The following is a 72,089-nucleotide window of genomic DNA, read 5'->3' on the forward strand; positions in this document are numbered from 1 at the left end:
TACCACATCCTATTAACTAGAGTCTGTGGCAGCCCATCGGCTCACGGAGAAGCTCACACCTTGCTCAAGATGCCTCCCCTCAGCACACTGACTGAGGAGTCACCTTCACCCTGGAGGATACCAAGCCCTTAGCTTCAGCCTGGCTTCTGGCTGTTTTTCTCTCTCTTCATTTGCTCTGATCCATGCTGTGCCTTAACCTTGACTCCTCGGTTTATGCCTCCTGGATGTGAATTTCCTTTTATCTATTCAAGTGCCACTTAGGAACTTGTGGCTAATTAATTCTTTCTCAGCTTCGAAAGTAGAACTTTTCTTCACTGAGAAGTAAATGCTGATAATACCCAAACTTTGAAAGGAGGAATCAACGGATTTCTTTAAAGAAAGCAGCCAAGACCCAATAATGAAGCGATTCTTCAAAAATAGTTCTTTATGGTATTTGGTATAACCAAGGTTATGAAAATGGTAGTATTTTTGTCGAGAGAAAATACAAAAGTGGAAGGGATATAATGAATATTCAAGTCTTAAAAAAATCCACATTTACCATGTGGATTTTTTAATAATTGAATAGAGCACCAAAGCAGTTTTTATTATTCAACATATTTGCCTCTGGATTCTCTTTCAGAGATGTAATCATGTGTATCTTGTAGGTATATGAATAACTTCACTGCTAATGGCTTTTGTGTTTTGTATTCAACTGTGTATTTGTTATCTTGAGAACAATAAATATAATTTTATAAAATAAATAAAATTATATAAAGTAGAATTATATAAAGTAGAATGAAATAGAGTAAAATATTAATAGAACATTAGAAAATAAATTGATTTTAAAATTAACATTATAGTACAGAAGGTTTTGAAAAATTTGTATACCCTATAAAGAATTATGATTCATGATATCTTTTGGCTGTTAAACTTACTTAAATTTAATAATTTATCCTGAATAATCTTTGGTATATAATTAAAGAGTTCAATAAAATATAGCATCAAAGCATGCTCATCACAATCTTCAAAGGGTATTTATTAAGCTCCTGACTGCTTCCTTTAAAATTATATCGAGTACATAAATAACAAAATAGGGGTGCATTAAAAATTGATCCTTCTGTTCGTTCTCAACCCTATTCATTTACAGCATTTCCTACTGCCACCACCACATTTACAAAGTAGCCACCTGCCATGGTCAAGAACTCCTCTAATCAGCCCTAGCCAGTGTAGCCAAGTGGTTACAGTGCCGGCCCATGCACCAAAGGGTCATGTGCTTGATTCCCAGTCAAGGGCATGTACCTGGATTGCAGGTTCAATCCTTGGCCCCAGTTGGGGCACATGCAGGAGGCAACCAATCGATGTGTCTCTCACATCGATGTTTCTCTCTCTCCCCCGATCCCCTTCAACTGTCTCTAAAAATTAATGGAAAAGATATCCTCAGAAGAGGATTTGAGGGGGGGAAAGAACTCCACTAATCACTCTAATGTCTCATTTGGAGAACTGAGGCATAAGGAATTTAAATAATCTGTCACACAGGTAGAGGTGGCAGAGTCAGATTCAAATCATCTCTACTTGACTCCAAAGCCTGAGCTTTTGCTTATTGCATTCTGAGAAGAATCGTGAGTGTGAAGTCTCCTTTGAAAGACCTTCCCACTTTTCCAGCCCATAAAATGTCACTCCGTTTTCCAAATCAAAGATTTTAATGGTACCATGTTTTGATTATATACTGCTTTATATTGTTATGTACACATTTAAAGTGTATAAAATTTGTTCTTTTTTACTACACTGTAAACTTCATGAAGGTAGGCTTTCATGTAATATCAAAAGAACATAAGAGATAATTTTTCGTGAGGATGTAGAGAAAAGAGAGGCCTGCACACTGCGGGTGGGAATGTAAATGAATATAGCTATTAAGGAAACAGTATGGTGTTTCCTCAAACAACTAAAAATAGTGCTTCCAGATGATCCAGCAGTCCTTCTTCTGGATATACCTAACGAAAATGAAATCAGTACGGCCCAGAGGTCTCTGCATCTCCCTGTTCATTGCAGCATCATTTCTCATAATCACGATATGGAAACAGCCTAAAAGTCCATCATTGAATGAATAAAGAAATTGTGATAGATATGATAGAATATTATTCAGACTCAAAAAAGGATGAGATCCTGTTATTTGCAATGAATCTTGAAGACATTATCCTAAGTTAAATAAGCCAAGACACAGAAAGAAAAAGACTGCACAACCTCACAAATATGTACAACCTAAAACAGTCACATACATAGAAGCAGAGAGTAGAATGATGGTTATCAGAGACCAGAAGGAGGTCCCTGGGGAGATACTCATCAGAGGGTACAAAGTTATATGTAGGATGAATAAGTCTGGAGAACTAATGTACAGTATGATGATTGCAGTTAATAATACTGTATTAAATAATGGGAATTTGTTAAAAGAGTAGGGTTTAGGTGTTTTTTAGAAAAAAGAAAAAGTAACAATGTGAGGAGATATGTTCATTAGCTTGATTGTAGTAATCATTTCACTATATGTATATATATTACATATATTTCATATATTACTATCAAATCATTATGCTATATATCTTTTTAAAAAATATATTTTATTGATTTTGTACAGAGAGGAAGGGAGAGAGATAGTTAGAAACATCGATGAGAGACAGTCATCCATCAGCTGCCTCTTATACACCCCCTACTGGGGATATGCCCACAAACAAGGTACATACCCTTGGGGAGATAATAGATCAACCGAAGGACTTGTATAAATGCATATAAGTACAACCAATGGACATAAAACTATGGGGAGGGAGGGGATGTGTGGGAGGGAGGGAGGGGGGCAATAAAAAAAAATCAAGAAAATATGTAAAAAATAAATAAATAAATAAATAAATAAATAAATAAATAAAGAAAGAAAGAAAAAGAAAAAAAAAAAAAAAGGTACATATCCTTGACGGGATTCGAACCCAGGAACTTTCAGTCCCCAAGCTGACGCTCTATCCATTGAGCCAAACCGGTTTTGGCCTATATATCTTAAATACATAAATTTTATTAAAAATAAATACATTTTGGTGACCCTTTTCCCCCTCCCTAGATGGAAATCAGTTTTGTGGGACTCTTTTTTTTCTCTCCCATTTGGGAGTTTGTACTTGTTTTTCAATAAATTTCCACCTTTGTTATAAAAAAATAAATAAATACATAAATACATTTTTAAAAAATGTGAGATATACTCTTCCAGTTTTCCAAAGCATGGCTTCATACGTAAGTATTTAATAAATACTATATGAATTTAATTGAGTGTAACTATTAAGATAGATGTTTATTGGTAATAAGGTAGTTAGCCCATTTATCCTAGTAATGTACTAAGTACTTTACATGTATCATCTCATTTAATCCTGGAGGTAACCTGTGAAGTAGGCTTCATCTCATGAACCCATTTTCAAATAAAGAAATGAAATAAATATTAAACAGTTTGACTAAGGTCACACAGATACTAGTGACAGACTGGGATTCAAATCCAAGTTGTCTACAAAACTATGTTCTTATCACCTACTGCACTGTTACAACAAAACTTAGCTAGGGCAAGTGATATTAACAAAATTAGTTTTGCATCTGGGTAAAGGCTGAACAAGAATTGATGAAATAGAAAATATGTCAATGTTATATACTATGTATCTGAGTACAAGGGGCTGAACTTTAGGGATATGACTGATGCATAATTTAATATTTACTATGGAATAGGGGAGAAGTGGGTGGATAGGAGAGTGTCTTCCTAAATATTTCACTCACTATGATGGAAACTAGATAAAAACACACAGTCTAAAGTATTATCTGTAATCCTTCTAGAAATAAAGCCTGACATGTACATAGCCTCTGATTTCATATGAGATTGCCAACCATTTCCATTAGAGAAGTAGTTATTTTTATTTCTACAACTTGACTTTCTGAGAAATAGCTTGACTATAAGAGCTATTCCATAGTCCATTCTTATTGAATGATTAAAAATTACTGTCTCGGCCAAAACCGGTTTGGCTCAGTGGATAGAGTGTCGGTCTGCGGACTGAAAGGTCCCAGGTTCGATTCTGGTCAAGGGCATGTACATTAGTTGGCAGGCACATCCCCAGTAGAGGGTGTGCAGGAGGCAGCTGGACGATGTTTCTCTCTCATCGATGTTTCTAGCTCCCTATCCCTCTTCCTCTCTGTAAAAAATCAATAAAATATATATATTTTTAAAAATTACTCACAGAGGTTCTCTTTAAAAAAAAAAAAAAAAAAAAAAAAAAGCCCACAAATCTTTTGGGAAACATCACCGACTTTTCCTACTTCAAGTTTGTATTCTGTAAATATTTTATTCATTCCTAAGAGTCAACCTGGAGCCATTCCTTCACTTCCTCTTGCTTTGCCCTTTCCTGATAGATTCATCCAAGAAGAGATTCAATCACAACAAGTCACAGGCAGTCGGAGAGATGAAGAGTGCTCAGTGAGAAAGAACTGATCTGCACTGTAATTCCTCACAAGCTGATGACTCCTGCTGCAAACACCGGCTTCCCTGGGTGTGCTCTGCTGTCTCCCTCCTCCTTTGCCAAAGACGGACACCGCGGGCTGGCAATATCTCCATTTGATAGGAAGCAATACGCTTGGTAGTTTATAAGGGGGTTACATCAATAATTAATAGAGTCATCAATATCTAGGAGCAACATTGATTTTGGAGAACACAGAACTAGAAAAAAAAGACAGCAGACTTTTCCTTTGGTCTTTAAAAAACCTGAATTAAATACACATACCCACACACACAGACATATATATATATATCCCTTCATGGTACCATTTCTTAAATGGTTAATATGTTCGGCTGACAAAGCAAAAATATAGATGTAGAAAGGATTACTAACCATGAAGAATTGGAGATACAGCTGGCAAAAGTTGAATGGCTGCAGAATGAGATACAGCTGAGCAAAGCAAAAATAAGAAAAGAGAAAAATGGCCTAACACCAAGATTGCCTCAAATCTAGGATGGGGAAAAGAATTCATTGCCCCCAGGAACTGGCCAGATGCACACCTTTTAAGTTCATTTCAGCATTGCTTTTCATGGTGAAGACTTAGAAATAATACAAATGACCAGCATTATGGTTCACTCACACAAGAGAACACCATGAAGCCATAAAAATGGGTTGTAGAGGAATATTTAATAATATAAAAATATTCATTAAATATTATAAAGAAATAAAAACCAGATTATAAAATGAGAGATAAGGTATGATGGAAACTAGATAAAAACGCACAGGTATTCACATGCACGCACATAATATAAAGATGGGAAAGATGTGCACCAAAATGTTATCAGTATTTAGCTCTAGGTTATGAGTTTATGAATTATTTTAATATACTTTTTTGTACTTTGTATATTTTTCAAGTTTTCTAACATTAAACTGTATCATCCTTACAATTACAAAATGAAAACAATACATTCTATTTTTAAAAAATGAAGGAAGAAAGAGAAGAATTTTTATGTTTGGCAATTAGGCTGACAAGGTACCCTAAACTGCTCCTTTGCTAAAAACAAATTCTGGGTCAAAATAAAATGAAACAAATAAATCAAACCCCTCCTTTTAAAACATATTGCAAGGTGGTAGAGATATAGATAAACCTAAAACAAAGTCGAAGAGGAAATGCAAGGAGATAATTAGTTATCCAACTGCCATTCACTCCAGGGATATGCTAAACCCTAGTGAAATCATCTTCCGTTCTCACAGCCACGTGACATGTGAGCAGGGTGTGATGGAGCTGCCTGCAGCCAGCCCCAGGGCTGGCTGTCCATACCTCTTCCCACCTCATGCTCAGTGGCATCGTGTTGGTAGTTGAAATCAGCCATGTGAGTATTTATAACACAGGGATGGGCAATTCAGAGATTCTTCTTTTCTGGAGGGCCAGTTCTTAAGCCTTTACCAACGTAATTCTAAACACAAAGTTTAGGGTCTCTAGAAGCTAGAGAGTCTAATGGTAGGCACCATGTAAAGCCCAGATGCTGAGTATAAGAGGTAAGTGGAAGTGAGCTTATTCCACAGAAGGAATCATCAAGGCAACAAACTGGATGATAGGATGAAGGGTGAATGGCAAAATATCATCCCTGAAAATTTAACCACAAGGTTACCCTTATGGAAATTTGAGGACCTAAAACTTATACTAGCACTATGGCCCATAAAACTTTCAATCAAAATTGAAAAGTGGTCGCCCTAGCTGGTTTGGCTCAGTGGATAGAACATCAGCCTGCAGACTGAAAGGTCCCAGGTTAGATTCCTATCAAGGGGACATGCCCAGGTTGCGGCCTTGATTCCCAGTAGGGGGCCTGCAGGAGGCAGCTGATCAATGATTCTCTCTCATCATTGATCTTTCTCTCTCTTTCCCTTCTCCCTTCCTCTCTGAAATCAATAAAAATAAAATTTTTAAAAAATTGAAAAGTAGTCCCAGTTGATACTGTCCCCATACTTCTGCCTGAAGTAATATACATCCTTTCTGTGGAAACACACTTAAAACTCAGTCTCAAAAATTAACACAAGTAAAATATATTAGCTCACATTTAAAAAAGAAAACAACACACAGAAAACAAGGCAGTAAGAAATAACAGAGACCAAAATCAGACCTGCCAAAGCCTTATATATTTAAAGTAGGCACAAAAAAGAAAACAAATTAAATCTATTTTCAAAAATAAAAGAGAAAGTTGTAAATATGAGAGCAGAATGAGAATCTATTAAAATAGAAGAAAAAAACAGATTTGAAGAAACAAATGGAACTTCTAGAAAAATGTTGAACAGAATATTAAACACTGAGAGAATTAGGAAAATCAGAAGGCATAGCTAAAGAAAATATCCAGGATATTGCAAAAAGAATCAAAGAAATAACATATGTAAGAGAAATGATAGAATGATTAGGAGAGAACATATGTGGTAAACTAATGTTCTAAATTTAATATTTATCATTTCCATAAATAAAAGCATGGAAATGATAAATATTACATTTAGAAAATATTAGTTACCTAAATTATAGTTTGCAAAATTCTTTAATGGAGAGAAGAATTGGGTTATGTGGGCATGGAGGACTTTAAAAATACTGGTAACATGGTTTGGCAATGGGTTTGGCAATGGGTACACAAGTGTTCCTTTTTACCATTGTTCTATATGCTTTTAAAATATTATAAATAAATACTTTTTTTATGCTGTCAATATTTGATAAAAAAAACAAAAAAACATTTTAGTGACTTGAAAGGAATGCTCGGTTAACTGTAGTTGCATTGGAGTGATGAGACTATTTTTACTTCCCCAACTTTTTAGATACTTTGAAAATTTCTTACATGAGACTATTAAATTTTCAATAAAATTGTGATAAACACACTTAAGAAAGGAAAGCATATGGTTTTCCATCATGATAAATATATTTGCATAAAATAGGAAATGCAGATATCCTATTCTCTAGGAACTTGTCTTTTCTTTACAAACTAGAGGCCTGATGCACGGAATTTGTGCAAGAGTAGGCCTTCCTTCTTCTGGCTGCTGGCACCGGCTTTCCTCTGGCACCTGGGACTCAGCTTCCCTCGAAGCCCTGGCTTCAACCAGAAGGACGTCTGGTCTAATTAGCATATTACGCTTCTATAATTATAGATGGACACATTTTTTAAATGCCATATACCAAAGTGGAGAGACTCCTCTGGGTAATGTTTTCTCTCTGGTGGGTAAAAACATATCAAATTTCCAATGAATTAAGGAAGCTTTTGAATTTCTCCTTGGAACTTATACAGGTTCTTACACTGAATTACTTCTGTTTCTTAATTATATTTAATGATAAATTAATTAGACACCTGGGACTGGTAAACTTATAATAAGACTGCTGAGATTTAAATATGTCTCCAACAGAGTCTGTGGAAAAGATAAAATTGATTTAATGTTTGCCTTAATATGTTCCTAGAAAGAGTTAGAGTAAGGCCTTATGGTAAAAGATGCACTGGTACTGGTGGGTTGTTAGAGAATTTACTTAGGCTTCAATATAATTTAATCACTAGTTGAATGATTAAATGATAATATCCTGAAGGGGAAAGCAAAATATATATTTTAAAGTCCTGTATTCGACTTACTATAGAATTATAGTTCACAAAATTATTTAAGCAAAACAATGATATAACATTTTTAAAAAATCTTATTGGAATTTGCTCCGTTTTTTTTGTTTTGTTTCGTTTTAATACATATAAAAATAAGCTATCATGTAATATGCTTACGGGTGAAATATGTTTCCTATTTTAAAAGTATAGCTTAGCTTGCAATTTTTAAGTGGCCTAAATCATCATCAGTATTCTTTTGGTTTCCAGCCTTATTTATTTAGGTATAATCATATACAGTGAAATACACAGATATTAAGTGTAAAGATCAATCAAATTTAACAAATGCATACATCTGTGTAACCCAAACACCTATATGGAAAACCTTTAAAGGTGGGGGTTAAATCTCTCCACTTTCCTGCCTTTTCCCCAGTCTTTCTAGTAGTGACTCAGTGAAGGTTTATGGAAAAGATTTGATGGGTGAGAGAAAATGGTGTATGGAGATCTTAGGGTTTGTGAATCATTCATTACCCAAACCTTTACTCAGCCTTTTAAAGATGTGCTAAAAGCTTAGTCATTTTCTTCTTAGCTGCTTTGGTGGCAGCTTCCCCTCCTCCAGCTGCCCTACCAAGGACAGAGCATCTGTAGGTCTTTCACTTTTTTAATTGTAATTCAAGAGGTTTTTATGCATCCTCAACTCTCTTCTGTGTCCATAGGGGGAAAACCCACTATGAATTTGCAAGTTATCCAGATTGTTGTTAAGGTAGATGTGATGCTTTCTTGTGACTATGTCCTACATCCCAACTGGACACAAAAGAGCCAGAGTAAGTGCTTAAATAACCTGAGACTCTAAAATCCTATACTATATTAAGTTCTTCAGATAAGTTCATTACTACTCTCCTGTCTCCAGGGAGGACTTTGATTATGTTAGCTTGGCTTTGATCTCAGGGGTCTTCAATCTTTTCTTCATGAAGTTACTTTCAATATAATAGAGATTTCATACACTGTCATAGAGATTATGTATAATGTAAGTGAACATTACCCTAAGCAAGTCCCTCAATTTGGAATCCAATTGCATATTACATTGTTATTACTTAGGATAATTGGCAAATAAAGTTGTAAGATAAAGGTACTAATATATGTACGTATACATTGTAACAAGATATCCCCCATAAAGTTAATAAACACATCTATCACCTCACATATTTGCCCTTTTCTTTTTTCTTTTTTTAAAAAAAATATATTTTATTGATTTTTTTACAGAGAGGAAGAGAGAGGGACAGAGTCAGAAACATCGATCAGCTGGGGATGTGCCCACAACCAAGGTACATGCCTTTGATTGGTATCGCACCTGGGACCCTTCAGTCTGCAAGCTAACGCTCTATCCACTGAGCCAAACCGGTTTCAGCTACCCTTTTCTTTTTGGAAGAACACTTATGTTCTTTTCTCTGAGCAAATTTCGATTATATAATACAGTGTTATCAAGTATAGCCCCCATGCTTAGATCTTCAGACTTTATTCATCTTGTAACTGCAAGTTTGTACCCTTTACCCAGCCTCCCCTATTCAACATAAAGCTCCATTTTTCTGTTGGGCACCCAGGAGTCCACTTGCTGACTCACAAGGAACTTGGATGTTCAACTGTCAACAATTTTCTAAGCAGATTTTACTCATTTATACTCCCACCACTTCTATTCATTTTTTCCTTTAACACAGTTATAAATATATTTTATCTTCATTTTGGTGCCTGGGTTTCAAGCTAATGCATTCTTGCCTTCTACTTTCTCTTACTCTAACATAAAATACTTACATTAGGATTCCAACTAGGTTGATATCATGTTTCCCCGAAAATAAGACATCCCCTGAAAATAAGACCTAGCGCAACTTTGGGAGAAAAAATTAATATAAGACACTGTCTTATTTTGGGGGAAACAGGGGTAGTAGTTGATCCTGCATTTAATATTTCATAAAACATGAAGAATCCCAAAGTATTCCAAACTACTCTGCCTAGCAATAAACTGATCTGTTTCCCCATTCATTAATCAAATGCTTATGGAGCACCCATAAGAGATTTTAGATTTGAACCTGGAGATACAAAGGCATGTAAACAATGGAACATAACATTGAACTTCTGACCTCCAAAAAGTATCTACAATAGGAAATGGCTCATCAGTAACTGTCTTCTCCTCTCTGGTGCCTCCCACGTCTCCAATCACTCTACCAGTACTTGCCTCCAGCCCAGGCTAGCAGTGAACCATGTCTCATTAACCGCAAACACAATTTCCCTCCTCTATTTCCCCTCTTTGGCTAACTATCCTTAAGAGTTTCATTTTCTCCTTTTATGGACAAAAATCATATTCAGGACAAGAGCAAAACTGTTTTCAAAACTTAAGAAATTATGGCAATATACATTTCACATTTTTTCCCTGTATTTCAAGGAAGAGTCTCTGCATGTTTTTGTGTATAATGGGATTTTCAGACTACATTTATTTTGTGTCAGACGATTAAAAATGTTCGCAGTGTTCTTACTGTTCAGTATTTCATATTGTAAATGATCAGGAGAATACATTAGTTGTTAAGGTAATGTGCTCAAGTATCTTCGTGGTTTTAAGAAGGTATTACCGCTCCCAAAATAGCTTCATTTAGTCCTTTTCTCTGGTAGTACGAAACCAGTTTTTGCTTGTGAACTGAACTGCTGCGTCTGTGCAACACAATTCAGACTCTGAGGAGAGTGCTTTAGGGAAACTGAGATTCTCTGTTATTTTTAAAATGGAGCATTAGCAATAAAATTAACCCCACTTAAAATGAACCTTATTTAAAATCACTAGAAAGAAAATTAACTTCATTTAAAATCACAGACTTAGATGTTCCCACAATTAAGAGCCACCAAAGGTCCTTTGTTGTATTGTTTTTCACAGGCCATTTCCATCTAGCATCTAAAGAAAGGACCAGGAGAACAAGTATGTAAGCGAAAGTACCTTAAGGTGTGATAGCTGTCCTCACCACCCACATGATTCCAGCCTGTCCATCCATGGGAATTACCCTGAATTAACATGGGTGTTTTTTGTCCAAGTGCCGCAAATCCAAATCAAGAAGCTTAAGGAGAACAGCGTCACTAAACTGAGAAGTCTAGCTTAAGCAAATTCAATTGCGGATCTCAAGTTTTAAGATTCTCCTCCAACTGGGCTGTTTCCTTTGGGCTGCACTGCCCCTCTCTACGGATAAGCTTTTCCACAGTAGGTGCTCCGGCTTCAGTGAACACCCTTCTTGGTCTGTGCGCCCTTCAACATGGCCCTGTGTCCCACGTTCTAGACTGAGAAACTACTGAGGAAGGGCCCTGAGTGGCCCAGATTAAGTCACATGCACAATCTGGAACGTGTTACTGGAGTTTCCTCTCTCCACAAGGCATCTGGTAGTGGTAACTAGTCCTTATCTTTATCTGCAAACATAAAATGCACAGATAGGACTAACTTCAAGAAACGTATGTTCTGACTGGAGACAGGCAATGCATGAAAAGGTGTTTAAGACTTAAAAAGAAACAAGTGGGTGGGTATAACGAAAGTTGTAGAGCAAATACCCAAGGCTGAGGGGACACAAGAGCAGGACCAGGAGAGCCAGGAAAACCATTGGCAGTGTTTCAGGAAGGGTTTGGAGGTGTGTATATAAGATGTGTACGTTAAGCAAACAGAGGTTTCCCAGAGGTCACCGTGGGCTATCTTCTAAATCATCACGGGCTATCTTCTAAATCATCACGGGCGTGAAAGTTGGCTTGGCTGAAGAAACATTCAGTGGAATAAACGGAAGGAGAGAATTTGAAAGATCAGAGTATCTGACTACCTTGGAAAAGGTGAGGATGGGGGGCGGGAGGGAAGCATCTGAGTTCTAAAGATGTTGATGAATGAAAGCATACAAGTACGAGGCAGTCACGAATTAGGAAAAAAAATACTTGAGTCAAGATGAAAACAGCACAAGAATTAAAGTCAAGAATGTGGCGCTTACAGGAGATTTCAGAGGTGGTACAGATAGATGGTAAAGTCACCGTAAAGGGGAGGACCGTGGGAGCAGGTGGCTAGGGATGTAGTAGACACAGAGAAACTTTAAAGGCAAGGAAGCCCAGAATCTGAAAAATGATGAGGAATGTATGCAAAATATGCAGAATGCCACTAACCTTTTAGAAATGCTAATCCTAAAAGGTAAACACTTGGGAATATGGGCAACATATTTGTTGTCTGCATTTTAGGAGGATTCGGGTGAGATTCTGCGTGACTGGCAGGCCGTGCACGCGAACACATCGTATTCCGTGCTGCAGGAACATGGCACGAAGGCAGATGTCCAGGTCTGCCCCCTCCCTCCCTTCACCGTGCCCACAGGAGTCACTTACACTCAAATGCTTCTGCTTCAAGGTACTTAGGTGTCTCGTTAAGTACTTTTGTTAAAAGTAAATAAAACAATGAGGAGCAAAAGATCCAAATAAGTAGAATGGGGGTGGGGGGGGAGGGGGGCAAAAGGATTGGAGGAGTAGAGGATATTTCTTCATTTACATGGACTTTATTTTTCCTTATACTCAAGCTTTTAAAAACAAAAATAGAAAACATTTTGAATCAGAGTATGCCTGAAAGCCAAACACTAAGATGGTGGCCCCACTATTTTTAAACCCAGACATGGGCTCAAATGGATTTTATGAACTTTTAAAGGGAACAATCACAAGTAATCTACTTAGTAAGTAGGGTCAAATGTCTGTCAACAAATCTAAAATTTCAGAGGCAATATTTTATTTCAAAAGTAATAAATAATATGATCACATAATAAATGGTGAATAACGATAGAAACTTAAAATTCTTATAAAAACTTGTAATATTTCACAATTAGGCTGTTCACATTTCTTATGACTTTGTTTTCCAATGATATATTAATGCAGATTAAAAATTAAAAACCATAATTAACCAACAGTGATATAAATTCAAGGCTGAGAAAAAGCACTAGTCACAAAATTTCAAGTAAACATTAATTTAGCAGTCCAGAAAGAAGAGCTGTTATCAATGCGAGGAGTCCTAATTATAAATAATATAGCCATGTATTTGTCTAAAGACTGATACAGACCTAACTTTGCAAAACACTTGTGCAAAAAAATTATATATACCTCCTTTGTTCAAGACACACTATAAAAACTTGAAATAAGTCCTCTATTTAATAAAAAAAAGGAGACTCCTCAAGAAGGTTCATAGCATCTCATCAACAATGCAGAAATGTTAAACTGAAATGGTTTATATATTTTGGTCAGTAAAAATTATAACAGTTCTATGACAACTGGAAATATTATCAGGAAAAAAATCTGTCTGAAAAAAATCACTGATTCAATAAGTGTTCAATCATTTTATTAACAAAATATATGCCAGAAATACATCCCTCTCTGGTGAAAACTTTTCAAATAATTTTATGTGGAGAGCCTTGAGATGTATCAATTATATAAACCATATTAAAATGAAAACATTTTTTAAAATGTACAATACAAACCAGTACTTTGTACAATTCTCTATAAAGTTCGATAATCAATGTAAAAAATAAATTGTTTCAACAGAATATAAGGCATGTTCAGTTTCAGTAATTTTGTAGGATTACTTTTTTTGCTTTGTTGGAGACCTTTCTCTCCGCCGGTCCCGATTTTTCTTTGATTCTCTGGATTGTTCAGAGGATCTGCTAGGTTTTTCCCGTCGCCTCTCGGCACCATTCTGATACCTATCTTCATCGCTTCTAGAGTCTGAGTGTTTTCTATTCTTTTCTCTTGACTTTGATCTGTCTTTTCTTCTAAAATTTTCACTGTCCTTATTTCGGTATCTATGCTCATTTTCAGAAAAAGAATTTCTTCTCTCTCCTCTCCTCTTTTTCAGATCACCATACTCATTTTCCAAATCTAGATGCATTTCGTGGTCTCTATCATTCATGACCCTGCTGTAACTATTTCGTTCAGAAGGAACGCCTCTGTCTGAAGTGTACTTTGTTATGGGATCTCTCCAATTTGGGTCCCTTGAATTTTTATCTCTGAGTTTTTCTGGTCTCCTTTCTCTTTCAGTCCGTGTTTCCTGGTGCCTTTGCTCTGATCTTCTTTCTTCTTGCTTCCTATCATTTATTTGTTGTTTCCTGGACAACTTATCTACTTCTTTGCTTCTGGTGTTCCCTTGTCCCTTCTTTCTTATAGCTTTAGCTGCACATGTAAAATGAAATATAGTTAGTTTAAACTTTAATCTTAATGTCATGATTTAATAATCACATTCATTAATATAATATAGGTTTACTAATTCTCAGATAAACTGGATGCATAGCTAACTTTATTGAATGAAAAGCCTAATGACAGAACATTTTACGAAATATTTGGAAGTATACAATATATCAGCATTAGTTACCAAAGTACTGTTTTGATCATTAGACTCAAAACAGTGATTAAGAACGTTACAGCAAATCTTGTAAAATCTTTTATGAAGTAACTAAAATAGTACATTTCCACTTAAAAATTTTATTCAAAAACAGAAATTCCAGCCCATGTGCATTATTGATACAAAATATGTCAGATCTGGTACATGATCAAAATACTAATGGATCACACACACCAGCAACATCACTTCCTAAAGGTGAGAGGGAGAGGGATTTGGGTTTGCCTGACAGCATGAACATATGTATTTCAAATAAAAACTTCTTCCCATAAAAACCAGCTTTGCTCTCAGTGCTGTTAGAGAAGCACCAGCTGCACCAGTAGGAGGAGCACCAGGAGGAGCCAGGGTAAGCTATATAACCCCAGGCTTCGTATGAGCCACTCTGGCTTGATTTCGAAAAAGGCCTTGAACAACTTACTTTACTGATGTAATCACCAATATAAATGTTAAATAATTATAATAAAATGACTTACCATTTTAAGCTATTAAACAAATTTAACTGCTTTATCTGTGTTACATAGTTTGGGTACATAAATCAAAGATGCTGAGATGACCACAGTTTCTGTTGCATTCATATGTGTACAGAAAGAAGAAAAAAGGGTAGATCACCTACCCTCATCGTACTCCACCTAAATCTCTGTTCCAACCTGTATTTCCTCGGCCAAATGCCGTCTTGACAGGTAGTCGGTTTGCCACTAAGGACTTGTTTCTCTGGTGCCTATCAAACAACCCAGCTGAGCTGCAGCTACCCAAGCAGAAGCCATCTGGCTCTGTGCGAAAGCATGTCCCTCTGACCCTGCTCTCGCTGCTCTCACTGCTCGGTTGACATTAAAACCTGTGCCATATAATAATGTGCAATCTCTTCTCTCTTTGGTAGCTGCTTTACCATCTTCCAATTTGGGGGCAGTTCATACTGCTTTTATGCTATTTAATATTTTATTATTAAAACTGGAAGCTCTCTACTGAAATTTATGATGAGGCAAATTAATTTTGAATCAGCAAGCTTCCTTATTGCAGAAATTCATGCTGTGTTATCATCTGTTCTCAAATATCATGAAATAACGAATTCTTTAGAATTAAAAGAGGTGAACGTTAAATGAACAATGTTTGCATATTTCAATTCAAGAAAACTTCCTGTGAGCAAATGGAATCTTGCCCTAATAATATAGTAAAACACCGAGAGTCCCACAATTCTGGCTGCCATGTAATATGTAAAATACTTTGAAGTGTAACAAGCCAGGGAATGAGAATAAAAAGACCAAACTTCCAACCTTCTAAGGCTGTAGGGAAAAGTGCTCCCTCTCTGAAATAGAGATAAAAATACTATTAGAGAAGAAAGCAGAGCTGACCCTGCAGAAAACAACACAGAACTTTTCAGAAAATAGCACATTTGAAAAAATTCTTTACTATAGCACTTCCAGTTCCAAGTAGAATGGAGAAGGCTATAGACCAGTTGAAGAACAACTAGAAATGCTGGATATAAATTTAAAATCTCTGCTTAAAGGAGGAAAAGATCTTGAACTTGAGATGCAATAAAGGAAGGCAGTGCCCTTCAAGAAAAGGGATAGGAGTATGTCCAAGGAACACAGGAGTCAACATGAAGAAACTCCTAATTGCCAAAGCTGAAATGATTTTAATAGCAAGTAAAATGAAGTATTGGACTTTAACTCACAGAAAACAATAAATATCCACGAGTCCACAGTGATAAAGTATAGTGTAAAATCATTAAGTAAATCGGGGAAAGGAACAACTCTTTCTTACAGAAGAAATTCAACTACTAAATGTAGAAAAGAGACAAATAGAAAAAGCATCATTTGGCAAACACCACAGTATTAAGTGTTCCAGACAAGATCCAAAGATGGATGTTTGTAAAACTGGAGAGTGAAAGTTAGAGATTTGCATAGCATCAAATTATCTCTCTGTAAGATCTAACTTACAGAGAAAAATATTTACATGAAGAAATTCAGCAGATATCACCTTAACCAAGTCATCAAAGTTAATGTCACCAATAAGATACACCAATATTATAAATTCCTCATTAAGATGCACTAAGAGCACATTATTTCTATGGTATTCTAGCCAAAAACGCACATTTTCTTTATATAGCTGTACACTTATGAGATAAGCACTAAAAGTGTGATACATGTCAATAACTACCATAAAGTGTCATTATTAAAAAAATTAAAATTTCTTGAAACATTAACATCAGGAAGACTCCTGTCAACTACATTAGACACTATGAATGGTATTTCAGTCACCATTCAAATAAATATTTACCAATAAAATACCTTCATTTCTATGAAAAGGCTTCCAAAAGGTAATCTGAGCACTATAAATGTTAAAATTTACTATAGGCGGCAACAATGGCCCATGATCATTTATATTAATTGTGGCTTTTCAACAACAGAACTCTAAGTTAAGTATAAAATGAAATTATTTACTTCTCTCATGTTAAACATCACCAGCAATACACTTGTTAGGAAAGAGCACGATGGATGGTGAGTTCAGTACCTGAGGCAGAGCTCTGACTGCTGGTGGACGAGGAGTCGCTGTCTTCGCTGGAGGACTCGGAACTGCTGTCACTGCTGTCCGACCCAGAAGCCGAGGAGTCGGACTCTGCCGAGGAGGATGCGGAGGAGGAAGAGGAGGGGGAGGAATTATCTGGCTCGATTTCTGGTTTCTGTGCAACAATGACCTTCGGTGTGTTTTTGAGATGCTCACGCAATTCATCCCTAATTAAAAACATAATGTTAGATTCTGCTTAGAAGGAAATTATGAGATAATTTTGTAATTGAAAATGAAATTCTAAAAATAATCCTTACGTTAAACCTCCAAGACCTATAGAAGTGAAAAAGTTGATGGCAAAACGAGTGTTTCTGGGATTATCTCGGGGTAATAACCCTTCAAAGAATGGCTGTAGGGTTCTAAAAAAGAAAAAAAAGAAAAATGAACAAAAAGAACAGATTGCTGAAAGATAAATTTCTTTACGTAAAAGCAAAATTCTCATACAGTCACTTTTCAGAGTTTCTACGTATTAAATTAGTAAATAAAATACAACCAAGTTAATGATTTATATAACTTATGAGGTTAGGCTACATGGTCTCTAATGAAATGAGTGAGGCCACTCATTAATTTACTAAACTTGATTTTCTGTAATTATACAACAAAGTTTTTTTTAAATATATATACCAACACAGAGAGTAGATATATATAACATACAAACATAATCTATGTTCATATGTAGATGTATATATGTGAATGTATAAACAGAACAGTAAAAAAATTCTTCATACATACACACACACATATGCGCATACATACTCATACATACACAGAACTGTGCAAGGCGATGGGAGAAGGGAAAAGTATCAACAAAAGGGAGAAATCATATTCAGTCAATGACTTATTGATAACACATCCTTATTATTTCTAGGAAGGGGAGCAGAAAATATTGAAAATATTATGTGGTTTTCACCAAAACCGGTTTGGCTCAGAGTCTGCAGACTGAAAGGTCCCAGGTTCGATTCCAGTCAAGGGCATGTACATTGGTTGTGGGCACATCCCCCGTAGAGGGTATGCAGGAGGCAGCTGGTCGATGTTTCTAGCTCTCTGTCCCTCTCCCTTCCTCTCTGTGGAAAATCAATAAAAAAAATATATTTAAAAAAATATATATTTAGTATGTGGTTTTGCACATGTGGTTTGAGTTCCACAGTGAGTGACTAACCAGCAGGGTCAAGAAAAACTGTTTCATAGAAAAAGGTGACAAATAAGAATGACTGAGAGTTTGCTGAACAGAAAAAGGGAGGAATTCCCAGCTCTGGAAATGGCGGTAATGAGACAGGAATGAGCTAGACCTGCTTTACTCTCGGGCAATGCTGGTGTGGTTGGAGCACAGCGCACTGCAATGGGCTTCACTAGGTAAGCTGGAAAGGAGGCAGGGACTGGGAAACAAGCATAACAGAGAGCACCAGAACCAGGACAGACCTGTGGTGTACACTGGAGAGGCAGGCTGAGGATAAGAAGACTGAGAGGAGTTAGGTAGAATGGGAAGAAGATGAGGAGCCACAGGGAGCACGTGCTCAGCTCTGTAAGTGAGGCTGAGAAGTGAAGGGACATAATGACTGAGGAAGACGAGTTGGCTTGGCAGTTACTAGATAATGAAAGGCTGACTTCAGGAGTGCGAATGTGAGCAGCAATGGGCAACCGGAACAAATAGCTGGAACAGAGATTACATAATAGTCCTGGGACAAGACCCTAGTGCAGTGTAATGATACATTACATATTCATCTGTATATATTCACAATTGTTGATAATAAAAAAAAATTAACTGTCATTCTAACGCTCAAAATTAGGGTAAAAACTCTAAATACTCATCATTAAAGAACTCCAATGAGTATACAGAAGTAATTTTCTGGGCTTTATCTAAATTAAAAAAGGCATTAATTCTGTGTTTTCTCTATTGAACTAAAAACTGCATATTGTGCTTGGCCACACAACATGAGACTCAGAGTGGTACCTAATGAAGTCCTAGGGGCATAACTCTTGCTTTACCAACCCAGGCTGGCACGTCACTGAAGTGAAGGAAAACCCTGGAGGACAGTAAGAATAAAATGTGCTTAATGATAAACTTACTCATCCTTTAATCTTGCATTAAGTTTAGGAAGACCCATGTATTCACACAGTTCTTGGAAAAATATTTTAACAAAAATCCTACTGGAGGACGTAGTGGTTTCTTCACTCAGCTTTATACATTCAAGAACCTGAAAATTAAATGAAAAAGACAATTTAACCCTTTGCACTCCGAACCATTCTGGACATTGGCTACCAGCTACTCTCGACACTACTTTGTGGCGGAAACATGCATTTACAGACCCTCGTATTATTTAGTATAATTTTGGAACCAAGTAACGTATTATAATGATATTGGACTTATATGAATTGGGTGACATCAAGGAATGTATATTTGCAAAAAAAACAATATTTTATTGTTTATAATTTTGTACAGTATGATAAGTTTCTAATTGTTATTACTAACTGACAAGATGATATTTACCAAAATAGCTTTCACCAAACAATTTATTCACTAAGAAAAGAATCACTTTTCCGATTTTCTCACTCGTTAGATCTATGTGCACTGCTCAAAGCTTCAAACCAAAATGAGCTCAGCTTTGAAAATCTTTTCCTCCAGATGTAGACTTGTTTATTTGTAATTATATATCTCACTATACAGTGCGCGCTATGTTCGAAAACCGACCTTTCTTCTACAAACTCCCCTTATCGCTCTTTTCAAGTGGCCTTGCGAAGTGCTCGGACCGTCGTGAGCACGCATCTCACGTTCTCGTCCGACACAAAACCAGCTGACATTTCTTGTATATATCTTAGTAATTTTATGATATTTTGATTTAATTTCTTGTGCCATTTCAAGATAAAACTTCAGGGAAACATGCATGTCTCAAAAAGTTGCGTTGAAATAACTCAATTCCCCGTAATCACTAATAAACTGCAATGTCCCCTGAGAGGGGACATCCGAGTGATATGCTAGAATTCCGATGTCCCCTGAGAGGGGACAGCGGAGTGCAAAGGGTTAATTTTGTTCAAAAGATTAAGACAAAGTGACCAATATTCATACTCAAAGTTTCTCTTAAAATGATTTAGTTTCATCTTCAATCAGAATTATCTCTGAATATTTTCTCTAGTGGGGATATATACAATTTCTTGGCAAAGATTAAGACAACTTCTCTGTGCTAATTTTTTGAATGCTAAAAAGCTACAGAAATAGAGTTCATTCTCTTTCTTGAGTCTGTGCTTTTTAGAGCAGGAATATATTATCTTGAGTGTATAATGGTGCAGCAAAGATTATTAACTCCTAAGCCTCATCAAAATGTGTGTACATGAAGTTTTGAGGAAAAATACCATAGAGTGTGTTAGGCTATAGTTTTGTTCAGCACTTGTAATATGTGACAAAGGTAAACACAGGAAGATTGATGGCTTATCCTGAATAGTTAAGACTGAAGCTTAAAAACTGAAACTCATGTAGAGATGTTTTACAACAAACAAAAATAAAAGCAACCTCCAGTTAGTTGAGTTATATGTTCTAGAAGCCCTGGTGCTTCAATTGTAAAATTTTAATTTCATTTTCTCAAAGAGGGAAAAATAAGTTTAAAAAAATTACGATTTGGCTCCTACGCTAACTTACAAAATGCCTTATTAATGTAGCTAGGTATACTTAGTACTTAAAATATTATAAAAATCTACCCAATGTTTATAAGCTCAATGATATTGCTTCATTCTTCCATTAGATTCTGGTAGTCAATAATGTGATCCTCTCCTTTCTTTCCTCCAGGATGCAATTTCTTTCTATTGTTGGCTGAATGAACAGCAGTTATACAATAAATGCCAGCTTAATGGATGCATTTCAAATTGTAATCAAGTGTACACTGTCTCATTAAGATACCTTTCCTGGTTCTAACTCTGATTATAAGAACTCCTCCCCAACGCTGACCTAAATTCACTGTCTGCTAAAAAGAACATGTCTTATTAGGACAAATATTTTTCTCATGTCCCCCAGGAAACAAGCAATAACTCAGCAATGCATTACTACCAAACCTGGGTGCATATTAATAGCAGTGTGTACACATGAATGTGTACAAAGATAAAAATCTATAATCATTTCTATGAAAATACAGCTATCCCTATTCAAAAGCACTGATATGTCTGAACTTTTAATATCATCCAGAATGGTTACATTCATATATTTTTGCATTTAGCTTTTTGATTTCATGTTATATGAACGTAATCTCAAAGATAGCTGTTATAATAAAAGCTTGCTACACATTTCATTTTAAAGAACATTTCCTACATAGAAAAAGTATGGCTATATTATACGTAATACACATTTGAGAATGACAGGAGATCAGGAAGGAAGTAAAAACACTGAGCCCCATCTACTTACACTCCATGGAAGTGAATCAGTGTATAGAAGATGAGCAAACATCTTAGCAACATTTCTCAACTTGTTTGTTTCCAAGCGATGAATGGTATCATACTGTTCTTTGAATATACTTTCAAAGGATTCCATGTACTCTTTTTTTAGCATGCAAAATCGCTATTAATTTAAAAAAATTGAGAATCAATACCATGATGAGCATATTAAATCTTTCTAAATGTACTGAATCAAAAATAAATATTTTGTACATCTTTTTGTGCTATATGATAAGATGTTCAAACAAGAAGTTAATATATATTATCCTTATCTATCTGGAAATTATATGCTACAAAATTATACACAGCATAACTTGACAAATTATACAAAATTATACAAATCATAGATGCATACATTTGTATACGATATAAATATATTTCTCTGTAGGTAGAGTTTGGATTAAAAAAATTATTTTAGCTCATGTTCTATTTGTTCTGCCTATGAACATGCATCTGACTTCAGAAGCTGCTTTCAGACTTTGAAAAAACAGCATTTAATTTTCTTCTTTGAGAAATTTTTATAAAACATGTAGAATTTCCCAAAGTTCAAAGGAAGAGTGATATGCAATGGTAAAGGATTAAAAAAATGAAAGGGGAGAGGCTGGGTGCAGAGAGTGGAAAACCTGGATAAGGGAAGACCAATTTACTTTCAGCAAAGACATGTTATATTAGATCTGACCATAAAGCAGACACTTTAATTCACAATATTCTTTTTTTAATTAAATGTATTGGGGTGACACTGGATCATAAAACCATACAGGTTTCAGGTGTGCAATTCAATAAAATATCATTCGCACAGTGCACTATATGCTCATCGCACTAAGCAAAGTCTCTTTCCATCTCCATTTTCCTCTCCTTTACCACCTTCACCTATCTCTATCCTCCTTTCCCTTAAGACACTGTTGTTTTAAGAATAGCTTTAGTGATTCCATTAAATTCCAATAAGAAAATTAGAACTCACCCCAGCTAATAAGCCAAAAAATTTCTCATATGTTCTTTGTTGAGCACAGCAATCAAGTATCATGTTGCAGAGTTCTTTCTATTTGGAAAACAAATAAAAACACACAATTAATTCATGTTCTATGATAACTTATCAATATAACAGAGACAGCTAAAATGTTAAGTAAGATTTTAAAAACACAAAATTCTAAAACTTTGTGAATTTTAGCAATTAAGACTAAAAAAACTAATCTATGCTTAGAGTAGTTTCTTTTAAAGCTTTCATTCTGGCAGACAGTTTCCATATATCATTCATGCTAATTAGACTGCTTATAAAATTCTAAATTTATATAAGTGTGAATCACTTTAACAGAACTTAGTATGTGTCCTGCTGGCATGGCGGAGTGGTTGAGCATTGACCTATGAACCAGGAGGTCACAGTTTGATTCCCAGTCGGGGCACATGCCCAGGTTGTGGGCTCAAGTCCCAGTGTGGGGCATGCAGGAGGCTGCCAATCAGTGATTCTCTCTCATCATTGATGTTTCTATCTCCCTCTCCTCCCTTCCTCTCTTAAATAAAAACTATATATTTTTTAAAGAGAACCTAGTACGTATATGAAACAGACAAATAAAAAAATATCGAATAAACTGTATTCTAAAAAGATTCCATACAGAATTCTTTTAAATATAGGTCACCAATATATGACATCTCACTAATACATCTGACAGTTAAGCTATATACCTTTCAAAGTTTTAAATTCCATTATTAGGAAATATATTTAGTTTAGTATGGAAAATGAGTCTTTACAAAAGCGTAAATAGGCAAAGGTTTCAATATTTACTTAAATGACACACTGGTTGATAAAGAAAAAAAATATATTTAAAAGAACAAATAAGAAGATCTCTATGGGTGAATTTTCTAGCCTCAAAACAAATGTTATACATACAGATCTACCTACAGCTTAATCTATACAAATAGATGGAATCATTTTATAACTACTAGAATAATATATTGTCCAATCAGCTATTTATATGCCTTGAAAACTCCTCTGTGAAAATTCTGTTAAGCTAAATAAAAATCCAAGAATAAATCCAGGATCAGGAAATATCATTCTAAATTATTTATAATTAACAAATATTATTTATTAATTCCTGAAATAATCCTAATGAAATATGTATTGATTATAGCAATTTTATAGATGAAGACTCTCGGGCAACATGTACAAAACAATGGAGACAAAATTAAAAAAGGCATAAATTCATTTTCTGACCACTGCTGTAGAACTGACTCATTTTTTTCTACAAAACACTTCTCATTGGAAAGTTTAAATTTATACTTTTCAAACACAGTAACTGCAATATATTTACTTCCTATAAATCAAAAGCAAGCTTATAAAATATAATATATAACCTTTTCAGTACATTTTTACTTTTACTTAATTTATCTTTATATTTTCAATGAGCAATTTTGACATTTTGTCATATTTAATAGCATGAGCTGCAACCTAAGTAGATATTGTAAACATTTTTAAAATTAGACCAATATGTACTTATTACATATATTTATGTACAAGGGAGAGGAAGGGGATCCCGGAGAAGCACAGAATGCATTCTAGAATATGCTGTCCAGGAGGGTAGCCTGCAGCCCATGCAGCTATTTAAGTTTAAATTACTTGATATTACATAAAGTTAACATTTTAGTTACTTGGTCACACTAGCCATACTTAAAATTCTCAAAGGCCATTTGTGAGTAGCGGATGCTCACTGGACACAGGAGAATACGAATATTTTCACCACTGCAAGAAGTCCTTTGGGAGAGCTCTGTTCTAGAAATTGATAATCTATAAATAAAACAAGCTACTCGAAGGCCTCACTTCACAATACAGGATATTTTAGATATCTTTATACTGCCAGATTATTATTTTTTAAAAGATTAGTCACAAGTTACCTCAATTAAATGTTTATAAATGTGTAAGTTTTGAAAAGATGTACTTTGTCAAAATTTATAACAGTACTAAAAACTGAAAGATGTTTTTCTAACTTCTGCCTTAGTATGTTAATTTTATATATTAAAGGCATTTTCAGCTTTTCTACCAACATTGTATTTTACAATAACATGGGAGTTAATTGGGTTGTAAACACTATAATATGGTAATATGCTGATAGCATTGCTAATAAAGCCAGCACTAGTTATAAAACAAATTAGTTTCTTCCCTAGACTAAATGCAATTACAAGAGTTATTCCCTGTGGCTTAGAATAATTAAATATTTTAACATTTTAATTAAATATTATAGCAGTTTTAGGAGAGTCTTTTGAGCGCCTAAAAACAGATGCACTAAGACATTCATCCAAATGTTATCAAAATATGTTTGGTTAGTCCTAATATTATCCTCAAGATTAATATTAATCATATTTATAATGACTTATTATATTCTCAAATAATACGACAAGATCATACAGTAATTTCAATTTCAATTATAATTTTAAAGGTTAATTCACAAATTTATCTCCTTCCAATGACAACAATCAAGTGAACCTAGAGTATGAATAGGTACACTATTATTAATATATTGGGTCGGCAGCTAAGTAATTGCGGATTTTTTAAAGAAAATCAAAGACAATTTTTTCATGGAACTAAATAACTTTATTCTTTAATGTATTGCCCATTTTGATCAATGACCTTTTGCCATCTTTCAGGCAGCATCATAATCCCACGTTCAAAAAACTTCTGTTTTTTATTAGCAAAAAACTGAATCAGGTACGATTTGACATCATCATCATTATTGAAATTTTTACCATTCAAGGAGTTTTGTAAAGATCGAAACAAAAAGTAATCAGATGGTGCAAGGTCAGGACTATATGGTGGATGTGGCAAAACATCCCAATCAAGCTCCATTAATTTTTGCCGAGTGACCAAAGATGTGTGTGGCCTTGCATTGTCATGATGGAATACAACACCTTTTCTATTTGTCAATTCGGGCCACTTTTCTTCAACTGCATTGTTTAATTTCGTTAGTTGTTCAATGTAGACATCAGAATTGATCGTTCGGTTGGGTGGTAAGAGTTCAAAGTAGACAATTCCTTTGTAATCCCACCAAACTGATAACAAAACCTTCTTTTGATGAATATCAGCTTTTGATGTTGTTTGAGTTGGTTCACCTGGCCTGCTCCACGATCTTTTCCGCTTGATATTGTTGTAAACAACCCATTTTTCATCGCCAGTTATCAGTCGTTTTAAAAATGGATCATTTTCATTACGTTTCTTTAGCAAATCGCAGCTGCTAATGCGTTGCGTTAACTGTGATTCTTTCAGTTCGTGAGGAACCCATGTATCGAGTTTTTGAACATAGCCAAGTTGTTTTAAGTGATTTTCAATGCATGTATGTGATACATGAAGCTTCTCTGCAATCTCACGTGTTGTACTGTGACAGTCCGAATTGATTATTGCTTTGATTAGGGCGTCATCAACTTCAACTGGACGACCAGAGCGTCTTTCATCTTTGAGTGAAAAATCACCAGAACGAAATTTGGCAAACCAATTTTGACACTGCCGTTCTTTTAAGGCTTCGTCACCATAAACAGCACATAACTTTTTATGAGCTTGTGATGCGTTTTTCCCTTGCGGAAATAAAAAAGCAAAATATGACGAAAATGTTCCTTTTGATTTTCCATTTTTCAACGAACGCCAAACAAAAACTACAAAACAGATCAAAAAACTTTTTTTATTGATTAACAGCTGAATAGCCAACTATCAAATACAAAATGTGTTTTACATTTGTACTACGTCTGCAAACCTAAAAATTCAACTGAAGCCATATGTGTGTGAAACCCGCAATTACTTAGTTGCCGACCCAATACTAGAGTAGGGGTGTCGAACTCAATCAGAGAAGGGGCCAAAATCTAAAATCCAGCCTAAATCGCGGGCCGAATGGTTTACTGAACAGTCATAAACTGACAATGTCATAAACTGACAGCGGAGTGCAGTGATGACAGTGCGGTGCGGGCCACATTACAAGGCCTGGCGGGCTGGATTTGGCCCGCGGGCCTTGTGTTTGACATATGTGTACTAGAGGCTGGTGCACAAAATTTGTGCACTGGTAGGGTCCCTAGGCCTGGCCAGGGATTAGGACCAATCAAGGCCTTTCTTTGTTCTGCACTGCCCCCTGGTGTTCCGCACAATAGCACTACATAGCGAGTGATAGAACTCCCAGTCAAACTCCCGAGGGGACAATTTGCATATATGCCTTTTATTATATAGGATTAGTAAACAAAATTTGAAAGGAAAAGAATATTCTTTTTAACTTGAAAAGAATAATTTAGTCTCAAAATTCCATATTATGGCATTTCAAAAATAAATCTACATTTTAGAACAAAGGTTGGCAAAAGTTTTCTGTAAAAGGTCAGATAGTAAATACTTAGGTTTTTGAGGCCATTCAGTTGGTATCTGTTGTAACTAGTCAGTTCTACTGCTATAGGGCAAAAGAAGCCATATACAACCAAAGAACATATAAAACTTTATAAAAATGGGCAATGGCTTGGGCCACAGTCTGCCAATCCCTGTCACATATCATATTTGAAGCCTTAAGACATACTCTCTCCCATGGTTTTTTGTTTGTTTTTTTTTTTTGGGGGGGGGGGGGGGAGGTAAGCTAATTTTTGGAGGCCTTGCTTTGGCAAGACTGAAAGAAAATAAAAAGCCTTAAGACAAAGGACTTACAGCTAATGGTAACTTAGCTCAGATAATCAATCTTTTAAAAGAACTAGAAACCAAACAGCCTGTTAGACTCTAGCATCTGTGCTGGGTCTAGCACATATAAGGAAAGGTGTGAAAAACAAAACCGCAAAGCCATGGTTCAGGTTGCAAGAATCCATCTGTAATACTGTCAACAATAAATATACACTGAGTGGCCATATTATTATGATCTCTGAACACATAATAATGTGGCCACTCAGTGTATATTGTATATAGTAAAAGGCTAATATGCAAATTGTCCCCTCAACCAGGAGTTTGACCAGCAGGCAGGCTGGCCAACCACCCATGTCCCCTCCAGGCTGGCTGGACCCCACCAATGCACAAATTCATGCACCAGGCCTACACACACACACACACACACACACACACACACACACACACACGAGTGGCCAGATTATTATGTGTTCAGAGATCATAATAATATGGTCACTCAGTGTATAAATAAAGTCTAGATGGACTGGGAGTAAAATATACAAGAGCACAATTAGAAAAAAGTAGCCAAGATAATTTATTTAAGTCCAGTCTTAGCATTAGAGTTCTATGGTACTTTAAAAAGTGAGGTATGCTCAATTATAAGACTATATAAGTCCTATGGGCTAAAGGGGGTCTAATATGTACTTTATAAATCTTCAATACCTGACACTGCAGAATGCCTGACATATAATAGATGCTGAATACACTTTGTTGAATGAATGAATGAAAAAATGATAGATTCTCTATAATTAAATAAAGTAACAACATGTATGATGATCTTTATAATTTCTATCTGAAAATAATGTTTTAGTATATAAAGCAGATGGACCAGGTAATTTATTAAAGAACAAATTTCCTATCGTATTTAAGCCACATTTTGATTTACAGGTAACCACTCAGAAATTTACATAAAGTGTAGTGATTCAGAGACCTCCTCCTTTTCCCACATTGTATTCAAGCAGCCAATTTAATTCACTAGGAGTAGTATATATGAAACACGCCAGAACTTCTAAGTTTTGAGTTATTTTAATTTTTTGAGCTCTTTTACATTTTGATTTATTATAAAGTTTAGAAAAATATAAATTTAAATAATAAAGATTTAATACTAAGTAATAATTTCAATTCATGAAAACTATTAATTGTTCTGAACATTTTTATAACCAACGTATTTCCCAATAGAAGAAAAAATTAACTTACTGTTTGGCTTTCAGGAAACTCCATTTTCAGTAATTTGTGAGCACATTCTTCAAAATCTAAACTGCAGTGATAAAATGTTCATAACAGCCAGGTTAAAAACTTGCAGCATAGTTAAATCGTAGTATTCTTACATATAGAAGAATCTTACTTTAGTAGTTGTCTTTAATATTTTTTATTATTTCATATTACATTGTACATATAAAAAAAAAAACATAGCTCTTAACTCTACAAAGGTAGTACTGATAACATATGACAATATGGACAAATCTTAAATTATGCTAAGTTAGAAAGGTCAAACACAAAGGACCACATATAGTATGATTCCATTTATATGAAATGTCCTGAATAGGAAATCCATAGACAAAGGAAAGTAGACTTAAATTTTTATTACACTACTAAATTATTTCCTCTTCTCTCTAATCCAAGTCAGGAAATGGTAGAAGATGCTCCAAGAGCACAGCATGACATCTACTGCTTAATCACCATTTTTACAAGTTATCTTGATTCACACCCAAACACAGGGCTTCTACATCCATATGCTTCACCTAAGAGAATTATCAAACTCAATGTGAACTTGATGCAGGAGTAATACTAATATATTTGGACTTTTTGTAGAATTTTCAAACCCTAATTCTTTTGATAACAGTGGTATCTTATTTCTCAGCTTCGTTACTTATTGTGTTTCATAAATACAATCCTGTATAATAAAAGGCTAGATATGAAAGTTGACCAAACAGCAGAACCACTGCTTGCTATGACAAGCACTGACCACCAGGGGGCAGACAATCAACATAGGAGCTGCTCCCTGGTGGTCTCTGTGCTCCCAGCTCAGTCAGAAGCTGGGTTCATAGCTGGCAAGCGCAGTGGTGGTGGTGAGAGCTTCTCCTGCTTCCGTGGCAGTGCTAAGGATGTCTGCCTGATGGCTTAAGCCCAAGGGTTCCTCCCAGATTGGGAAAGGGTGCAGGCTGGCCTGAGGGAACCCCCTTAGTGCACGAATTTCTTGCACTGAGCCTCTAGTAGGATAAGAACCCAAGATGACACAATGTAATAGAATTTTTTAAGAAAATTAAAGTGAAAATAATTTACTTTAAGAAAATTTATTTATCAGGAAAGAACTTTTATAATAGATAATATTAAATAATATTTAGCACTAAGGTTAAAATATTAAAGTACAGTTGACAAACTTTAATAACATAGAAATACTAAAAAGTATTTAAAAAGACGTGGCATTTTCTTTTCTAATATGTTATTTCTAAAATATGCCTACCTATTTTTCCAGTAAAGATATTCTATAAGTTTTACCTCAACTAACATTATATCAGACCACTTGTCCATATCAGTAACAATGCTCCATTAGCCTAATTTTCTTTTCTTTTTTTTATAATCACTTGAGAATGTTTATCAATTTGATGAGAGAAGGAGAGAAACATCGATGTGAGAAATATCAATTCATATGTGCCCTGGCCGGGATTGAACCCACAACCCAGATATGTGCCCGGATGGGAACTGAATCCATAACTTTTTGGTGCATGGGACAACACTCCAACCAACTGAGCGACCCGGCTAGGGGTAGCCTAATATTCAATGGCGGCATCAACTTGACATTTTGATTTTTTGTGTCGAACAATGAGATTCTCTCTCTCTCTCTCTCTCTGACTTGACATTTTGATTATCTGTGTCGAACAATGAGATTCTCTCTCTCTCTCTCTCTTTTGCACTGAACAATTCTGTATATAATTTTCTATCAATATGCATGCCTTGAGGAAATATAATAATGAAAAATAAGGGACAAATGGAATGAACACTAAGACCTTGATTCATGTTACTGAAAGGCTTCCCATAAAGAATTTAAATTTATATTCCCACTAATAATGTTTTATACATATATATATAATATAATATATATCACTAAACATATATCACTAAAATAATTATATATCACTAAAATAATATATATCACTAAAATAATTATTAGTACCTAGTACTGTTGCTTAGATGAAATAAACCACTTCAGTTGTTTTAATGAGCGACAACATCACTTACTCGTGATATGTCTTATGACTAGTATTTTTTATGTTTTATAATCCATTATATGAATCTCCCAACCATATCCTTTAAATACCTTTCTATCAGTCTTTGTGTTTCCTAAAATCTGTATAAGCTTTTAAGAATACTAACCTTTGTCATATAGAAATCATTGTGACTAGGCATTTAGAGGCTGAGAACTCTTAACAAACACCAATACATACTGTGATGGATATCACTACACAATAGTGGCTATCACTGTGTCTTAAAGCTTTAAATTTTAAGTCTTTTCTATGATTCAGAGATTATTAAGGGTAGGTCAACTTAAAAAAATGTTGCTTTTAAATAATCTTTCAGAGAGTTCCACTGTAACTCTTCAAAGTTAATGTTAACAGCAATATTAAAACAATAAAACTGTTGTTTATAAGAAAACTGTTGATTTTCTAAAAAAGTATATACAAATAAAAGGTCAAACTCCTAAAACAAAAATTTATCTATAACAAAAATTCTCATCTTCCACTTTAATTCTGAATGAAAAAAATATTTAATAGTTTTTTTCTTCTTTCATGTGAAAGGCAAAGCAATAGTTAAGGATAAACCAAAAATTTTCTAACCAATGTTTGCTATTTAACTTTTCTTTTTAGAAGATGAATTTAAGCCAAAAAGTTTTCAGACAGAATAAAAACAAGATGACTCCTACTTATGAATCATTAGTGCTATTACATCATACTAAATGGAAATATACACAACCTAGTAACAAAGAAAAATAAGGGGAAAAATTCCTCCTTCAGAGTAAAATGTAAACACTGCCCACTAAATCAATAGATTGACACACAACAAACAACAGATGTACTAAACATTTTACATTTTGATTTACTTTTCTTCAAAACTAAACTCAGCCTTCAAAGGGAATAGTTTTTCTTTTCATGACATAATAGTTCTTACTTAACACTGATCCAAAGGGTCCTAAAACCTCCCTAAACCTAATTTCTATACATTTCTATTTGCACAACAAAACCAGTGTCCAAGGGTTAACAAAACAGTGCTTCTCTCCTCAGAACCAGAATTAGAAAACAGAAAAATATAAAATATTAAATTGCCACTACACAATTAATACTGTGCTAGTTCTATAATATATAGTTGTTTTCAGGTTTTTATAAGTGATATCAAACTATAAGAAACGACATAACTAGCCTAGATGGTGTGGCCAAGTGGTTGGGCATTGACCTATGAACCAGGACGTCACGGTTCAATTCTGGAGAAGGCACATGCCTGCATTTCAGGCTTGATCCCCAGTGTGGGGTGTGCAGGAGGCAGCCAATCAATTATTCTCTCTCATCATTAATGTTTCTATCTCACCTCCTCTCCCTCCCTTTCTGAAATCAATAAAAATGTATTTTTAAAAAAGGAAATGACATAACTAAAACAAACAAATAAAAACCCATTCAATTCTGTAACACAGTTAGATCTTCCAAATAAATAAAGATAATTTGCTTTTGAAGCAAAGAACCAAGAGTTCAATTTGGGACCTATCAATTTGGGCTTGGGATAGAATTTGAGAATCACTAACATGGTATAAAGTTTTTTGTCAACAGTTTCTAAAATTCCCATCTCCTTGTTCATTTGCTATCAAAAGTAAGAATCAACTGAGGTACAGTTATCTTACCTTGACTGAATAGCAAGATAAATTGTTCGACGAAATGAGACTAGATTAATTTCTGTTTTGTCATGAATAGTCACCTTTTGTCCTGAAAGAAACAAGAAAATTATGCAAATATGCAAATAAATATGAAGAACTGAAATGTATTTTTGTGTAACTTTCTAAATACATTTAGAATCTATGAATTTAATAACCATATTTTTATACAGTATAAATTACTATTTGTAGAATTCAAAGTAACTATTTCAAGTCTATTATCATATCTTAAAATACTTTAGTAAGTTTTGTTAGCTCAAAGAAGTTAAGAACCAAGCTAGAAAAGCTACTTTTGTTTCTGTGTCACTTGCTCATTTAGACACTATAAAAGGCTGCACCTATAATATTGCTTAGTAAAATATTATTTCTAGAGAGTATCTTCATAAGTTGGAAGAACTATAACTTATGAGTAGAAGTACAATTTAAGAGAATAAAAGGCTAATATGTAAATCGACCAAATGGTGTAATGACTGGTCACTATGACGCGCACTGACCACCAGGGAGCAGACACTCAAGGCAGGAGCTGCCCCCCAGCGGTCAGAGCACTCCCTCAGGGGTAGCACTGCTCAGCCAAGAAGCTGGGCTCTCGGCTGGCGAGCACAGCAGCAGTGGTGGGAGCCTCTTCCACCTCCGCGGCACCACAAAGGATGTCTGATGGCTTAGTCGGACATCCCCTGAGGGCTCATGGACTGTGAGAGGGTGCAGTCCAGGCTGAGGGACCGTCCCCTTCCACCCCCCAAATGCATGACTTGCATGCACAAGACCTCTAGTTTTCACCTAAAACAAAGAAATTTTGAAGTAAAATATAGTTCATGGATAGCAAGATGTTTTAAACAAAGAAGACAATAGAACAAAATTAAACTTATTTTTATAAAAAAGCAGTTACACTTTAAGATAAGACAGAACTGAAATACGTTATGTCTTAAAAGGGAAAGAGATGCTTTTACCATTTTCAAATATGTAATACAAGTAAATAATGACCAGTGTAGGCATGTTCTAAAGTTTTAACTGACACTCAACCAAAGTAGTGAGCTAATTTTTTCTGTGAAATATAATGTAATCAAAGCTGAAGGGGAAGAATATCATACCTATTTTTGTATAAATGTAGATTTTGGCCTCCCAACTTTATTTTGTCAAAATGAACAGCAAATATGGAGTCATTCTTATCTGTCACATTAATGCTAGGGTTACATAAATCATATGCACTCAAAATGAATGTACCTTATTCATAGTTTATAATCAAAGACAGAAAATGTCAAATTAAAATTAAGCTGATGTTAAAATGAATTTCCTTGTTTAATACCTGTAGAGTAAGTTTTTTTAACCTTGGCAATACTGACATTTTGAGCTGGGTGATACTTTGTTGAAGCAGGGGCAGTCTGTGACTTGTAGGATGCACAGCATTCTTAGCCTTTACCCAGTAGATGCCAGTAACAAGACCCTCCCAGCTCATACACATTGGGAAGCACTGTTTCAGAGAATTAATTCAACTTCAGAGTATTTTACAGTACTAATTAAGTAAACTATACTTTTACCTTCTTCGTCTTCTTCCCCTTCTTCCTCCTCTTCTTCCTCCTCCTCTTCACTACTTCCAGCATCTTGATCTGAGTTTGAATCACTATCTCCTTCATCAAGAATTTCTAAAAGACCAAAGTAAATTTAGAAAAATATTAACAAGGAAGTGATACCCATGCAGTTCATTCTTCAAAGACAACTCTCTGAAATCTGTAATGGTGCGACAGTTTATCAACCTATACAGATAATCACAGAGGCCTCCTGTTATTGCCTGGTGGTCAGAGAACATTATAACTAATTTGTCTAGAAAGAGCCATGTGTCATTCTTCTGACTGACAGAAAGTGACCATAAAACAAGGGGGGAATGAAAAAGAAAAAGTAGATTAAAGTTTCCAATAGAGCAAGAACATACTGGAGTCAAAATATTCCTAGTTCATCATCAGAAAGAAGACAGCCTATTACAAAAAACATTGATACAGAAAATAAGAATTTAAGCTAAAAATCTTTTATGAAAGACAAACAAACAAAAAAAAAAAGGAGAGAGAATAAACCATTGGTTAATTTAGCATTCATTGTAAATAGACACCAATGAGATTTTTATTAAAATATATACCTATTAAATAAACATTACACTCAATCCAAAGACTTTCTATATATAAAACAAAAGCCAAAGTTTAAAAAGCTTTTAGGAAAACTGGTAAGATGAACACTTCATTGGATTATCACCTCTTAAAATACAACTCACACTCAGAACTGGGTGAAAAGTGATGTAAATAAGAGACTATAAAAAACAAGTAACAAAAACTATAATTATATTTTGTTCAATCAGGTATGTGCTCTATTAGTTTGGTAAAATATTTTACAAATCTGGCCAACATTTCATTTCCTTGATTTCTATTATGATCAGAGAATTTTTAATAAAATGTTTTGGGGCCAATTCATTTTTAGAAAACTTTTAATGTCTTTCTATTCACTAAGCAGTATATATAACTCAGGAGCCACATATAATATTGACTGTTAGTAGAGAACTTCATGCTATCAGGACTAAATCATTTTACAAGCAGGAGACTTATAAATATCCTCAAGAATATTTCTAACAAATGTTAGAAATAAACTAAAGTGTATAGTTTATTATTATATAATTTGGTTTTAGACAGACTTTTAAAAGAGGAAACTGTTTAGTATTCAATAGAAGGAAGACAGGCACTCCTGCTGTTTTCCCAAATGCTGCAAGACCTAAAACACAAGTACACCTGAGTCACTCTACGGTGCTAATTACTGAGCTGTGCCCACTTCCTGCTGGGACCATTCTTTTATGCCAGCTCTAGAAGGATATTTTATGAAAGAAGGAAGGTCAAATGAATTGTCTAGTCGTTTACATCATCCTCTTCTCATCTGTTCAGTTTAGAATCTACTTACTGAAAGCACTTAGGCAATGGCAATTAGATTTCATTAACTGGATAAAGCAGTGGTTTCAAAGTATTAAGTCTTGGGGGTTGGGGTTCAGGATAGGGGTGGGGAACCACTGATACCTGTCAGGTGGTCTGTGAGGTTAAAACCATTTTCATAAAATTACTACTGCATCATCCGCCTTTCACTGTGCTGACATCTTCAATGATGGCCCAAAGCAACAGGGGTTAAAACTGCTGCAACCTGAGCACAAATCAAAGCATCAAACTGCACTAGCAGTGGTGCTCTTGGCTGCTGCCACACTCTTGTACTAGGGGAAAGCCCATTTCTCTTAACAATGTCCCTGACGAAGAAGTAGAATATTACCGATTTTATTAAATCTCAGCCCTTGGTAGGTCTTTATAATAATCTGAGTAACAAAACATGAAGTGCAAAGATAGGACTGCTGTTAAAGACAAATATAAGATGAAGGTTATCGCAAGGAAAAGCATTTATGCAATCATTTGAGTTTTAAGATGAATCAGCTTTTTTCATTTTCACTTCAAAGAATAGCTCACAACGTATAGTTCTCATCCTAGGAGCTTTCAGAGCAGTGAGTACTTTTCAGGTAAAATCATAATTCAGGAAAATAAATCTATAAAGTTATCATATAATTATAATATTTAAGTACAATAGAAACATAATTATATAAGTAGCCCTGAATATTAGCATTATGAAATAAATGATAGAAATGTGAAACAAAATAGTATTATTGTCTAAATACTAATTCTGTGACAATATAAAGCACTGTATGTATCTTCACACAAACAGGGAACATTTACTCTTTCATCAAATAAGTAACATCTTCCAGGTCACTTAGTTAGCAATGGCAGACAAAATACAAACCAAATTCTGTCCAAAGTATATGCTTACAATATATTAATGATGTACAAATAATAATTATCTATTAAGCACTGATATCTAGCACTGTGATTGATGTTATCAGAAGGCTATCAACCTGCTTTCAAGAAATAATAAAATATAGCACTTAATTGAGTAATAAATTGCATGTCACTTAAAGTAGTAATTCTTAGGTGGTAGAGAAGTCAAATAAAGTGTACTACATGAATATTCTTAAGAGGGATAAAACTTAAGAGTTACACAATTGAAACACGCCAAGTGGGGAGAAAAAATTATGTAAATAATTTAGAATGAAGTAGTACATTGGACAAGCATTAAACAGAAAAATGATTACATACAAAAACAATGAAGAATATGGCTTCAATAAAAGAAGAGATTTAATTAGGTGCAGTCAGTGATCTCTATATAGATCTTTCTATCACTATTATATAACTGCAAAAATTGCTTCAACTTATCCAAAATAAAATCATTTAATAACATTCTACGTACCCTTCTTAATAGCTTTGTACTTCTCTTCATTTTCCATAAAATTAGGGTCCATCTTGAAAACATCTTAAAAAAATAAATGAAAAGTTTAAGTAAGTTCTATTTCCTGTGCTTATATCTGTTGGTGCCGCACTTCCCAACCATCACCCCTGACGTACTAAGAACGTCTTCTGGGTTATAGTCATCTTCCAGAGGAAGCATATGGGTGAACTGGTCATCTTCTTCCACCAAGTCAAGGCCTTCCAGAATAACAGGGTGGTCCTTGAACCCATCTTTCCTTACAGCAAACATCACTTCAATCATGTACTGCACCCTTTTGTCAATTTCAGACTCATGGAGAATGTTTCGAAGGCGTTCAAATATAGCTAAGGGTAAGCAGAAAGAAAAGACAATAAAATAAGCAATACATATTATAATATTCAAACAAAAGCTCGATATCAAAACAAGGATATACACTACCATTGATTCCTCTTGGTGACACCTGTGTTAATTTGAGGCCACATTCCTTGAGAAAACCAATAGCTACTTCAACACTATCATCTGTTGGTCTTTCCAGGAGCAAAGTGAGCATCTCTAAGCATAAAACTTCATGTGCCTTAAATAGAATAAAGACATAGAGAAAATGCTTTTACATATATAAGCCTAGTATTGACAGTAATTTTAAAAGTTACTAAATCTGTTTTTTGCAGTGATAATACTGTATATATGATTAGCAAAGTTTTATAATATATATAAAATTATTGCATATATGAAATACAATTATTCTTTTGCTTTCATTATGCATCTGTTAAGAATTCCCAAATGATTATTACAAAAATCCTAGTGTATTGCACTGAATAAAACTATTTAACTTATCTTCAGGAGAAATATTCTTATACATTGTGTTAAAAATATAATATATATTATCTACAGGACATACAATAATTAACCTCAAAATATAAGTTAAAAATCTTTAACCTGAGATATTTTCATAGTCACAATATTAAGAATAGTGATTCTTTATAAACACAAATATTTATATCCATTGTCCAATTCATTTTAAAAGCAACTATTAGATAGAAAATAATTCTTAAATTACATACACAATTATTTTATCACAAAATATCTTAGTTTCTGGTATGAAAAATAAATATTTAAAAAATAAATATATCCTTTATTTTTTTAAACTAAATCAAACTACTTGCACTGGCCATATTAAAAAATTAACTTATAAACAATGCCAGGTAGAGTGAGAATAAAATTCTCTTGGGAAGCTTTGCTGTGAAAAACAACTAGAAATGTTCAAAAACATTGTACAAAAGCCTTTCTGAAGTCAGATACTTATTCAAGATGGGGAGGGAAGACTAAATTTCAACTCAGGACATTATTTTTTTTGCATTGAGCACAAGATAAAAAATACATACTACTTTTTGGGGGAGGGGGCAAGCAGTCTTATAAATTATAAGAAAATATCACCCTGAACCACAGTTGGGAAGAACTAAAATATTTATCATTTTAACTGTTTTTGACAATGCCAAAGTATCTCTAATATAAAGTAAGATATACATTATAAAACTGAAACCTATAGCTGTCCTGACATAGACATGTGAAGTCTTTATAGTCTTAAACAGCATGTTATTATTGTTATAATATAGCTAATTAGATTACAAATCTAAAAGATTTTTAAGGAGTAAACACTGACAAGCTTTTCACATAGGAATTAAAACAATATTTATGTTACAGAAATAAAAGTGTGATTTTAAAATTGTTCTTATACATATTATTAAACATAATACATATTGAAAAAAAAAACTTTGAATGTGAACAAGAACAATTTTACTATCTCCTTCAAGTTGAAACAGAATCAAAAATCTCAAATAGTGATTGAATACAAAATAAACACAAAACTGAATAGACACATTATTTGTAAATAAAATTACTTAATCTACTACCTATAAAAGCCTATTATACAAATTGTCCCCACTGAGGGTGGTTTGACCAGTTTGTAAGATTTTTTTTAAAATATATTTTATTGATTTTTTTATAGAGAGGAAGGGAGAGAGCTAGAGAGCTAGAAACGTGGATGAGAGAGAAACATCGACCAGCTGCCTCTTGCACACCCCCTACCAGGGACGTGCTTGCAACCAATGCACATGCCCTTGCCCGGAATCGAACCTGGGACCTTTCAGTCCACAGACCGATGCTCTACCACTGAGCCAAACCGGCTTCGGTGGTTTGACCAGAATTTGACTAGGAAACCAGGAGTTCAACTGCTTGCTATGACATGTGCTGACCACCAGGGGTGGCACAAAACGTGGCAGGTGTAGATGATGCAGCACTGGCAGCTGGGGGCAGTGGAGGCACTGCTGGCCCCAATGGGCCCTAAATGAGAGCGGGACTGAGGCAGAATGGTAGAGCAGGCCAGCAGGTGGTACCAGGCCAAAGGCAGTGCAAGCGGGGCCTGATCACCCTGCAGACAACAACTAGTGGCAGGGGTGTGTGTGTGTGTGTGTGTGTGTATGTGTGTATGTTAAGTGACCATGAACAGAATTAAGAGATCAATCTGATAAAATATCTAGTTATTCTTCATATTAAATAATTTAAAGGCATTTATTATAGCTTTAACATTAAAAAATTATCCAAGATACTTTTCCAAGACTATAAAATTAAAAAAAAACCAGAGATATGTCATTAGTGCATCAAGTCTGTGTGGTCTAATGCCACTAAAATATACCAAGTTTTGAAGATAATTACTTACCACATTTTGGTTAATAAGATGTGCCACAAATTTTGAAGCAGTCAGACAAAGTTGCTGCAAAGTAAAGGTAGAGGAAAAGTTAATCTATAAACTAAAACCAATTTTCATTTATCTATAGAATATACAGCTTACATACTCTTTAAAATATGTAATATACAGGATAATTTTTTATAAGAACTAATAGATGTGAAAGAGTGCCATTTCTGGCAAAATAATTAAAATTTCTGTGGCTCATCATTAGTAGCCAGAGATATTTAATAGAACTAAAAAAAAGTTCTCATGAAATATGCAGTTTTAAAAAAGAATTCCTATATAGAAATCAACATTGCTCACTATTGTTGATACTGATTTATTAATCTGTCTGTATGTGGCAGTCTACTTACAAGCCAATTATACATACCTTATCATTTCTTCGATAGCCCTTCCGAAAATTAAGAATTAACCTCTTGAGGATTAATTCTCCTATTTGTGGAAATTTAGAGTTAATAATAGCCACTAATGCTGCATAAACATGGGTGAAGATTGGAGAAGCACTCTGTGCTTGCAAAACAGATCTGGACAGCAAGCCTCTGTTTAAAAAAAACAACAACACCATCAACAATAATCACCAATTTAATTCCAAGAATAAAAAACTCATTTGAAATCCAGTAATATTACTCCTCTGTAAATAATCACAAATCCTAAATCAGGATTAAATTCATATCACTTTATCTAGGAGAAAAGTTTGTCTAACAAAACTGCTTTCAAAAAAATAAACTTGTGCTTTCATAAAACAGTTTTTACTACAATTTTTTCATAAAATATTTTGTCTCAAAATATAATTCCTGTTTTCCAATTTCTGTTTGTTATAACTAATTATAAATTTGAGGGTTGTTTTTTTTTAACTTCTTAGAAGTAATTAAACATTTGCAAAATAGTGTAAGAAAAAAGGACCTGCTTCAAAAGTACTAAACTTAAAATAAGATTTCCATGACTGGACCATTTTTTTATATAAAATTATGTGATTAAAGACAAATTTGGGTATTTCCCATCATTAAACCTATTTTCAGTAAATTAAAAATGAAGATTTGGAAGTAATGTAAGAATAATGATAAACAATTACAGAAATATAAAAGGTTCTACGTTAACACATTTTTAAAATAAGCATGTTTCTATATGCATATGACAAGGAGAAATATGCAATGTGGGCTGAATAGTTATTTTTTAGCAATATAATGACAAATAATTATTAGACTGCCAAAAGGCAGGAAAACATTGTCTTAATAGTTATCAGGTTAAGGTATGACAATTAATTCATTAGAGTAGAAAATGAGAAGAGAACTCATCTAATAAATGGCATGATCTTAAGCAACCCACATAAGTGCTCAGAAAATGAAAGAGCACTATCTATTTTTGAGAACAGAGGCTATCTAAGGTCACCTTTCTTTATCCTCAAAACATGCTGCATCTTAGTTTATATCCCCAATGTTATTTGGAAAGGAATCAGGATCATGTGAAAATAGACTTCAGATTTAAATAATAAATAAAATGAATATAGGATATCTGTTTCCTGACCCTTTTCAACATCACCAACTACTTAAAACCGCACAGAAAATGCTAAGTCATTCTCTTCTGCTTTTCTAAAATTTATTACTGATCTTCCTCACTTCTTTCACATTCTCACTTAGCTTTCATTAGAAATTAAACTGGTTTGAAGATATTTACTATTCTTCATGAGTGTAAGTTATTAGAAGTATCCAGTACATGAATGTCTGCAGAAAACCATTATATCACATCAAAGCTCCTTAAAAGCAAAAACTCCATATAACCTCTAATTGTTAAGTATAGGTTATTTGTTAATGTTACAATTTTACAAAAACTGCATTTTAAATATTCTCAATTACCTTTGAAATAAGGTAGCATAATAAATCAATGATTATGATTCATGTAGGTTATGTTCCTTTGAAAAACCACTATGAAATACTGCAAATAGATGCTTACCTCCCTCTAACTATGTTTTCTTGAAGGAGTTCTTGAATAATAATACCTATATTAGAAATGTTGACTTTGTTGATAAGACCATTAATTGACTTCTTTAGGGCTTCCCAGCTCATCCTCTGGTATGCTAAGCTAAAAAGAATAGATTTTAATAAAGATTAAAACTCCAGCAACAATCACAATAACAAGAAGTTATCTGAACATAAAAAAATACTTAGTGCCTTATTTTTAACATTATTTTCAGAAAATGACCCTAAATGCAGTAAAATATTACTAAACAAAGATTATATCCTAAGCTAGTTGATTTTTATGTACATATAATGCTTACACAGACTGCTTCCCTTTAATAACATACGGTTATTAAGAACATATAAGAATAATCTGGTTCTGATGTCCATGTATATTGCAATTTAATTCATTAGTTGGATGCAGTACATGCTTATTTTATATTATAACACTTTATTCAAACTTACCTTTAAATATTTTTTAGATGAAAGCTATTATTTTTTATTTTAAATAATATGAAATACCCACATATAAACCTTAAGAAGTAAATTTTTATTATGTTCCATAGTATAAGCATGTGAAAACAAAATTGTTTTAAACTATCATATATAATTAAGCCCAACAACCGAACAGTGGATGACCAGAATGACTAGTCAACCAGTCACTATGAAGTGCACTGATCACCAGGGGGCAGACGCTCAATGCAGGAGCTGCCCCCTAGTGGTCAGTGAGCTACCACAGTGGGAGCATCACTTGGCTGACTAGGATGAATGGTTGCTCCCACAGCTGGAGCAGCAGCTCAGAGGGCAGGTCCACAGCCACTGACTGAGTGGCACTCCTACAGCTGGCCAATCCCTGTAGGCCACGCCCCCACCAGTGCACAATCCCGTGTACCAGGCCTCTAGTAAATACATAATAATTATAAGGAAAAGTAAAGTCATATGATATCATGGGCTAAAAGACTGACAGTTATAAATATTTTAAAAAACATCTCTACATTTATGTAATAATCCCACAGCTATACCAGTTGAATGCCAGATAGCTATACTCTTTTTTTAACTAAAATTGTAGGTAAATTTTTTAGCCTTAAAGTTTCTTTGGTTGAACGTGATACTGCCTAAAACTTTTTAAAGTTTTAAGATTCTATGGTTTTTATAATTATTTCTTTGTGGAATGTCATTTCAGATGTAGTTTTAATTTTTTTTCTTATACTTATAAATTTTTGAGGAAGCTGATAGACTTCTTGGGATAATATTTACAAATGTATAGGATTACAAAGGATAGCAATCATACTGAAATACAGTTTTTAAAACATGAAAAGAGCCCTGACTGCTTTGGCTCAGTGGATAGAACACACACACTGAGTGGCCAGATTATTATGCGTTCAGAGATTATAATAATCTGGCCACTCAATGTATATATAAAATTATGTTCTAGGAATTACTTAAAATTTCATATACTGCTGACTGCCCACTTTATTCATAAGAAAGACTTGGATTAACAATGTTTCTGGTCTTTTATAATTAGGATTGCTTTGGTATGGACTGGGGACAGTAAACACTGTCTCTACTGCCTCTACAAGAACTAAATGCCTACATGATCATGAAGCTCTCATGAACCACAGAGGCCATCTCCAAATTCCTCCTCAGCATAAAACTCCAAGCATCACTACCAACTGTTGGGACATGACACATGAAGAGAAACGTACTTACCAGTTTTAAATTTAATGTCATCTAATGTCCCTTTCTAGCACACAACTTTTTCAATTTTAATTTATCTCAAGTCTTTACACTTACACAAATGACATTTCTACTTCAAGCTTATTTTTGACACACATTTAGATTTCATTTATATAAGGTAATCAAGAACTTTCAAGGTGCCATTAAAATACCCACAAAAGATGTAGGAACACTCTTTCTTGACAAATCTAGAATCTGTTTTTCTTAAAGTATAGCTATCTTCTAGCCCAATCTTTTTACTAACTATCTAGCAACTGAATGGGCATTTCAATCTTGCACCATGCATTTCCTAATTGTTATCCCATCCCATTAGAGAAAACTTAACTGCACTTTCCTATATAGCTCCTCAACATCCCAACTGCTTTGAAAAGGGAAAGAAAGGTATTTTGAGTGTGAATAATCATATATAAATTTTGAATGTCTTTCTTAGAGTAGCAAAACATTATAATCCAAGATGTTATGGTCTGAGAAAAGGAGGGAATAGAAAATTGTAAACTTAGTTTCATGCATTAGTACTGGGGTTGGGAAATTACACCCATGAGCCAAAGGTGGCCCACTGCCTGTTTATGTAAATAAAGCTTTATCGGATCAGAGCTACTCATTTGTTTACATATTATTTATGGTTGTATTCCCAAGAATCAAGTAGCTGCAACGAAGATAGAATAACGGACCAAGCCTTAAATATTTAACATTTGACCTTTACCAGAAAAAGTATGCCAACTCCTGGTTTAATAAAACTGAAGATTCATTTTAGGTAAAAAATATGAATACTCTTGATTATCCAGGAAAAAAAGACACTCCTAATAGGTAAGCATGTAACTATTAAAGAAATAATCTAAAATAGCTAAGTGTTATTTTCTGAAATTTTAAAATTCATACATGCAAATAAATAAAGAAGTGCTGAGCTAATGTGTCAGGGCAGGGCAAATAGCATGCAGAGTTCCAATGGAAGTTATAGAGTGAAGAAGGAAAGCAGTCTAATTTGAGGGCTCTCTCATTGTAGACTAATGTAAATTCTCAACAGCCAAGGTTAATTAGGCTATAGTTGAATTTTTTCAATGAGAATAACATGGCTTTGTATACTTAGTGATATGAACATGCCTGTTTTTATCTGTGATCTGTTCTTGCATCATCCTGAGCTTTGCAGGAGGAATATACGCTCCGCCAGTACGAGTAAGAAGAGGATCCAGCTCATCTTTCTTCTTCTTCGCAGTAGGCTCATCCTGAGCAGAGGAACTTTGGGTCAACGATGGTTCTGGGCTTCTTCTCCCAGGAGATGAAGATCTCCGGTACCTTTTCCGATCCACATCTCTTTCTCTTTCTCTTTCTCTTTCTCTGCGTTTATCTCGGTCCCTACTTCTGTAACATTACATTTTTGAAAATGGAAAAAAGACAACATAAAATACAATCTTAAATATATTTCTGAATACCAAATGAGTGAGACCATAAGTGGGCCCCATAAATTCAGAGAAGGAAAAGTGGTTTGGAATGGTGAAAAGTGGTTTGGAATGGTTTTAAAAAGACAAATTGGCTTATGATATAAACTATATAAAGGAGAAACCAAAGTTTATCATCAATAATGACAATTTAGGAGTAAGACTATCATAAAAATGCAATATTTGAAATTGTTTCTTGATAAAACTGGTATTTTTATTAAAAACTTCAGAATATCAGAAGTTTCTGTTTGAGACCTTTTTTAAAGAAAATCAACCATTTTGTAGCCACAATTACTCTTCCTATTAATGCAAGTGAGTATCCTTTCTTAAGCTAACACTTTAAAAATAATTAAAATATTGATCTCTGAAACTAGCAAGAATAACAGGAAATGGTAAATCCTCAATTTTTTGCTATCTTTCCCCAGAGAAGAGCTTGTCCACTTATCTGTTTTTTACATATACAGATACTGCCTTGGAAACTCAGGTCATTCTACTCACACTTTGTGCAGCCATGAGTTATATGAATATAGTAAATAAAAACTGTTTTGTATTATCTTATATGAAAGCAAGGGTTGCACTACCAGGAAACTGTTGAATAGATTTTACATACATCTAGAGGGCATATGAGATTACTGTCTTAATATACAGTAATACAACCTAGAGACAGAGAAAAGCAGTCAGTTTTGAAATTGAAGTTAGAAACCCCAATAAGTCACAAAGCCAGGTGCTCTGAAATCTAGGCACTGATTTGCAATTGAGTTGCTTCTTGTTATAAACATAACATGTTCTAAGAGGGTAGCTAATAGCAGGGATATGATTCTTCTGAGAACCACCAACTAAAACTACTAGCTGGCTGATAAAATTGTGTCCTTCCAATTGTAGTGCTGGTTCCTTTAGAGTGCATGAGCAACACAATCTTCTTTGAATCCAGATAGAAATATTTCCCTTCAAATGCTTTTGGACTATTAATCATTATATTCTACATTAATACTCCAGTTGACTGTGTGGGTCAAATGAGACTTTTTGTACATAAAATGGACCAAACAAGACTCACAGTGAAGTAATATAGTCAGGGATGGTGGAAAATTCATGGGCTTTAGAGTGAGAATTGAGTTACAATCCCCTTTTCATCATCTAGCAGACAGGTAACTGCCACTCAGGTAAATTACTCAATCACTTCAAACCAGTCCTCTTTTCTAAATTGTGAAAAACAGTATCTAGCTTGTATATGAGAAAGTATTCAAAATGCCTAGCACACTAAATATGATGATAGTAGTTGTTCTTATTAAGGTGTCATTAAGGTGACAGCAGATGGGATTGGCTTTTGGAAGTTCATTTAATCTGACATATGAAGACACATATACATACAAACATACATATAAGAAAGTAAGAGAAGTGAAAAGGAAATGTGGGCTGCAGATATCAAATAATGCATTTAAGCACCAAATTGCAGAGTTTTGTAGGGATACAGTTTTGGTAGTCTATATTAGATAATGACAGAGATATCAAAAACAATAAGAATTTAGTGAACAATAAAACATGGTAGACAAGTTGTTGAAACTAGATGACTAATAAAATGGATATTCAAGTTCTCTAAGACTAAGAATAATAACTTTTATTTAGATTAAAACCACAGATTGGTAACTTCGTTTTCAATGTTTATTTGCCATTACGCAAGAAAATAAATTTAGATCACTTTAAGTCATATAATATAAACAATTTCCTTTCATTCAATCAAGAATCTCAAAACACATGAGCCAACTCCTCTTGCAGTACAGTATAATGAATAAGAGCTTCAGCTCTAGAATCAGACAGATTTCTAGAACATACACAAATGATTTAACTTCTCTAGGCCTGTTTCTTGATCTATAAACAGACGAACAGCATCTACCGTCATACACTTACTGCAATAGAACTAATTCACATGAAGTCCTTATTGGAAGATCATCCATTTAATGGTATTGTTGTTTTTATTATAAAGAATAAAGGAGAGTTAAACAAATATACTCTCTATAGTTAAAATTTCCAATACTAACCGCGACTCCATGCTGCCATCATAAGAACGTCCTCTTCTTGAACGCTCATTGTCGGACCTGCTGTACTCAAAGTAATCTCTATCCCGGGGGGATCTGTCTTGTTCTGCATATCTAACACAGCAAATAAGAAAACCAAAGTTCAAAACAGCTATGTCATACTTAGGAAAGCCGTACAGTGGTAATGTAAAGCAACTCTATGACTAAAACATGTCTTATCAAACTGTTTTTAACAGACAGCTCATTTTTTGACAGCCATTCATTCAGTCTTGATTATAAAAGCTTTGTTGTACACAACAAAATAACTGCTGGAATTCCCTCAACCAAACTTGTCATCCTGATTCCCACTGTCCTTAGCAAGATATGTATCTGGATATCGTATATAGTCAGCATGAAAAACACTTATCTTGTAAATGACTTCATTTGCTTAGTCTATTATCTATTCATTCTACTTAGTACTGGAGATATTGAAGTTCTTCCCTCTTACCTAAAAAATTACTTAAAATCTAGATTTATTTACTAGAAAGACCTAGATCATTCAAGAATGATTAGTCCTCAAGTCCACTCAATATTCTTTATAAAACTATAAAAAAGAAGTTGTCCGCTCTAAAATTAGGAAACTAAGAGTTAAGTAATTTCTTAAACTTATAAAACACTTAAATTGAATTCAGAACACATAAAACTGTTCACCTGTCTTCTGGAGAGTAGGTCCTCTGATATGAACTGTTGTTTTCCCTTCTGTCATGACCTGAAGAATGCTTTCAAAAAAAAAAAAAAAAAGAAGAAGAAGAAGGGAGGAAGCATTTTAAAAAGTATGTTAACTCATAGCTAATGAAATACATATCTCAGAAAATTGGAAATGCTTTAGAAATTACTTCAAAAATATTTTTTTAAAGTATGTTTTCACTATGGAGCAAATACCCTTTAAACCAAAAAATTCAAGATAGATGAAATATTTCTCACATGCCATCTTGTTAATATTTTATTCCTATATATAAGTTATAAAAATATAGGATACCATTTTTATGAAAGCTTCTCCTGGTGGAAAATAAGATGAAAGCTTTCTTTTGGTGAAAAACATGACTAAGGGCCAGAGGTTTTCTAGCAAGAGCTCACTTTTGTGGTTATGCCCAACACTTACTACTGCACTGACCTTCTTATTTCCTATGGCTTATAATAATCACAACTTTAGTCCAGGTTAATGAATCTAGATAAAATAAATGGTTAGAAGAAACAAACTCTAGTATATTTACAAAATTCATTCCTTTGTGTTTTCAGAAAACATCATTTGAGTGTCTGATATGTATGGCACTACATTAGGCTATAAGGATTTGAAATATGTAGCTCATGTGTCAAATCCTTTGAAAACTAACAGACATACAAATAACTTTAATAAACATGAGATTGAAGAGACATGTCACATGACAGAGATATGAACCATCCAGATTAAGAACATGTATACTAATTTAAAAATCCAAATATGTTTAAGAAGCCAAAATACTTATAAATAGGTAAATTTTTATATCATTGATCAACATCCATATTGATAAGGTTTTTAAAAAGAACTAAAATAATTTTAATTAACCTAACTATAAGAAAAGAAAAACAGTATGTTTTTTAAAGTATCTTAATCTAGAAATCTAAGAAAAGTAAATCGAATAATGTAACTTGTTCTGCATACTTACATGTTTGCCTTCTTGATAGGAAAAAGATATATATAAAAATAGAAAATTACTTCATAGAAATGTAAACAAGTGCTCAAACTTCCTATTTATGATTAGCTAATTAACAGAAGTTGGAGTCTAACATTATCATAAGTAAATTGCCAGTCTCATTAACTATTGAAGGAAGCATTTAAACCAGATTAATCTTTGTAAGTAAATAAACGTGTGATCAAATCTGTAATTTACAGTAGCCATAGTCAGGCTGTTATTTTATACTCAGTGCAACCATCTAAAACCCTTTTTCTAATGCATACAAGAAAGTTTTTAAATTATTTCGCTTAGCAACACAATGAAGTAGAAATGTTCAACATCTATAATAAAAAGGTAATATACTAATTAGACCAGATGTTTTCCGGAAATCATTCTGGACATCCTTCCTGATGAAGCCGGGGCCTGAGGGAAGCCAGGCCGGGTCCCGGGTGCTGGAGGGAAGCCGGTGTCAGCAGCCAGGGGGAAAGAAGGCCTACCCTTGCAGGAATTTTCATGCATTGGGCCTCTAGTATATATATAGGTTTGAAAACCTGACATCAAGATCTTAAGCCAAATATGGAACACAAGACTCATTCAAGTCATGGTAACATCAAATATAGTATTTACTGACATTTATTTTATGACATAGGCCTTCCTGCATAGATACTATGGAGAATACAAAAGAAAACCCCTCAAGGAATTTATTATCTTGTGGGAGAGAGATGGTTATAAAGACTTCCACAATTAAACATATCAGATTATATGTTCCTGAGAGAGAGAAAGGAGAGAAGGAGGAGGAGGGGGAAAAAGAGGAGAGAGGAAAAGAAAGAGACACTAATACTGCAAAGTTTACTTTTTCCTTTACAAGGCACTGTAATTATTTTGATTACATTAGGGAGATGGCCTCAATTCTGTGCTAATGATTTTTAACACTTCTCCATAACATCTGTTGTGAGAAAGAGGGAGAAACCAAAAATACTGAAGTCGTGAATCAGGATTTCATAAATATGATCACGTTAATGGTTGATTGGCACAAGTAGTAAGTGCGAACAGGAGATCTTGATTAGGGCACAACCACCACGGTACAGAATGCTGAGGGATGACAGTGAGTAAGGAGACCTGAACTAGGCTTTAGTAGGTGAACAGGATTTCACTATGTGAAAAATCATTTGGGGTAAAATCCAAATAATAATAACCAGAATTTCCCAATTTACTTTATCATAGAGTTTAGATTATAAGTCAGAGCAATAGTTGAAAATAACATTGTCAAAATTAGCTTTAAAAATTATTCATTTAGCAAAACAAATATGGTACACCAAGCAGCCACTCTTACCACATACCAGGGCTTATACCAATGCCTGCTGTTAAGAAGGTCACAGTCTACTGGTTCTCTTTAAAGAAAGTTTATGGATACAGAGCTCATGGAGGTGAGGAAGGGAGAAGTGGATAGATTTATAATCAAATAAAAATACACTTTCCCCTTTAATACTCTGAGACCCAGGAAGTGATATGCCTACTTTTATGGTTGGGGGTCACCACAACATGAGGAACTGTATTAAAGGGTTGCGGCCTTAGAGAGGTTGAGAACCACTGCCTTATTTCTTTTCTTCATAGCATAGTTGAGCACTTAACACTCTAACAGATCATGTAATTTACTTATGTTTTAAGTTTATGATTTATTTTGTCTCATAATGAACTATGCAACAAAAGGCTCACTTGTAGACAGATATGCAGGAACTACGACCATTGGGCATCATAGTTCATTTCATGTGCATTAAAAATTTCCTGCCCTATTATTTTTTATCATGTGCCCACTGACATTCACTTTCTTGATTCATGCATACACACCCCATACGTTCTCTCAACTGTCCTTTTGAACACTATTACTCCCACCTGACCAAGTATATACATTTGAAATTGTGTTAGATGTATGCACAATGTCACTTTACTGTCTGAATTACATACATGCATTTTTGTTTAAAGGATAGGTAATTGACTACATGTTGTTTTTTTAATTACAAGTTTCAAACACTTACTTTTATCTGTGCCACACTACTTTTCATTTTCTGTTGCCAGTTGATCCTATCAATCAGACTCCTTAAGCTGGTCCAAATAACAAGTACCAATGGTATGAATTCTCTGACAGTTTACTTTTTTCTGTCTGCAAGGATTACCTATAAAATATACCAAAGAAAGCTTTGTTAACTTTGACCAATTTATTTTTCGTAGTCAGTAGGCATAGATATAACCAATAATAAGGCAGAGATATAACCAATAATAAAAAAAATCCGTCGATAGCTCTATATAATAATGTATTAAGAACACATATTATTAGCAAAGATTCTGAACAAGAGAGCAAATAATAAAAAGGGTATATTAAATGCAATAAGGTATTTTATTCTTATGACTAAGAAGAAAAAAGTTAATTTAAAAACTAATGTCAGATAACTTTATTCAACTTGTTCTCAATGAAGGAGACATATCTACATCATAAGATAGTATTGTGACATAATTAAAAAAAAACACATACAAAAAAACAAGTGAACAGAGAAAACAATTATAAAATATCCAATGTTCTTGTAATAATGATCAGTCAGAGATAAATATACTCTGCACGGAAATATAAGATGCTATAATAATGACTAGCATAATCAAGTCTGAAAGGCAAAGGGCTGCAGATATATGCACTTATGAGAATTATGTATTTGTTCAGAATAAACCTAGTCATCAACATTAAAAGCTAAAATTAAATTTCACTATCCATCTGTTAAACACATTTTAGGAATTTTTGAAAAATGCTAAATTGATAGTTACGTTTCCAAGTATTTTACTGGAGTTACATATATAAGTGACTTAGGGTTTATGAGAATTGCATATTTAAGTGATTTACAGTATGGTGCACAGCACAGAATTACAAAAACAATATGAAATAGAAAATATGTTTAAGGTAAAGAATATAGAGAAAGAACTGTTCTCAGTACCAAAAAAACTGAATACAACTAGGAAAAATATTAATTTTAATGCAAAAAATTATTACATATTATTAAGTACAACTTCTTTTTAAAGATGAAAGTCAGAAAAGTTATGATATGAAATGAAGGAGACATATCTACATAAACTTAAATCATAAACTTAAAACGTAAGTAATCATTTAATGCTCTAAGCTATAATAGTTAGTGATGGACCATAATTAAAAACCTAGACTGAGGACAGGCAATTAAGTGTTCTTTTCATTAGACCATGTACACAAATAACCTTGACACTATAAAGTGACATAGAGCTGCTACCATTTAATACAGATGGGGATGTACACGATCACTAAGTCCAGGAAAGTTTCTATTACAATGGTTAGCATGGTATCAATCTTAGCAAGTGCAAATTACATAAGATACTTTATAAACTTATCAATTTATAAAATATAATTTCAACCTAAAGCACATAACTATTGTGCAAAATTTAGCATTTTCTTCTGATATTCCTCTTGGATCTTAAACCTTATCTCTCTTCTCAACCTACCAACACATAATAAATAAAATAAAAAAGCAACTTTCTATTTCAAATTTACCTTACTTATTTAAATTTAGTAAGTGTCATTTCCTCTTTCTACCCTTCAATCATCATCACCAAATAAAATTCTGGCAATCAAGTATACCATGTCCCAAAATGTAAGTATGAAATGGAAATTTTGTAAGGTAGACACTGGTACTGCAGTTCTAACAACAACAAAATGTTTAAAGTACTATCACCATCCAGATTTATATAAATTTCCCTCTAGGGAAATTCTTGGAGTTCAACATGTACATGCTTGATACTTGGTCTAATTGGAAATTCTTGCAACGAGAGCAATTTATCCAGAGTTTATAGCTCTCACTGCTCTTTTTAGCACCACTATGAGGATTTTATGATGAATTATTAAATTTTCCTCTCCTTGTCACAAGTAAGCAACTCAGCAAAATCACACCTGCTTTCCTTAGCAAGGAGGAGATTTTATAAGGACACAAAGTTTAAAAATGATGACAATTTTACATCAGAAGGCAAAATATTTAATAACATATTTAAGGACTTTAAGTGAAAATGAAACTATAAATTCTGCAATTATCTCAAAAATTCAGAAAATGCAAAAATATTCAACCAATGGCCAAAATGCACTGTTTTCTCTATTATTTCTCAACAACATTTCTACTATCATCCCTTATAAGTCCTCAACCTAGGTTAGAGGACTCCTAAGGAAATTGTTCAAAAGGGAATGGATTCCCTTTCGTTTGCTCTTCTGCATTCTACACAGTAACAGCCGACTGGACAAATCTCAGATATTTTAACAGTTAAAAAAATAAAAATAAATCCATAAATCATAGTTGTCCAGTGGGAAGAATGGTAATATTAATCAATATTCAAAATAAAATGTAGTTTAAATCTGTTCTAAATGCAAAAAAATAGAATAAAATAAAATAAAAATTGGGGGACGGGGGGAGAGAATGGAGTCCTGAGAAAAATCCTCAAATAGGATCCAAGCCCCTGCCCCTCCAGTGATTTTTCCTTCTGAGGGAACAGACAGTAGCAGTAGACTGGCCACAGTTCTTAAGCATTAATTCTGTCCCCATCGGTACTGAAGGAAAACCCCTTTGTTTAAGAAAACCATTCTATTTTCTTTCTTGCTATTTTTTAAATATATATACACTAGAGGTCCAGGGCACAAAGTTTGTGCACGGATAGGGTCCCTAGCAGCTGCCAGCAGGGGTCTCCCTTCCCTGGCTGCCAGTTGGGGCCTTCCTTCGTTCCACACCACCCCCTGGTGGTCAGCACACGTCATAGTGAGCGATCGAACTCCCCATCTCCCGGTCAAACTTGTATATTTTGTATATTAGGCTTTTATATTTATAGATATTAGAGAAAAGTCTACCCATGATATACCACATAAAGGAAAGTGATGTAATTTGATTTTAGCATAGTTCCCAATTTCAGGAAAATAAAAATGCCAACATACTCCTATCTCTTTCAGAAAATGTCACCAGGTACAAGGTGACATCCCTTATCTGCAATTTTGAAATCTGAAAATAGATTTTCCTTTTTAAGCTTGTAAACTCAATTTGCAACAACTCCTGATATGCACCAACTTTAGACTTCATGAGACTCTCATTTGATGTGCAGCAGAAATATTAATGTGCTTGATTGGAGGACTCTGCCAGGACCCCAAAATGGCAATTACTTAACATATCTGCACTAAAACCTGCACTAAAATTTCTTCTCGAAAATCTGAAAAATTCTGATTGTTAAAACATGACTTCAAGAATTACAATAAGTCGAAAGAGTTTGGCTCAGTGCATACAGCATGGGCCTGTGGACTGAAAGGTCCCAGGTTCAATTCCAGTCAAGGGCATGTACCTTGGTTGCAGGCACATCCCCGGTAGGGGGTGTGCAGGAGGTGTCTGGTTGATGTTCTCTCTCATCAATGTTTCTAACTATCTCTTTCCCTTCCTCTCTGTAAAAAATAAAATACATTAAAAAAAAAAAAAGAATTACAATAAAAAGTTGCATACCTGTACTCACTATTGTTTTTTCTTAGACATTGCACACTCATAACCATTTCAATGACTGAATATTCCTATGTTCAAGTACAAGGCTGGAAGCTGTGCAGACAGTATCTGTATACTGTTGGGATTTTGTAAGTGAAGAGGAATCCTATCTAATAAAAAGGGAATATGCTAACTGACTGCCACACCCTCAAATATGACAGTGCCCACAGCCACAGATGGTGGTGCCCAGTCCCCTCAGTCCCACTGGGCCGACAGGCATGTGGCATGGCCGCATACCTGCCTCCAGAGTCCCCCAGTTCCCTCAGTCCTCCAGCCCCTCAGGGCTGGCCCCAGGCACAGGCAAGCCTCAGATGTCGGCTGCCCAGGCACCCAGGGCCAGCCCAAGGCACAGGCAAGCCTCAGATGGCAGCTACCCAGCCGCCCAGGTCTGCCTGAGGCTCAGGTAACCAGGGCCAGCCAAAGTTTGTGCTGCCGGCAGTGGCAGCAGCAGAGGTGTGATGGTGCGTCGCCTTCCCCTGAGGGCTCCTGGACTATGAGAGGAGGCAGGCTGGACTGAGGGCCTCCCCAATTTCCCCCCCCCCCCCCCCCCAGTTCAGTGCATTAATTTTCATTCACTGGGCCTCTAGTAAACAATATAAAAGCCTTTGACTTGTCTCTGGTCTGTGACTCTATATATAGAGGAGTCCACACCAATTTGGGGACATCTCATGATAGATTCCGATGAGTTAAAACAACAACAGAAACAAACAACAGAAACAAACAAAAAACAGAGTCTAAAAGTTATTACTTTTTAATGAACTCAGTGATACCCATATTCATACTAAAAAGAACTCACTATAAACTGGGAATAGCTATTCATTCATTTCCTTCATCATTAAGCCCATCCATATGGGCTGGTATTTAAGTAATGAAAGAAATCAAAGTTAGTGATGTGATCATTTTGACATGCTACTTAAAATGTTTTAATAGTTTATTAACTTTTAGAGAGAGAGGAAAGGAGAGGGGGAGAGGGCGAGAAACATCTACGGTATGTGAGAACATAACATTGACTGACTGCTCCTGCAGGCCTCCTGCCAGGAATTGAACCAGCAACCTTTCAGTGTACTGGACAATGAAGCCCAACCAACTAAGCTACATTGTCCTAGACACTATTTAAAGTTAAAAAAAAAAAAAAAATTATTTTGCTGTTACCCTGTTTCCCCGAAAATAAGACAGTGTCTTATATTATTTTTTGCTCCCAAAGATGCGCTAGGTCTTATTTTCAGGGGATGTCTTATTTTTCCATGAAGAAGAATACGGTACACATTTATTGTTAAATGAAAATAAAGGAAATTTATTACCTGTATATGGTACAGTAGTACGGTAGTTGTCAACACAAACCAGACAAACTGTGAATCCTACAGTATCAAGAATTTACTCATTTATTCAGTGACAATCATGTCATCATCTTCTGGAACATCATCATAACAATCCAATTCCTGAATTTCCTGGTGAATTTCTTGTGACTCCATTTCTTTCAGAATCAGTGGACCAAATCTCTCATGTTTAGCCTAGGGGGGCCTTATTTTCGGGGGATGCCTTATATTTCACTCAGAAGGAAACCTGTAAGTAGGTCTTATTTTTGGAGGATGTCTTATTTTCGGTGATACACGGTACATAGGAACACCCTTTAACATATTCTATGCTCCTTTTCACCAGAATATAGGCTCTATGAGAGCAGGAATTTTTAATTTTTGTTTCAAAATTTCTATCAGCTATTTCTTGATTTATAGTATTGATTTACCATTGAGGTGTTTTAATATTCTACATGTTGAACTTATTATTGCATTTATGAGGTGAGTTCCCTTTACCCTCTCCACTCTCTAGTCCCATACTCTTTATCTTTCCTTGAACAGCCAATTTATTTTTTTATAAGTCTACACTTGATGCCTCCAATCTTAACCACCCATTAACTTCACCCATTAACTCCACTTATCCGCCAAAACCAGGTTTTCTATTCTCACTACAAAGGACTTATCCAGGTTACATGACCTCTTTGTTGCTAAACCCACGGACCATTTCTTTTATCTGCCATTGCTCTATAATTTGGTCTGCGAAGCTCCTCTTACTGAAGTTCTTACTTACAGGGACACTGGGTTCACCTGGTTTTCCTCCTTTCTCCATTATTCTGTCCACCCCTCTAACATTTACTTCTCTGTAGCGGTTAGTCTTTGCTCATGGATTTTTGTCTTGTTTTGTTCATTGCCATATTCCCAACATAGAAAGCTCTCAATACTTATTTGTTAAGTGAACAGTCATTATCTTTTCTCCATAGTCCCACTGGAAAAACATCTTACCTCCACACCTTTAATTAACATTTATAAAAACCATTCTTGCCCTGGCCCATGTGGCTCAGTTGGTTGAGCATCATCCCATGCACCAAAAGGTTGCTGGTTCGATTCCCAGTCAGGGCACATACCCAGCTTTCGGGTTCAATCCCCAGTCGGGATGTGCACAGCTTTCAAAGTGGGCTTTCTAAGTATTTAATTCAAGAACCATTTAGCAAACCACATTCCAAGAAAATTTGGAGGTGAGAGACTCCAGAGATTTATGAGGTAGCCCCTAGACACACAGCACTATGTTCCACTACAGAGCCTCCTGTCACCAGCTGTCCTGATAAACTAATTCAGGGAAAAACAGTCAAGGTAGCTATTCAGGTGGAAGTGCTGAACTATGCCCTAGCCTATTACATTTATGAATTAGGTTCCTAGTCAAGTTAAACATAAATCTCCAAAGGGTCTCTCCTTCCCATTAGCTAACCTGTTCTATATGACAGGAACACATGTCTGTAGGCCAAAACAGCCATTATGATCTTTTTAGTATTTCTTCACTGGGAAAAACAAATTAGCTTGGTTGCAAATGGCAAAGGCTTGCTTTAATCCATTGCTTCCTCCTGATGTATTATTTTTGAAGAGAATGCTTTGAAAGTTTGCCCTTTGTTGTAGGCATTGAAATGTCGCTTCCAATGTCCACTTAGGAACTACATATACTGAGATAAAATATTTAGGCTATCGGTTTAGTAAATCTGGAGGCCTTCTTGTACCACCACCCTTCCATGCTAAGATTTGAACTGAAAAGTAGAGAAATATAAATAAGCCCACAAAGTTATCAGTGGGATAAGCTCTATTACCAATAATCATTTTTTCTTAAACTAGCTCTAGGCTAGCCATGACTTATACCAAGTTAGGGATAGACCAAGTAGTACAAAATTTAGACTAAATAAAAGTGGGCAATAAAGAGAATAATGTTCAAATTAAGGCATGCGCTTTATAAATACACTAGAGGCCCGGTGCACAAAATTCTTGCATGGGAAGGTGTGTCCCTCAGCCCAGCCTGCATCCTCTCCAATCTGGGATCCCTCTCACAATCCAGGACTGCTGGCTCCAAACTGCTCACCTGCTGCCTTCCTGATTGTACCTAACTGCTTCTGCCTGCCAGCATAATCACCCTCTAACAATTCCCCTGCCAACCTGATTGATGCCTAGCTGCTCCCCTGCCAGCCTGATTGCCTCTAACTGCCCTCCCCTGCAGGCCTGCCCCCCCCCCCCAACTGCTCTACCCTGCAGGCCTAGCTCCCCCCACAACTGCCATTCCCTGCAGGCCCAGTCGCCCCCACTTCCCTCCTCTGCCAACCTGATCACCCCTAACTGCCCTCCCCTGCAGGCTTGATTGCCCCCAACTGCCCTCCCTTACAGGCCTGGTCCCTCCCAACTGCCCATCTTGTGTGTTGGACTGATGGTCAATCTGCATATTATTCTTTTATTAGATAGGATGAGGCCTGGTGCACAGATGGGGCCTGAAGGATGGCCTGGATGAGGAGCCTGTGGTGGTTTGCAGGCCGGCCACGCCGCCCGGCGACCCAAGCATAGGCCTTGGTATCTGGGATTTATTTATCTTCTATAATTGAAACTTTTAGCCTTGAGCAAAGGCCAAGCAGGCTAGGAAGCTTGGCTTCCTCCATCGCCAGAGGCAACCAATGCCTCCTGCTCTCTCCAGCTCTGTGACTGCCGCCATTTTTGTTGGGATTTATTTACCTTCTACAATTGAAACTTTGTAGCCTTGAGTGGAGTCCAGGGCCAGCCATGGCAGGCAGAAAGCTTGGCTTCCTCCATTCCCAGGGAAACCCAAGCCTCCTGCTCGCTTCATGGCCACAGCCTTCTTGGTTAATTTTGCATACTCACTCCTGATTGGCTGGTGGGTGTGGCTTATGGGTTTAGTGGATGTACAGTCAATTTGCATATTACTCTTTTATTAGATAGGATAATGTTTCACTGTGTACTACAGCAACTGTAGACCACTTGGCAGTGCACAATCACCAGTTGGGAGAGTTAACCACTCACAATTCAAGAGCTCAGAAAACTGACAGAGCTCTGGCTGGTTTAGGAAAGACAGTTAAGTAGTCCAGGAAGTGTCAGAATTTCAGAAATGATAGGACTAAACTAGTCAAAGTGGGGAAGCACAGGAGGCATAACAGGGATATACTGGTTGGCTATAGATGAAGTACTTTGAAACATTTCATAGGGAAGGCAGCAAACCTAATTCTGGGGGTGGGATGGACCACAGCAGATCCCCAGATGAGCTAGACCAGTGGCTCTCAAACTGGCATGAGAATCACATGGATGGTTTGGTAAAAAAAGAGATCGAAAGATCTCCCTCCACCCCCCGCCTCTCCATTCCCCAGTTTCTAAATCAGCAGGTCTGGGCTAAAGCCCAACAATTTACATTACTAACAAGTTCCAAGAAGAGGCTAGTGCTGCTGATTCAGGAGAGCACATTTTCTGGACCTCTGGGCCTCTTGGCTTCTGAAGTTTCAGAGCTCCAGTTAAATGAAGTGGGAAAGGCTCCATAAAAGTGGCATGGCCACATACAAGTGGAAGGGCAACATTCAAAACCAAAGAACAAGAACCGAGACAGCGAATTCATCAACTATGTTATAGTAGTAACAATAATACAACAGCTAGTCGAAACCGGTTTGGCTCAGTGGATAAGAGCGCCGGCCTGCGGACCAAAAGGTCCCGGGTTCGATTCCAGTCAAGGGCATGTACATTGGTTGCGGGCACATCCCCAGTAGGGGGTGTGCAGGAGGCAGCTGGTCGATGTATCTCTCTCATCGATGTTTCTAGCTCTCTATCTCTCCCTTCCTTTCTGTGAAAAATCAATAAAATATATATTTTTAAAAATAATATAACAGCTAAAACTGTGCACAATGCCTTCCTTATATAAATTATTTTTCTTTATCCTCAGAACAACCAACCCACTGAGGTAGGTTATCACTATTAACCACAATTTTAAAATGAGGATGCTGAGACGAAAGAAGTTAGTAACCTGTCCCAAGAGAGAGACTTAATACATGCTAAAGACAGACCGAAATCTTTGCCTTTCTGCTGGTCCCCCAGCACCAGCACAAGCCAGTCTCCTCCTCCTGCAGATGCTGCCTGTGACAATGCTTCTTTTGATCAAAATCACGCTTTTTAATGGCAATTCTAAATTTGCTCTTCCATGGTTAAGCAATTTTTGAGGTTAACTCTCCAGTTCACAGGCAATCCTAAAATAGGACAAGTTAAAGAGGAGGCAGGTGAACTGGTCTTCAGAAGCCCAAGTTTGCTTGTTTATCTATTTGTTATTTCTAGTCTGGGTACCTATACATGTAAAAGAAATTCTCACCACACTTGTAATCACCAAAGTCTTGCATCTGAAATAGTCTTTTCCCAATTTTTCCCTTCTTCTTTTATCTCAAGAAACTGTTGTGCGGTTTATGTGAAAACAGGTCTACTGGTGCTGCAGTTAGACTCGGTGAAATTGACAATTGTTTTCCTGTTTCATGCAAGTGCACTGTAGGATCCTGGGCGCCCGGAAAGGGGGTGACAAGTTTGGAGGCGGATCACCTTACAGAAGGAAAAGGGATGACGGAGGAAGTGCAACACATACGAGGAACAAAGAGACCCCTCGGAGTAAACGCCGAGAACAACCATCCCTTACGGGGCACACGTATGACAAAGACACGACTAATGGCATTTTAGAGAAGCAGTCATGAACGTTACGACGGAGAGTGGAACTTTCGCTATTTGTTAATGAACTACACTTCATTAATCCCGCTTCCACCGACTGCAGCCCGAGAGAGAGGGGCCTCGAGCCCAAACGACTCGAGATGTCCTCAGTGATTCGCGGCCGAAACACAGCCCACACGGAAGGAGAAGCAGCGCGGACGCAGGGTTTCGGCAACAAAGACCCTGCGGAGACATGGTACCCACACTCGCGCTAGGAGGCCGGGCCCCTCCGCGCAGGCGGCCGGGATGCACGCTCGCCCCTGGCCCACCCGCTCAGGCTCCGCCCGGCGGCTCTCCCCCTCCACCTCGCGGGCCAGGCCGCCGCAGGGCGGGAAGACGGCCGCGCGCGCCCCGGCGCCGCCCGCAGCCGCCCCGGCAAACCCGCACCCACCCCGGGGCCCGCTCCTCTTCCCACCCGGCCCGGCAGCCCACCACCCCCACTCTGGTTAGCCGCCGGTGGCGAGTCTACCGAGTTAGATAATTACCTGGAACTCCACCGCGCCGCCATTGCACCGGAAGTACGTCACTTCCCCTTCCCGGCAGCAGAGTAAGAGGAAAAAAGAACGTGAACTACATAAAAAAAAAACTGAGGCTACATTGGCTTTGATACGTTATCCTAGTGTGTTAATTTAAAAACCGTAACAGAGCAGTCTATCCGGTCCCGCTGTTCCCTTCCCCAGAAGGCGACAAAAGAGAAGTTGACACACAAACTACAAAACCCAGCATCCACCGCCTGGGTGGGTGGAAATGACGTAAGCAGCTGTAGTCTAGGCTCTGGATGCCGCAATGTGCGACGGGAATTGTAGTTCTTCCGGGTAAGCGCCAGAGAGCATATTCAGGTGGCTCATGGGAAACCTGGTAGGGAATTGGACTTGGCAAAATCTGCTTTAAAACTTTTTCTTCTCGGTTGCAAAAAGTTAACCCTAGTAGTCTTTCCCGTGAAAATATTAAAAAGAGCAGACACCCTTTTTCATACTTTTTCGATAATTAGACCAATAAGCTAAGCAAAAATAAATGTTATTAAGTGGTTACATGCGTACTAAATTACAAGATTTTAAACTCAAATGAACGGGAAAATATTGTACCATAGACAAAATGCAGTAATGAGGAGAAGCTAATTCTATAGAAAGAAGATGATGCCTCTATTTTAGGTCCTTCAGGAAGCTAACGGTGGATAGAGTTAAGAATGTGGAAAGGTGGAAGGAAAAGGCAGGAAACCAGATGGGGCAGGGGTAGAGCCACACTGGGATACAGTGGTAGGCCCTTGTAACACACTCTTGCTTAGTCATTGACTGGAGCCACCACAAGAAGAATGTGGCCTCAACACCTGAGGTGGACTTCAAAGTGTTAACAGTGGAAGGCTGTCATGGAAGACACTCCTCCCAGGTAATACAAAGGACCTTTTTTTGTTGAAGAGATATCTGAGCAGCACATCTCTGTGTCTGTCACAGTTCACTTCTTGCTCCATGGAGATTCACTCTGTATACACATGTCGGTGACAGTACTTTCTCTAGGTGTCTAGAAGTCACCCTGGCAGAGAATTTGCTCCACCCACTTGGGTCCTTTCCAGAGTGTTTAATCCTATATTCAAAGAGAGTTCCCCAAAGTCAATAAACTCACCCAGTGTTTATGTTCCAGTTAAAACTCTGCCAGTGAAGAGTTTTAGCAATTGCACTACCATACTGGGCCAAGGACTCACTGTGCCCCAGATATCAGCAGGGGTGGTGGTGTTTTATTTATTTATTTATTTATTTATTTATTTATTTGTGTGTGTGTGTGTGTGTGTGTGTGTGTGTGTGTGTTGCCAGTCAGGTAGTGAGGGATTCAGTCTCAAAATCCCAATTTACAACTTTTTTTGGTCAATCCTGGTACCATTGGGTCCTCTGAGAAGTGAACAGAGATAGAGACAGAAGTAACACCCATGAAAGGAAAAGGCAGGCAGCAAGACTGAGCAGGAGTAGTCAACAGATAACAATGCAGATCTGACAAAGTCTCTGGAAGCCTAAGAAAGGTCCAGCATGAGGATTGCCTAGTAGAAGTGTCTTGTACTTGGCAAAAGTCTCGGTCCTTGTAGCACCTCTTGCTTGGTCATTAGCAGAGGCCGCCCCAAGAAGAGCATAACCAGAACTCAAAAGCTGAGGCCAGCTAGAAGGAGTTCTAAGTCAGAGACACAAGTCCTTCCTTGAAGAAAAGTCTGAACATCTGAAGGGTGCATTTCTATATCTTCCACAACAGTATTAGCAGTAGAGAGATACTAGAAAGACTTAGGTTTGTGTGATATGCTCCATATTTCTTAACTACCTCACCGCTATTGTAAGAATTGCATGGGAAAAATTCAGACCACAGCCTTCCCTAAGTGAAGTTCATTTAAAATTTTCAGAAATTGTAGATTTTACAAGAAGACCCTGGAAATTTGTCACTGCTCTCACTATTCATAATAGATTCTTAGTTCATGGGAAGCATTGATTCAACGCTTATGAAATAGTTTTTAGGGTATTTTTCTTTCTAATGTTATTGGGACTGAAATAAATTGACCACAGCAATTCAGTCTCATTTTTAAGCAGGTTTCTGCTTCTCTCTGAAGCTTATCTAAGACCCTAGTTTAGTGATTGCGTCTTCAGCAAAATGAAAGTCTCAGAGCTCTGTGGAAAAGACTGCAGTAGGTGCTCTGAACTATGGGTATTTCAAAGATCAGTCTTTTTTGTTGTTGTTGCAGTGTAATCCTTAATTGTACATGTATATCACATTTTTATCCAAGGACAGACTTCACCTATGGATGGACTTCTAGGTTCCTCCCGTAACTTGACTGTCGTAAATAATGCTGCATTAAGCATAGGGTGCATATACACTGAGTGGCCCAATTATTATGATCTCTGAATGCATAATAATCGGGCCACTCAGTATATATCTTATATAGTAATCCTATATAATAAAAGACTAATATGCAAATTGTCTCCTCGACCAGGAGTTTGACCAACAGGCAGGCTGGCCAATTGCCCATGTCCCCTTCCCTGGCCAGGCTGGCCAGACCCCAACCATGCACAAATTCATGCACTAGGCCTCTAAGATTTTATACACACACACACACACACACACACACACACTGAGTGACCAGTTTATTATGCACGCAGAGATCATAATAATCTGGCCACTCAGTGTATATTTCTTATATTTAGTCTTTTTTTTTTTTTTTTTTTTTTTTTGTATATAGCCAGAAGTAAGATTGCTGGGTCAGATAATAGTCCTATTTTTAATTTTTTGAGGAACCTTCATATTCCCTTCCATAATGTCTGTACCAATTTATAATCTCATAAGGCTCCTTTTTTTCATATTATTGTCAACACTTGTTATTTGTTGTTTTTTGATAATAGCCATTCTGACAGGTGTGAGATGGTATCTCATTTGGGTTTTGATTTGCATTTCCCCATTGATTAGTGATGTTGAGCATCTTTTTCATATGTCTTTTGGCCATCTGTATGTCCTCTTTAGAGAAATGTCTATTCAGGTCCTCTGCCTATTTTTAAATTGCATCATTTGTGTTTTGATTTTGAGTGGTATGAGTTCCTTTTATATTTTGGATAGTAATCTCTTATTGGATATACCATTTGCAAATACCTTCTATTCCGTAGGTTGTCACTATTTTGTTAATAGTTTCTTTCACCGTGCATCAACTTTTTAGTTTGATGTAGTCCTGTTTGCATGGAGACAGAAAACAAACTGAGGACTGCCTGAGGGGAGTTTGGTGGGGGGATGGGTACCAAAGGTGAAGGGAATAAGAGGTACAAGCTTCCAGTTATAAAATAAATAAGCCACGGGGATGCAGTGTATAGCACAGGGAATGCAGTCATTGGTGTCATAACTTTGCATGTGGACGGCTACTACAGTTACTGTGGTGATCACATCATAAGGCATACAAAGGTTGAGTCACTATGCTGTACACTAGAAACTGATAAACTATTTTATGCCAACTCTACTTTATTAGGGGAAAAAAAAGTTTCTTAAAGAACAAAGTCTCAGATACCATCTTCTAAGATGACATTGCTTAGGGAACTTAGGCTGCACTGGTGGAACACATCAGTATTTCAGGGCTCTTTTCTGTGCAGAAGCAGACATATGTCATCAAAGTTTATCGTTTCATCCCAGGCCCAGCGAGATTAAGAATTAATGACAGTGAACTTAATAAACTGTTGAAAGGAATTTCAATGTGCTAATTCATTCAGAATATTTTTGGGTATTTTAATGTTCTGTTCTTTGTAGATTCCCCCCTCCCCCCCCCCCCCCGGAAGCTATTTCAAATCTTTAATTTAGTACACTCCACCTTCGGGATTGAATTCTCCCCAATACCTAAGAATTGAGAAACAAATTTTTTAACTGAATGTCCTTTCTGTCATAGCATTATAACTTTCTATCAAAAAAGAAGGTTTCCTTCTTTTACCAGGGTATAATTGGACGATCAGTTGTGCAACAAGGTTATTCTCAGTGTCACATTAGAGAATAATATTCATTTCATCCTGTAGCAACAGGGCTGACTTTATATGTGATGACCAGCTCATGAATGACACTCGCTGTTGGCTTTAGCTGGGAAGGGCAGTCAGCTGAGCAGTGCCCATTTCCTTGGAAACCAGAGGATCCTCGTTGGTCCCATTCCCTTAAGAGCCCAGATGCCCTTTTAGAGGGGAGGTGGGTGAGTGGGGATGGGTCTAGAAGGTTTGCCTAAGTACCTGAGCGTTACTTAGGATTCTCCTTTTAGGGGGTCAGCAGTACTAACCTGCAGGGGGTGTTTGGGAATGTGTGAGGGTGGTGAAGCTGGTGGTGTCATCATGCTGTGTTACTTGCATTGTGTCGAAGGAGGAGGTAGGGATGAGGAGGGGGCACAGGATGCCAAATGTCTGCGGAGCTCTAGGAAGAACCGTCCCGTCTCACATGCCATTTGAGTTACTATGAGAAATACAGAAACAAGTTAAGTCACTTGGGTTCAGAGGAGTGGCTAAACATTTGTTTGTTTGTTTTTCTTTTGTTGTTGTTATTGTTTTCCCCTGAACATACCCCAGTGGGTAGGGGTTTTGAGAAGATAAGAGTAATTAAATAAAATAAAGAATTTCCTTTGGATCCCATATCCAAATTCTAATGTGATGATTTGGTTCTGTTACAGCTATATTTGAAAGCATAATTAATCCAAATACAAAGTCATTGTAGCCATAGATATTTTTTAAAGCTAGGAGTATAGGTGCCTGGAAGGAACAAAATATATTCTTTCACTGATTTTCCATAAGATGTGTTTTTGTCCAGGATGCCTAAATCCCGGCTGGCCATGTTAGTCACACGGAAAAGCTGCAGCTTTGACCCACTGTTGTGTGACTCAATTCGTATCATATTCTGAACGTTTTAACAAGTCTCCAGTGCTTATGTAACCCACATGTCATAACTAAAAAGTGCGCTTGGAACTATTTCTGACAGCTTCCATGAAAACACTTTCATTGGGGTGGCCAGCAGTTTGAAGTGCCCCGGGCAATGTGTTGATATGGGAGTGGGTGGGAACAAAAACAAGAAACCCACTAAAGAAGAGGTTCTCATGTGCACACACACCCTGCCCCTCTCCACCCATGTTTTTCTTTCTGATTATGTTTCCAGGAAGCTGTTCTTTTCAGACAAGTGTTATGTTTCCAGAAGGCAAGTCGTGCTTTTCTCTGTAAGTGAAAGCAGAAACAGGAAAAAAACAGTTTACCAGGGAAAGTGGAAATGAAGAGGAAAATGGGACCTACTAGTAAATAAGAGCTACAAAGGAGCTTGAAAGCAGTAAAAGAAGAGGAGGTAGAGAAACAGAGAAATAAATGATGTGGTAATAAGAATGGATATTTCTGAGTCATCATCCAAGAGGAATTTATCAATAATGCAAGTAATGATCAACAACATATTACAAGCAAGGAATCTCTCTTTGGAACAAGAGAAGGAATTGATTAGGGCAGTGGTCCACAAACCACGGCTCACGAGCCACATGCGGCTCTTTGGCCCCTTGAGTGTGGCTCTTCCACAAAATACCACGTGCGGGCGTGCACGTACAATGCGATTGAAACTTCGCTGCCCATGTGCAGAAGTTGGTTGTCTGCTCTCAAAAGAAATTTCAATCGTAGTTCTGTTGATATTTGGCTCTGTTGACTAATGAGTTTGCAGACCACTGGATTAGGGTGTGTGGGTGTGCTGTGTGCTGTGTGCTGGAATCTCAGCACTACTCCTGCAATGGGAGATAGGAGGTGGTGTACTAGGCCAAGCCACAAGCTGTGGCCTCTGCGAGGGAAGCTTAGAGAGCCAATCCCAAGTCCTCAGAGCATGTCCTGAGCCAAATCACCTAGTTTAAATGTATTAGATAATTACTCTAAAGCTCAGTGCTCAAAGCAGTATTATAGCTCACTTCCCGAGAGTCATGAATCAGGTGCAGCCTAGCCCGGTCCTCTGGTCAAGGTCTCTCACTGGCCACAGTCAGAGTGCTGGCCAGGGCTTCGGCCACCTCAAGGCCCAGCAGGGGGAGGGTGCCTTCCATGCTCACTCACGTGGTTGCTGTCAGGCCTCAGGTCCTCAGTGGCTGTTGGCTGGAGTCATGACTTCCCTGCCCCTAAAATGGGCCTATCCGTGGAGCAGCTCACACATGGCGGCTGGCTTCCATCAGAGGGGACAGTGAGAGAGGGCACAGCCTAATTTCAAAAGCAATCTCTTCCTCTCTCTCTCTCTCTCTCTCTCTCTCTCTCTCTCTCTCTCTCTCTCTCATCTTTCTTTTGTTAGAATCAAATTGCTAGGCTCACCCCACACTTGATAGGCCAGAGAGTGGGAAGGGAATGACCCAAGGGTGTGACTATCCGGAAATTATCTCAGAGGCTGTTTTATGGTAAGCAAATCTACCAAGCCTATTTTCTTCACTCTAAAATGAGGATAATAATGGCATTTACAACATTTAACAACACAGTAAACATCATTTGAGTTGTTTAAGGATGAATTAAGATGCTGTATGTAAAATGCTGACATGGTACCTTACACAGAATAATATTTTAATGACTTTTTTTTTTTTTTTTTTTTTTTTTTTTGCTCATCAGTATTGTTTTCCCCCTTTCCCCAAAGCAAGCAGTTGATTTATTTGACTCATTCCTCAGGAAAGAGATATGGCAGAATAGGAAGCTGAAGGCCTGCTGGTATTCCTGGTTTGGTTTTCAAAAGCCTAGATTCTAATAGCAACAGAAATTTTGGGGTGGAGACCAAATATATGGGAAAAGCAGTAAGGAAAGAGCTGGTCCCAGGAAGGAAAAATGGATCAAATGCTGAACTTTCTTCTGCTTAAATCAGGCATACCCTCTTTAAAAAGTATGTTTTCTAATTATTTTGAATAAGTAATTTGGCAAAAATTATGGACATTTGAATAAACAAGTCAGTGAAGGAAAATAGCCCCAGTATATTATGAAAAGGGATAGTTTTTATAACCTCATTTAGTTCTGGACCATGTGTTCTATAATCCCTGGATTAAGTAGAATGAAAGTACCCTGAAAAAGCAATAATGGGGATTTCACTGCCTCAAGTTCAGGTTTATATTGAATTAAAATTTAATACTATGTGGTAGTATTTTAAAAGGTATATGCCTATAGTCAGCAAACTAGTTAACACTGTCTTAGAATACACCAACTACCATGTTTCCCCGAAAATAAGACATCCTCTGAAAATAAGACCTACTTACAAGTTTCCTTCTGAGTGAAATATAAGGCATCCCCCCCGAAAATAAGGCCCCCCAGGCTAAACATGAGAGATTTGGTCCACTGATTCTGAAAGAAATGGAGTCATAAGAAATTCACCAGGAAATTCAGGAATTGGATTGTTATGATGATGTTCCAGAAGATGATGACATGATTGTCATTGAATAAATGAGTAAATTCTCGAAACTGTAGATTCACAGTTTGTCTGGTTTGTGTTGACAACTACTACCGTACCATATACAGGTAATAAATTTCCTTTATTTTCATTTAACAATAAATGTGTACCATATTCTTCTTCATGGAAAAATAAGACATCCCCTGAAAATAAGACCTAGCGCATCTTTGGGAGCAAAAATTAATATAAGACAGACTGTCTTATTTTCGGGGTACAGGGTAGTTTGTCAAAGCTGTTCTAGGGAAAATGCAGACTGTCTGGGTGGCTTAAAAGCTAGTATCCAATATACTGGAGGATGTAGGAATAAAAATAAATAAGGGACATGTCTCACATTTTGTGTGTTTGATCACTAGGAATTATGACTAAGCACGGTCACAGTAAGAGTCATCAGGAGGAACATGAATGGTTCTCTACTTTCAAAAATCTGTGTACACAAATCTAAGTGAGGAATTAGGTGCCATTTCTCCTGGAGTCCATGAGTCAGCCCCTTCCAGGCCATCCCTGTCCTTCCTCTACTTTGCCACCTGATCCAGGGCTTGACTTCTTTTCCCCAGAGAGATGTCCCTTGACTCCTGCCTTCCCTCAGGGTCCAGCCCCCCCTCCCACCCCCACAGCCTTGTCAAGGAAACACAAAACCTAGCAATGTTGCCATAATCTCTGCAGAGATAACACCTAACAACAAGAAAAACAGAACAGATTCCTTTCTCAATTCCCACTTTCTCTTTCGTTTTCCATAACCTAATGGTTTTTTAAAATGTATTTTATTAAAAATCTGTCTTTCCCCCAATCCATATTTTCTGTCCCTAGAACAGTGGGCACAGATTTCAATCTACACCAAACTCCATTCAAAACAAAAAAAGCACCGAAACCGGTTTGGCTCAGTGGATAGAGCGTCGGCCTGTGGACTGAAAGGTTCCAGGTTCGATTCCGGTCAAGGGCATGCACCTTGGTTGAGGGCACATCCCCAGTAGGGGGTGTGCAAGAGGCAGCTGATTGATGACACTCTCATCAATGTTTCTAACTCTCTATCCCTCTCTCTGTTAAAAAAATCAATAAAATATATTAAAAAAAAAAAAAAAAGAAAGAAGGAAAGAAAGAAAGAAAGAAAGAGAGAAAGAAAGAAAGAAAGAAAGAAAGAAAGAAAGGAAGAAAGTCACCCCCACTTTCCCACCCAATGGCAGACAGTCCAGCTTCTCCCTGTAGGAGTTTGAGTCCCCAGCATCTCCCCAAAAACTGGAGTTCACAATAATCGGGAGCTTGTCTCTCTTCAGGTTGAAAAAAGCAGTGCACCCAGTCACCCTCTGTCAGCCTGATTCACATGCTCTGTACCTCAGCTTTTCATTGCTTGCACGCATCTCAGAGCTCATTTCTCTTTCCTTCTAGTTGTAGAATTTCTACTCAGCCAGCTTTCCCGTGGTTCTGAAATTGTTGTGCGAGGCAGCAGTTTAGGTGTTTACCTATGCTGCCATCTTGGTTTCTCCCTGTATCTAAACATTTTATTTATTTATTTTTAAAATATATATATTTTATTGATTTTTTTATAGTGAGGAAGAAAGTGGGATAGAGAGTTAGAAACATCGATGAGAGAGAAACATTGATCAGCTTCCTCCTACACCCCTACTGGGGTGCATATGGGGAGAGGTAAGATAGCAAGCTTGCGAGATGACTACTCGCACACTAAGGTGAGAGGATCCCAGGTTAGTGAAGATTTCATCTGTTAAGCCTGGTTCAGATGTGGCAGTCATCATGAATCAAGTATCGGTGGGCATCTCTGCAGTGATTGGTGTGGACCAAAGATTGGATAGTGCCTCCCTAGGGATATGGGTCTGGATGAGACTCTGGGCCCTGGGCCCAGAAAATTTGCCTTCATATTTATTTTCTGGATTGGTTACTTAAAGGTGTCAGCATATCACAGAAGCTTTCAGGAGATTTTCTGGAAGGCTGGGCAAGATATTAGAATTATTTTAAAGACACCTTCCAAATTTCATGATTCCTTCTCCTGCTAGGAGGAAGTATATAGACCTTGTTTTTGCATATGGGAAAATATAAAGAACAACCAAACAAGCAAATCACTTTCTCTCTCATGTGTCTCATCCCCAGCATGCTTTAGAAATTGACTTAACTAGATCAAGCCCCAGCTTTCCCCAATTCCATTTCTTTCGAGCTCAACTTTGAATGGTCCAGAGAAGGTGTATGAGAAGTTCAGAATCTCTCATCCTCACCACATCCCATTAGAAAATTTCTATTACTAACTGGGTGCCCTTACCTTATAGGTACAGTGCAGTTTCTTAAGGGTTAATTTGTGAAAATAGGAATAGAAAGAAATGTAAGTTGAGAGAGAAGCAAAATCTCATCAGACATATGTAGTCATTTAGGTCTCTCTTAACCGTTCTGTTAACAAGTTTCCTGACCTTACTCAAGATGCTTTTTCTTAGTGCTACAGCAGAAGTAACTTTGTCTTTCCGTCTTTGTTCCTTCCTTTAGTTGTTAGCTGCTTTATGTATTCATTCATTTATTCAATGCTTGTAATCATCTTGTGAGTTTCTATTAGGTCTTTAATTCTTCACAATGTCCCTGTGATATAAAGCAGTTTGTGGATGCAATGTTACACCAGAGAGGAAGGAATGACCAGTTATTCTACTATCAGTAACTGTGAGGGGCCTATCTCATGTAGGCCTGCTCTCAAGTCTGTTCTTCTCAATGTGCTCAGGAACTATTTTATTAGATATCATATAATACTAGAGAGTAGGAGAGAGCAGGGAAGGTATCATTATAGTTTATCAGTAGTGTCTGATCTATCTCTGGTATTTAGAACAGACAAAATAAATCTTAGTTACCAGGGATCAAGCAACATTTCATGAATGACTCAATGGTGCCATTACTGATGTTTTCATTTTATATTCAAATTCCAGAATATTAAGGTAGAGAAGTTTTTTGAGTGCCTACTGCTCCGAGGTAGAGTCCTTTCCCACTGTGTAATGTAATAATGCATGCATAATTTATCATCCTTTTTTAGACAAATAAGAGAACTGAACTTGGACAACTTTGTTCAAGATCACATAACCAGCAAATGAAAGACAAGGGATTCAAACCCAGGACATTCTGTCTCTAAAGTTTCTCTCCTCTTTCTATCTTAACAATTGGCCAAATTTAAAATACTAACTAGCTGTAATTTCATCTCAAGGAGGAATAATTACATATACTATACCGAATTCATTTCAGGCATTCTTAGTTGGGTGCTTTATGTCTTCATTCTTGACACAGAGACATTTTCTCTCCATAAAGACATTTGCATGGAAATGAGCTAATTTCTCGGTGGTTTATCTGTTCACATTTCTTTCCTGAAAGTGTAGGCCTCAGTGTGTGAAAGATGACAGATAATTAATGTTGAAACCCCGGAGGAGAAAGCTAGAGCTAAGAGTTTCTGGAAACCAGACTGTGTTGAGTCAAGAGGAAGGAAATTGAAATTAGTAAGGCTTTTCCCTGACGAACACAGTGCCAGTGCATGTGCCTGTGGGGCAAAGGCATGGTAAAAGCAGGGACATTTTAAAACAGCCTCCGTCACTTACTTTGCAAAATACTGCCTTACATCATATCACACACACTTAATTGTACCCACATGTCACATTAAATGTAATTGCTGTGCAGTGAACAGAATGTAACTGCTTTTTATTGGTTTGTTTTTGAAATTATTTATGTTTAGCTCTGATTTCTAAAGAATCATCCTGCTTACTAGAGAATGATTTTGAAATGAGACAGTCTAACCTACAAATTGTTGTCCAGGATAATTAAATTGTTTATAGCATTAAATTTAAATGATCAGAAGTATATTTAACATTTCTTTGTAGACATTTAATTATTTTCATTTGTGCTTGGAGCCAAGAACTTTTATTTTTCAAACTAGAGCAATGCTTTTTTAAAAGCTACTTTATTGAAATATTATTCACATATTACACAAAGTCACCCATTAAAATGTATAATTCAATGGATTTTAATATTCACAAATACATGTTATGATCACAGTAATCAACTTTAAAGCATTTCATCACCTCAAAAAGAAACACCATACGCTTTCGCTATTTCCTTCCCTACTCATTTTCCTTTACTTCCACTCCAGCCCTACACAACTGCTAATCTATTTTTTTTTTTATCTCTATAGATTTCTAAGTTCTGGGTATTTCACAGGAATGGAATAATATGTAGTCTTTTGTGACTGGCTCATTTGAGTTAGCGTAACGTGTTCAGGGTCATTCATGTTGTAACATGTATCAGCAGTTCATTACTTATTATGGTTGAGTAATACATCTATTATATGGACAGATCACATTTGATTATCTAATTCATTAGTTGTGGCAGTTCCCTTGTATTCTTTGTTTGTCATGTGCCTTTCTCATGAAAAGATGTTGGAATTTGTTAAAACCCAAGGGGTTGTGATTTTATTTTATTTTATTGACATGATGTATTGCATCAATTGATTTTCAGATGTTAAACCAACCTGACATTTCTGGGGTAAATCCCACTTGGTCATAGTGTTGCTTAAGCATTTGTATACAACTATTTGCATAC

General features: G+C 36.2%; 1 protein-coding gene across 1 annotated transcript; it reads right to left on the reverse strand.

The window, feature by feature from the left end:
- Nucleotides 1–13,428: 13,428 nt before the first annotated feature.
- Nucleotides 13,429–60,288, reverse strand: CWC22 (CWC22 spliceosome associated protein homolog). Its single transcript, XM_084892587.1, has 20 exons — nucleotides 60,101–60,288; nucleotides 50,032–50,169; nucleotides 46,992–47,059; nucleotides 46,305–46,415; nucleotides 43,934–44,191; nucleotides 41,091–41,219; nucleotides 39,511–39,679; nucleotides 39,111–39,164; nucleotides 36,833–36,968; nucleotides 36,532–36,738; nucleotides 36,377–36,439; nucleotides 33,598–33,702; nucleotides 32,033–32,114; nucleotides 28,342–28,402; nucleotides 22,441–22,518; nucleotides 21,451–21,603; nucleotides 19,131–19,258; nucleotides 17,321–17,422; nucleotides 17,010–17,230; nucleotides 13,429–14,272 (listed from the first exon to the last, which is right to left on the reverse strand). Exons 2-20 carry the CDS (start codon nucleotides 50,056–50,058, stop codon nucleotides 13,686–13,688), a joined length of 2,739 nt encoding a protein of 912 aa, XP_084748713.1. The 5' UTR covers nucleotides 50,059–50,169; nucleotides 60,101–60,288; the 3' UTR covers nucleotides 13,429–13,685.
- Nucleotides 60,289–72,089: the final 11,801 nt, after the last annotated feature.

The sequence above is a fragment of the Pipistrellus hanaki genome (genome assembly GCF_964339955.1).
Source record: "Pipistrellus hanaki genome assembly, chromosome: 8".
Taxonomy (NCBI): Eukaryota; Metazoa; Chordata; class Mammalia; order Chiroptera; family Vespertilionidae; genus Pipistrellus; species Pipistrellus hanaki.

Excerpts from the sequence above, each read along its gene's own strand:
- CWC22 (XM_084892587.1), bottom strand. The coding sequence starts at position 50,058 with ATGAAAAGTAGTGTGGCACAGATAAAA. Across the intron at positions 47,060-50,031 it reads GTAGTGTGGCACAGATAAAA|CATTCTTCAGGTCATGACAG; the intron begins GTAAGTGTTTGA and ends TTTTTTTGAAAG. Across the intron at positions 32,115-33,597 it reads AGGGGAAGAAGACGAAGAAG|GACAAAAGGTGACTATTCAT; the intron begins GTAAAAGTATAG and ends TGTTTCTTTCAG.